This window comes from Anoplophora glabripennis, unplaced genomic scaffold (genome assembly GCF_000390285.2).
Source record: "Anoplophora glabripennis isolate ALB-LARVAE unplaced genomic scaffold, Agla_2.0 scaffold397, whole genome shotgun sequence".
Taxonomy (NCBI): Eukaryota; Metazoa; Arthropoda; class Insecta; order Coleoptera; family Cerambycidae; genus Anoplophora; species Anoplophora glabripennis.
Window position 1 is genome coordinate 171,035 of NW_019416531.1, and position 72,089 is coordinate 243,123.

A 72,089-nucleotide genomic window follows, 5' to 3' on the forward strand; every position below is an offset into this window, starting at 1 on the left:
ACAAGATCTGTATCAAGAACTTAGGATTTTGTCCAATCTTTTCCAGAACCCAATGATAAAAAATGTTTTTTTACGATGGCTTATACAAAGTAATTATTCTAGTACCGTTTTGGTGGCGCTAGCGACCAAAATCACAGTTCTTATTTTAAATGTTCCAGGCATGCAAACAAGGTTTGATAAAGTGTAAAATCTCACAGGATATAATTCAGCGTAAATTCCAGATGTTTCTAAAAAGTTACCATTTGCAAGATTATGAGACATAATGATGCAACAAGAAAAGCTCCAAAATAATGGTAGCAATATTAAGATTTTTTTTGTTCTTATTTATTTACACAAGGTGTAAATAAATGTATGGATATATCCCACTTTTTTATTTTGTGTTTCTTAGGTTAAATAACATATAATAATTATTATTAAGCGAAAAAACTATACTTTCAAGAGCTAGTTGAGCGCATCAACACATTTTTATGCAAAAATTTTACCAAGAATAATATTCATTACTTTCTAAAAATTGTCCCTAGACTAAATAATTCCCAAATTACTCCATGTCCATATCATAATCAATCTCTGTCACAATTAATTACAAACGACATTGTAGATTAAATGAACTATGGCCGTCGTAAAACCCTTGCAAAAATGAATGGAAAAATACGTTACAACACAACAGAACTGGACAATCTATTTTTAAAAAATCAATACCATACTGTTGATATTCCATTCGCCATTCACGCACGTTGAGAAAATTCGCAATTTATCTTTTTTAAATCCCCAATATTCTCATGGGTGTGTGGACGACAGCAATCTGTTCCTCTTATCTACAACGTAGGAACAGATAGTCCTAAAAGTAATTTGGGAACCTTTTCTGCTGTCAGTTGTCAACTCACGCAATAAAATGGTTTCTCAAATGAAAATTACACTGTTTAATTGAGGACATTCTTCGTCAAAAAATCCATTGCAGAAATTTAAAGAATAAAAATTCAAACAAGTATAACTGTCAAAATTTTGTGAATGATTCGATATAAACAATTTTGGTAAAACTTGTTCTCATGGTTTACTCATAAAAGAATGTTTTATTAGGTAGTAATCTGAAAAATATTTCGTCTTTATCCAAAGTATATAGGTCCTTTGCTGGGTTTCTGAACTTGTCATCATTAGGTAGTATTTAAAGTTTTATTTGTTTTAAAAAAAATAATTTAAGAGAAATTATACTTATATTTTATGAAGTGTTTGGTAACAATGGTAACGTTAATGACCTTTTTTCTTGGAAACATCACAAAAAGATACAATCTAATTTTCAAAATATACAGTGGCGTCAAATTTCTGAAGTTTTCAGTAGGAGACACTCTCGGTATCTCCGCCACTGGTACCAGTATGTATCACCGAATTCAGTGACATTTTATCTTTAATTAGATAAATAATTGCCTAAAATTGCAGGTCGCTCTCTAGTGTAATCATATTGAAGGTCTAGGTATTGAGTAACAATGACCATTCATAGATGTAATGCTTCTGTCTCACATATATTAAATCCTTGTCTGCAATTAAGACATCAAAAATAGCTTAATTATTCATAGGTTGTCGCGCTTGTAGTATACTGATGAGGACTGGTACGTCCGAAACCAGTATATGTATGGTGCGTTCGACTGAAGAATTATACTAGTTCTTAGTACTCTTAGTATTAGTTGAAAATTGGGTAGTTGGCGAGCGAGATTGTGCTTTCTAGTGTACCATCAAATATTTTACTATCAAAAATCACTCCAAGGTCCCTAATTTCATTTTTATGATTTAAAATTAAGTCATTAATACTTTATTGGTATAGGAAAGGATGTTTATTTCGAGTAAAAGTGATTATATGGCATTTGTCGATATTAATAAACAAATTATTGTTTCTACAAAAAATTACAAAAGCGTCAAGATCGTTCTGAAATTTTAGACAGTCAGTAACATAACGAATAGATAAATAATAACTTAAAGTCTTTTGTTAGCATATCCTAACAAAATACAATAATTAAGGCATTCTTTTATTTTATTAATATAAATTATGAACATTAAAGATCCCAAGTGCGATCCCTGAGGTACTCCTGAGGGTATCATAATGAAATTTGATGTGAATCCGTTGAGTTCAACACACTCTGATCTGTTGGTCAAATAAAACTCCATCTAATTCAGCAAGGTGCCACCCACACCGACCTCAACAAGCCTATTCAACAAGATTCCATGATCAATTTTGTCGAAAGCCTTACCAAAGTCGATGTAGACCGCATCAACCTGAACCTGATTGTCCAAATGGTCCAGTATACATTCAGAAAATACCGTGAGGTTAGTTTCAACAGATCTATTTTTAAATAGTACATGTTGCTCAGCCATAGTGTTTTATCCAGTGAATAAACGAGATTATAGATAAAAGTTTCGAAAAATTTCGCAAAACAGAAAGTTTGCTTGTAGGTCTATAATTATTTATAAAACTACGCCGATCATTTTTAGAGATAGATATAATACAGGCCCTTTTCCATTTAACACGAAAACATCCTGTAGAAAGTGATTGATTATAAAGTAATGTTAAAGGGGATGTCAAGTTCAACCAACATTTATAAAGTAAGTCATAGAAATCCGTGCGGTAGAGAAGGATGGCTATAACGAAGGTGTCTCATAGTCACCGCCTGTTTCGCCCTTCCACAAATAAGATCCACTTCCACTTGTAATTCAGCGACCGGTGGTCATCTTTTCTTTAATAGATATCACTACTTATACAATTCCGACTCCGGTATTCCGATACGTTACTACAATCCATTAACAGAGGGCATTTATTTAATAATAATTGAATTGAAAAACCGTTGCCAACTCAATTGTCAGAATGCTTCCTCAAAGACTTTGAATTACTAATTTTTAATTATAATTAACACAAATAATAACACTTAAAATAATACAAATTGTTATTAACACAAAATTAAAGCATATCAAAGATATGAGTTTTTTCGGTTTTATGATTTTTCACATTTTCAAATTTCAAACAGTTTTATCTCCAGCTCTTGATGGACGAAAATATATTTTAACGGATCAAAATAAAGGCCTTACTACCAGCTTTATTATAAGTTATTAAGAATTATCGTAAACCCAATACAAAGCTTTCTCTTTTTCATGTAATTTTTTTATTTTAAATTTTTTATTCCTTTTTATGGTTAGAAATATTCATTTTTTATATAGGTATCTTCTCCAACACCTGCATTATTTATGATACATTTTTAAAATTAATTTAAGTATATCGAAAATTGCGCAGGCGAAGAAATAACCGCAATTTGTAGTTTTTGACTCTTGAAAGCGGCTTTTAATAATATTTTCTACTCGTGTACGAAACGGCATAAACGAGAAAATTGTGGCAATTTTCTATTATTTTTCTACTTTGACGACCTGACTCGTATTAAAATTCAAATTAATTTACAACATGAAAATCTAATGTGGACTTATGCCTACATTTATATGACTTTATAATGTAGTTTCCTACGTGCATGCAAAATAGCATAAGCGAGAAAGACGTAAAAATTTTCATGAATTTTCCTACAACTTTGGGACTTATGCCTTCATACTGGACCCATAGAGGAGTTATGCCTACTTGGCACAGTACATTATTTATAGTAAGTATCATAAATTTTCAACGGCATAAATGAGAAAGTTAAAGAATGAAAATAAAAATTTTCCGCAGCTTTTCCACAGCTCTATTTTCTTTAGTCCTTTGTAGGACTAATGCCAATGTTTTTTATGAGCTTTTTGAATATAATAATGTCTAATTGGTATTAATGAGAAATTGGTAGACAAATAAAGATGTTTTTCACATGTTCTTACAAAGTTTTCCATTTTTAGGGCCCTTGCGACACCTATGCCAAAAAATTTTTGTGATAAAATCGATACTTCTCTTCAACTTATGATTATGGCATAAGTGAGAAATACGTCGCTGTACACATTATTTTTTTGAAAAGGAAAATTGAATTTTCACAAAGGTATCCCGCAGCCCATCTTTTAAATTTAGTTTATTGTACTTGTCTCTCGGTTACCTTTCAGTACTCTCAGAGGCATAAACGAGAAAGACGTCCTCGAACTTCAGTCTAATATCTCCCGGTCTATTACGATAGTCAGTCTTTATTAAAATTTTAGATCGTTTACGAAGCAAATTAAATGTTTGATAGTCGGATAGTTACCATATGTTTTTTATTTTTTATGGCATTTAATTTTTTTTTTAATTTAAAGGTAGGTACTTTAAAAATGGCGATTTGTTTTTTTAATTTCAGCTCCCTATGTTTCGCAAACTATTGATTGGTAGACTAATGTTTTGGATTAAAATCACCCTCTTAAAGTTTGTCTACCTCACTTTATAACTTCTAATTATCTGAATATCTAATTTGGCAGTAGCGTTTTAATACTTCGTATTTCCTTAAAGCCGCCGTAAAATTAACGAACAGTATTTGTTACGCTTCCAGAACAGGAAATATATCATTAAAAAGTGGATATTGCTTGGTATTCAGCTCGTCGTCTACTCACCGTCAGAAGATCCCCGCCTCGCCATCTGCCGCTGGGCTTTGCTGTGCCTGCGGGGAGGTTTCTCCGGAGGCGACAAGTCTTTTCTTTCTCCGTACCCGTTGATGGCGCTCTCTCCGTTGGGACACTTGATCATTGTCGTTACGCATCGATCCGTCACTGGCTCGTACATTATCGACTTTGTTGCCTGAAAATTCACGAAAATATGCAGCCTGTGAAAAGTTTTACTACTGCTAGAGTAAATTGGAGTGTGTACGTCATATCTGGTACAGGGTAGTACCGGGAATACGCCTATTAGCATTAGCATAAACACAGACATAACTTAATTTTAATCACAAATCGCGCCGCTACAAAAGTAAGGAGGCGCAATATAATGATAAAAAGGAATTTTATGGATCAGTTTTAAACAGGGTGTTTCAGAAAGATCTCCCGTAAATTCAGGGGGCTGATAGTATGACAAAAAATAAGAATTTTTTGTCTTATGAACTATATGTCTATCTCCTCGTTTTCGAGGTAGCGAGGTAGCGACAAAATAAAAATTTTTTAAATAGAATATTTACGAAAATTTCCAAACGATGCGAAATATTTTTATGAGATTAGGTATTCCGGGTTTTTTAAGGATGTCAATTACGCTGGTCTAATTATTTTTTGTATATTTTATAGAGGGCGCTAGTTATGCTACATTCGTATTACATTTTAAGTTCTAATTTTTTTGAGGTTAGGTTTTTCGGGCTCCAATTTCTAATGTACAATTTTATTTTCTAAAAATAATGTACTCTTGTTACAACTTCCTAATGTGGACGGTTTTCGAGAAAAAAAGGCTTTTCTCAAAGTAGGCTTATGTCAAAACTTACTGATGGATGTCTCATAAACAACGCATACATTCTCAGTATTATTTTAAACTCTAATTAACTTTATATTTAAATTTTTAGTGACTGTAATTAGTCATTACTAACTACAGTCACTAACAATTCTGATATAAAGTTAAATAGAGTTTAAAATATTACTGAGAATTGTTTATGAGACATCCATCAATAAGTTTTGACATAAGCCTACTTTGAAAAAAGTCGGTTATTTTCTTCACCGTAATATTATAAGAGTTCAATTGAAAGCCTTTTTTCTCAAAAACGATCCACATTAGGAAGTTCTAACAAGAGTACATTATTTTTAGAAAATAAAATTATACATTAGAAATTGAAGCCCGAATGGTAAAAAACCTAACTTTAAAAAAATTAGAACCTAAAATGTAATAAGAATATAGTGTAACTAGCGCCCTCTATGGAATATCCAAAAAATAATTAGACCTGCTTATTTGGCGTTCTTAAAAACCCCGGAATATTAAATTTCATAAAAATATTTCTCACCGTTTGGAAATTTTCGTAAAAATTCTATTTAAAAAATTTTATTTTGTCGCTCTGTATCTCGAAAACAAGAGGAGATAGACATATAGTTCATAAGAAAAAAAATCTTATTTTTTGTCGTACACCTTGAATTTACGGGAGGTCTTTCTGAAACACCCTGTACGTCTGGTGAACAATTTCAATTATTTAGAACTGCTGTTTTTGTTTTCGAGACGTACCAAGACCATCTGTACAAGGTCGGTCAAATTATTTTTCTGATTGTAATGTTGTGTCATGTGTTGTGATTTACTTTTTTTGTTATTTTCTACTAATAGTCCAGTCAATGACCATTTTGCGGTATAATTTTGCCAAACGGCACCGATTTTCATAAAAATTTGGATTTAGGTTCTACTTACCTTCTACTTCAAAGTTGACCTTGTATCGGGGGCTGCTTTTACCCTGGGGGTGGATGCCACCCCTTCTTGGGGGTCAAAAATGTTTCATTGAAAATAACACCGAGAATGGATATATTGACTAATTCTAAGCAACTTTTGTTCTATATAGTTTTTTCTGAAAGTCAATACTTTTCGACTTATTCGCGAGTGAAAGTGTATATAAATTTTTTAACCAACAAAAATACCTTTTCAAAGGGTTTCTCCTGAATAACTCAAAAAGTAAGTATTTTATCAAAAAAATCATTTTTTTTTTAAAAACAACAAGAATGGTGTGTTTATGCTGTAGACCCAATACAAGCGGAGTAATAGCTTGTTGAAGGTTGGTTTTTATTCGTCAAACTCCAAAATTGAAAGTTTGAACGTGAAATAACCAAAAACCAATGCATTTTTCAGGGAATACCCATAGAACCTTTTTTAAAGTGCTTGAAAAAACCTTTATTTTTATTCTTTATAAAAGTCCCTAGTATCAAACCTAAGCGAGTTATGACGAAAATAAAATTGGTCCGTATTTTCTTCGGCGACAAAAAATGTGAAAATCACCCCCTAATTACCACCCCAATTGAAAATAATCGTTACCACTTTACAGTTTACTTTATTTATGTACTTGTAATATGCTCTAGAAGTTTGATCGGTTTAAAGTGCTTATTTTGAAAAAAGTTGAGCTTAAAGTGAAAAGAGAATTTTTGTATTCTTGGAAAAAAATGTCTTTTCTTCAAACTAATTCAAAAACTATTAATGATACGCAAAATTTTGTAGAGTACAAAATTGTAGGTTTTGCTTTATTGAAAATTTAGTTTTTTTTTCTGTAGGATAAAAATTAAGTAAGATATGGTTTAAAGTTTGCATATATTCGTAAATAGCAACTTGTTCAAACCCTTTCAGCTTAAACCTTTACAAAAATAAGGGCTGAAAGAAAATTTAACTTATTTATCTTATAGCCCTTGAAGAAATCTACAAAATGGTTTTTTGAAGGGCTTGATGGCATAAAAACTAAACGAGGTAAAAAACCAGTCACATATTTTTGCAGATGTTAGAACACGTATATTGAAGCATTGATGAATACACATTACAGCAATATTTTAGCAATAGATATCGGAATTTTAGGAATAGAATAGAAAAGGAAGACGAGAGTGGAGAGGATTTTTGATTATTTATATGTTAATTGCAATACAAAAAATTTTGTTATAAAAATAAAAAAATTAAAATCCATATAAAAATAAAATTCTTATTTTCCCCGTTTTTGATGCAAATTTTAATCAGTAGGTTTTTTAAGGTTTGATAAAATAAATACATTACATTTTAAATAATAAAAATATTGTATTATATTTTGAACTAGAAAACTATTTTTTAACTATAAATGTTCGATTTTTTTTACAAGGGGTGGTTTATATAAGGGTTAAAACTTATAAATAAATAATAAAAAATTAAAACAGTAAAGAAATCTTAATTTAATATCACTATATGAATAAATTATTCCAAGTTGCGGAATAATTTTTTTTCAACATTATTTTTTAATGATAGGGAGTGGTTTTTAGGAATTGACAATTTTCAATTCATCATAATTACTTATTTAAAGATGATATTACACGCTTGAATCTATAATTCTACAATCGAATAGGGGTAGTTGTCACCCCTAAAAAATAAAAAGCAACCCCTGGCACAGGGTCAATTTTGAAGTAGAGGGTAAGTAGAACCTAAATCCAAATGTTGGTGCAAATCGATGCTGTTTGGGAAAATTATATAGTAACGCCGTATTTTACCTTCAATGACTGGAGTATAAGAATGCTTTGTAATTAAAATTTTTAAAAACTACTTCAAACTAAATTTTGACAGTACAATCATGTTTCTGTGTTACTTGAACATGTGTGGTAAATACCGTTACTTTATCACTTGGCTAAAGAAAAAATAAACCAAGGAGTTCATAAAACCCCAAACCCACAAAAGGGTTGAATATGGTTGCTCTATAGAAGTGTCATCAGGAATAGTATGATAAATAGACACGTACTACCTACAATCAGTAGAGCTTGGGACTTGGTCGGATGATCATAGCCGTCGCGTCGGCCTTTCACTAGAGCGCACCGTATAAAACCGGTAATAACGGCAGTTATTGGCTTCGCGTTTGCTTCATGTATATGTGTTTTAATATTCTAATAACGCTGAACATGCCAAGGGGTAAAAAACGACTTTTCGCTGATAAAGTACGCAAATTTATTTATTTTTATTTATATCTACCTGTTTATTTATTTGTTTACTACTAACACGCCTATGACTAGCCGACGAACATCCCGAGCTTTAATAATCGGTATGTTTATGTTCTTATCCGATTTAAAAGCTTGTCGCGTAATTTCCTTAATTTACCCCTTAAAATAAATCCTCGCTACAAGCTTTTAAATCGCATAAGAACATGAAACATACTGATTATAAATAGTAGGTATGTGTCTATTTACCATACTTTGTTGATAACATTTCTATAGAGTATATTCAACCCTTTTTTGGGTTTGGGGTTTACACAACATTATGGGTTTTATGAACTTGGTTTATTTTTTCTTTTAATGCATTTTAATCAAAGCTTGTTTTTAAAACATCTTTTTTACTTTGAATTTATTTTTCAAATAAAGATGATTTATATTTTCTAGAGTCCTATTTCACTATTTGGGATAGCAGATGTTAAGTAGTTTTGTTGTGTATTTTCGTACCTACCTGTTAATATTTCAAAAAGCCGCGATTAAGCGACTTTAAATAATTGTAAAGTCATTCTATTTTTATGTCCAAACGTATCACTTACTGCCTCGGCATTGCCTTTCATACTAAGAAATGTTTTAAATTAAATTGAAATCGCCGCTATAAATGTTTATAGGTATGCAGAAAAATTTCTGTGAAACACTGAAAACTTGAAAGTTGTACACGTAGATATCTTAACTCTGTTCTGTAAAACTTCACTAGACACGCAATTGCGGTCTACAGCACTTACTTTAGGATAGTAAATCAGAGAAGGCGCATGTAAGCGATTCCCTTTTATAAAAAAAGTCTGACGATCAGGGTACTTCTGTTCTTTTCATGTTGTTTGTTTGATCAAGATTCAACAAATTCGAAAATTTCACGTCTGTAGAAAAAACAGCTGTAAAGGAATAAATAAATGTGTCTTTAGTACGTAAAAAAATATTCAGTCTGTACAGGAATTGAAAAACTTACTAATTTTGGAAGCATTTATCAAATGAAATAAAAAACCCCGCTTAAAGATATTATTTGAAATTAGGGATACTATTTGAAATCTCCGGACCTCTACAATTTTGGAGGTCCCATTGTTATACCATTGATCTATACATCTACATCTTTAAAAATATTTCATCCCAAATCAAGATATTCAAAATAATATAATAGGCGCCTTTCAAACCAAGTGTTGAAATAGTAATAAGCACATAAATTACATGAGAAATATAATTTTTAGATAATAATAATGAAATTATTTTTCACATTAGTATTCACTGAAGAAAATTGAACAAAGAATTCTTAATAATAAAATGTAAGACCGAATATACATTTTCTTCTTTTGAATTTATTAGAACTTACTGATAAAGTTAATTGTACTAATCTTTCATAGCTGTACCTACTCGTACATATTCATCAAATAATATTTATGACGCAAGGTAAGTGTACATGTTTATCCACTTTTTATCCATTTTTTCTTTTTTTTTTCTTTTAACAATGGAAAATTCAAAAGTAGCTCTAAATTATCATCCTTAAACCAGTCTCAGTATTAACATTACTGATAAGATGATGATGTTCAAAGATGATAACTTAGAGCTCTAGAATTTCAGTTGATTAGTCCACTAATCCTTTAAATATCTTTTAATTTGTTATAATACCCCTTATTTCAGGGTTCTTTATTGATATCCATAGATAAAAATTTAGGATTTGGGCAATTTGGACAAATGTAATAATACCATATGGGTACAAGTACGTTCATTTTAACCTTAAAGCATAGATGATAAAACAGCCATGGCATAAATTTTTAGAGATAAATTTGCAAATTAATTCTCACATTATAGAAAAAATGAAAGAAAAAATTATGAAAAAATCTATTGGAAGTGACATACTAAACTAACTACCTAAAAACTTGTAATTCTTTGTTTATGGCTCATTAACCTCATTATATAGATCTCATAGTTTACTGAACCGCATATTTTCACTATATTTCAAACTTCCGGAGTGAACAAATTTAATAAAATAATTGTGCTATTCTGTATCTGACCATAAGTCAGGTACTGATGTAGCCAATATTTGAACAAATTTGATATTTATTTTATAAGTTTTAAAAGTTATTTTTAAATGTTCGATAGTCTCATTTGTTTTGCTACCGAAAAACGGAACTTCTATATGTTTTGTGATGAAAAATGGTGTTTGTACATGAACTTCAAATAGTGAAAAGATTGGTTAAGTCCCAAAAAAACAAGAAACTCCAAAGAACAAGACCATTTTTTTACAGCAAAATGCATTATTATGATCCAGTATAAAATCTTTCCCCACTCTAATTTTTTAAGGTCAGTAATGTTTTAGCTGCTACGTACTATATCTTGGTACAAAGCATCTACCGATACTTTTTATATGAATTACTTTCATTAATTTTCATTGTAAAAAGTAGTTAGCTTACACCCTGTATAGAACTTCCCCTTTTATCCACGTTTTAAGTAAACTTACCTACTCTCTTACTTATTTCTTCCATATTTGTTTCTTGTTAACATCAATTTCAGAAGGCAATTCAGGCAATTTGTATTATTTTGTTAATTTTTCACATCTATATCAAGGATCATACTTAATTGATTTAGAATAGAACAGAAAGTTAAGAAATTTATCGAATTTTGTGTTTAACCGATAAGCAATATAAAATAATGGAAATTGAAATTAAAATAATTATACTTTTTTCAAAGTTAATCTATATTCTTCAAATTATAACTCTGTAGGTCATAATGCAATTTAAATTTAGCTTGAATTATGTTGTAACGCTAATCGTTTCAAATAAACTGATTATAAACGATTTACGAAGGTTTATAGTTGACATGTTGGTTAGTAAGTCATTAACATTGTAGCTTAGTATCGATGACAGTGACTAGGTTAAATAATTTAATCTTAGACGGTAATTATACAATTCATTATTATCAAAAATTAATTTAGGTAAAGAAAGAGCTTCTTAGTTCCTACTACCTCGATAATTATATTAATTTGGTTTAATTTATTGTTGAAGAAAAATGAGCTCTTTACCGTTACTCTAAATTGGCGAAAACGGAAGTAAGTCGACCTCCCATGCAATTGTGTAAAGCCAAGGCCGATGCTAATTGTTAAAATAATGCTGTTGAAATTAATTAGTTGTAGGTTTTCCTGCAGTTACTGCAATTTTTAATAATTATTTATATTTCTTCTAGTTAAAACTTGCGAAGGTTGAAGACAATATATATGAAATAACTAATTATAAGGTGCAAAAGAATCCAGACCTATATAATAGTTTTTTATGTCGATCTTTAATAATGCTAGTGAAAATAGAGATAATTCTTAAAATCCTCAAACCTCGGTCATGCTCTAAATATACAGCGTGGTAAAAAAGTTCTGCATAAAATTCATATTTTCGTTAAACAATTTTTTTTTTCGAAAAACGGCGAGACCCGTCGATTTTTAATTGATCCAGGGCACCTTGTTATGTGGAAAAATTTTTTTTCGATAATTTACTTACGGCAGCGATGACATAATTTTTTTTTTAATGACAACGCATATTTTTTTCGTTCGAAATTGATGACAGTGATAATAATCTAAACAACGGTGTGAAAATTTCGATGTCTTACATAACAATTTTTTTTAGAAAAAATGCACCTTAAGTTCTTATAAGTGATAATTGTCTACTTACACTATTAATGGCACCGAAAAGGACAAAGTTGACAAAATTACATTTCAAACGAGTAAAATTACACTAATGTTTGTGTAAGTCTAGTGAAATTGTTTGAATTGCCCACCCTGCACCATTTGGCATTGTCCTAAGGGTGTGTAAACGCCGTCTACACTTCGTTCAAACATTCCCGGGTCGATTTGATTTACGTCTACTGGCCGGTGGATCGGGCGACGCGGAACAATCGAGTGGCCTCCGCGTTCGCCTGATTTAACATCTCTAGACTTTTTTTTGTGGGGCTATTTGAAATCGCGTGTGTACACAAACAGATCAGGTGATTTGGAAGAACTTAAAAACCGTATTCGTTTTGAAATAAATCAGGTCGTTTTTTCAATGAAATGGATACTTCAAGCTATAGGAATATAAAAAACAAAATATTTTTGAAAAAAAAAGCTACATTTTTGTTGTCTATCATTTTTTACGTCTTTCATAGTTTCAGAGTTATTATATAAATAAGGCAATTTTTTTTTGAATAATGGAAAATACGTTTTCATCTTTTACCGTACATTATTAAAAAAATACGCATTCTAAACCGGTCTAACTTCAGGATCGTATGAAAAACAGTAAAACAAAACTAATTGTAAAGGGTCTACGATTAATTTTAATTCTGATGGAAATGGTACAGTGTTTACTGCTCATTTTTCCTTAAAAAATATGAGCAACCCATCTGTTTTTTGACGATAACTCCTTCAATTTTACTCCAATTAACTTTTATTAGCGCTCATTTTGAAGGTCTTTTTGAGTACTACAAATAACTTCAGGAGCGTTATACACGTAAAATTAATCCTTTTTTCGTTATTTGACATTGAATACATCGATTCGAGTATTCCCCCAAAACAAGTCCCCTTCCACTAACCATATTTTGCTCTGTATACGACGTACAACACTTTTTTCTTTGTTTATTTATAAGCTACATTTATGTTCATTATACTTTTTTAAATAAAATGCGTAATTTTTGAGTTATTCGCGAAAAATACTTTGAAAAAGTGTTTTTTTTTCACTCAAAATTCCAAGTTTTCAATCAAAATTTGATTCTCTATCGTTTTCCAGCGTTATTTTTTTTAATTTCCACCCCCGAGAAGGGGTGTCAACCCCCAACAGAGTGGAAGCGTATGTCACTAATATTCATTCTTTAACTATCTGCCAAATTTCAAGTCGATCGGTTCAGTTTCAAAGGAGGTGAAAAGCTTCAATGACTGTACTACTAGCATTTAACACTTACATAACGGGATATTCTGCTACTAGAAAAGTTTTCACAATGCCCATTGTTGTCCCGTCATAATGATGGTACAGATCTTGTTCTAACCAAACGTAAATGTTCACATGTTCAACATGGATGTGAACTTACACAGAAAAAAGAACAATGATTAATAACCGATGTACGTAGTTTTGGTTGAGGCACCGACATTACTAATTAGAAGTAGCTGTAGAGGACTTTTAACTAAAGATGTTCTTCTCTTTAGAGGCATTCATTCACTCACAGTGCTGCTCTAATTAGACAATAAAATTTTTGTACGTGCCTTGCAATAGCCCTAACCTGTATTCTTCTGACCTCTGCCTTTGGACCTTCAAGAACGCTCTGCGAACACAAAGACTTTGGAAAGACGATGAAGTTAAAAATTTGGTGCATCCTGGTTAAAGGCTTTCTGACATAGTAAATTAGTAGAAAGGTGTTGGCAAAGTTTGTTATTCCATCTTCAACTGAATTATTCGTATCAAAATGCTATCACTCCTTAAAGTGCCCTCGTATCATGATCACCTCTCAACTGTCAATTTCCTGTGATTATTTTTTAATGATGAGAACGTTCCGCAAAACAGGCAACACAGAATAGGCTGTCGAGCACTTACGGTAAATTACCGTTCAAAGTTGGTTACTTAATCTCAATAATTAATCGTTTTTGGGAGAACCCCGTACCTCAATTATTAAAACATATTTCAAAGTGTATCACTAATGGCTTCGGCGAAGAAAGAGACACGGTGTAAAAGACCGAGTCGTAATCGATAAATATACATTCATTTTTATATTTCTGACTTACAATGAGAAGTTTTGTTCGTTTGGCCAAGGTGTTTGCCGAAGAAAAATGTCTACTGTTTTTCTATTGAATTATAATATGAAAATTAATACGAACAGTATAAGCAATTTAATAACTTCTTCTATATAGGGCGTCCTAGAAAAGAAGGCTAATCCGGTAACCACAGGCTCCTAGGATCTAAAGATGATTTAGATAAACCTACAAAAAACTTGCTTTTAAAGGTACAGGGTGTTAAAATGAAATTTAAAAATCATTTTTGGTTTATAACTTCGTTGATTTTCGAGATACTAGTGTACAGGTAAGTATCGCTATATCATTTTATTTTGATCTCAATAGTCTGTAGTTTATTTTAAAGTTGAATCAAAAATGTTTAAAAATATAAACAATTGTATTAAATATTTTATGTATTATCTTAAATAGACGTAAATTAAATTAACAGGTATTATTTTAAACGTTTAGCTATGCAACACATTATACAAAATTAAATTACCAAATGAGTGGTGTATTCATTTGTTTCGTTGTCTAAGCATTACAACTTTTAAAGGAAGCAAAGTTGTACTAAGCTAACCTGATTACCTAAATTAGCTTATTCATCATAGAAAGCTTATGAAAGTTAAACATTTTATTATGCAAATAATTACTTATACAGAGTGTAATATAACGATGTAGAGTTCGTGTTATTGGTCTTTTAGCAAAATATATTATACTTGATACAAAAAAGTAATTAATTGCAATTAAAAATTAAAAACAAAGAATGGTGGATGCGCCTTTCGATGTGCACTGTGATTATAAAATCACAAATATTTCCTAAACTGTTAATTATACCGAGTTGAACCAAGAGAGTATTATCGTTCGCAAATTATTCGGGGAATTTATTTTTGATACAGACAAATTGCGATCGTCATCTATGCAAAAATTCTGGGTTGTTAACCATTTGGCATAGTCCGTCCCTGGCGTTCTGGGCATAATGAAGTTTCACTTACAACATCAAAGACAAGCTGTACGCATGTGTTATCGATCACCAAATTTGCATCATGCTGAAGTTAATAGTTTAGAGACTGTAAATAAGAATAACTTTTTTATTTTCACTTTTGAGGGCCCGTAACTTGTTAACAAAGCGCGTATGAAAAAAATGTATATGAAGAATTGATATTATTTTGACCTCATCTATCTGTATTCGACTTTTTTGTATCAAGTACCGGGACACCCTGTATACCTAGTTATGGCAGCAGTACCTAGTTATGTAGTATGGGATAATGAGTGCATCTTATGGATCAATATCTATTTTGCAGCAGACAGAAAAATGTATTGCACAAGAGGTTTCAATAGTTTTTTCAGCAACTCAAACTTATTAAATATTCGTTGCTAGTGCAATTGTCGAGTTTTGAAAAATAATTTAACGCCGATATTTTCAGTTTTCTTTATTTATCAATAAAGCTTTCTAATTGACTTTATTTTTAATTGATAGGAACATGTCAATCTATCAATTGTTAACTTGTTTTCCCGACCTTTGGCCTTAATTGAAGATAGCGTTACAAACAAAACTCCCTTAATTAATTCCTTTATTGAATAGGGTCAAATCCGGCACCACGTCCTTAAGTTTTGCGTGTAAGCTCATCAGTGCTGGTGTGGCTCTAATCGACTGCTGACTCGATGGAAAATACTCGTTTGCCCTTATTCTAAAAACACCATGAATACATCACAGTACTAATAATTTATTCACGTTTTTATGATCCTGTTAGGTATTACGGGCGTTATTCATGAAACATACATTTTCTAAATGGATTTTGGCCATTAACAGGGACCGGTGTTTCCATTAGAATTGGAAAAAAAAAGATTCAAAAGCAACATAATCAATATAAGTCGTAGAATAATACGGTGTCTCATTTAATTTACCTTATAAACAGTTTCTGTAGTAATTGAGCAAACAAGTAAATCAATTTATTCATTTTAACTTTATTGCAATCGTTAGGATTGCAATAAAGCGTAACTTACACGGGAAAACGGTAAGTTAATCTCAGTGACATAACTTTTAAACCAATGCTACATTACATTTAAAATTCCTCCTCCTTCTTGTAAATACAGATTTAAAAAACATTGATGAAACTGCTGCAATTGATTTTATTTTTTTTTTGAGGGTAGGCTTCCGGGTATATTTGCAGCCTAGTAGATGATTCTACAACCCTCTTATGCACACAGAAAGACATCCACAGTACAGACTAGCGGAATTTGAACCAACATACTACTACCGCAACTCGAATCGATATCTACATAATCGTTTCAATGTTGTTGACTTAAAATTGTATTAATATATGTAGATTTCCTCTGGACTTAGAATTGAATAGAATTTTAAACAAGAAATCAAGCTACATTATTCTGAAAGTTTGAGGAGCTCAATCCGAATCTGACTTCAGAATTGCTGGATCACATCACCTTTTCAAGATATCCTAACCTAAAGTACGAAAAACTTGGTTTTTCGATATATTTGAGGTTATATCACGAGGTATTTTCCCCACAAAACTCGTTATGACATTTGAAAGTGCTGTTTTTCGTTTGTTTCGTAATTTAGAATTTGACGAATACTACACAAAATCTTTATAAGGAAATAGGGACGTAAATTGTATCATTTAATGAACGTTTCTAGTAGAACGTAACTCAAAAGAACAATAGTTACAAAACATATAAGCTTCAATTCTCAAAGAAATTTTAAAAATTTGCAGGATCTCATCCTTTGGAAAAATAATCCAATTAAGAAAATAAACCGAATTTTTCCACCTTCAAAAATAACTATATTTAAAGTTAATTTCTCTATATAATGACATAAATTTTTAATACTGTGAAAACTAAAAATAAACGAGTTATTATCTCGAAAGGAATTTCGAAAATATACAAAATATTCACCGAGAAAAATTAAATAAAAGGCTAATTAGGATGCCTACCGTTGGAGTAAAGCTTGTTTATTTCCTAACATCCTATATATCGAGAGAAAGAAGGCGCAAATATTTAAACAGTTTTAAATGGTTGGAATTGTAAGAAAATATAATATCGCTACAAAATAATAAAGTAACTGTCAGTAATTTTCCGAAAAAAATTAGTAAATCTTCCAAGAAATTAAGTCATATCCTCTTTCAAAAGCTACAAAATAAATAGTTACTTTATTTTATACATTGTTATTGAGAAATAAGAGTAATTTATCAACTATATATATTTACTTACTAGCTTTTAAAATTTGTTTTGATTTTAGTATCAGGGTCAAAGATATGTTCAAATTAATTATAATCTACATGTATATGGTACTGGAGATTGTTTATAAGAATGACAGGGCATGACAATATAAACATGATATTATTAGAAACTGATCATTTAAAAATATTTTTAAAAGGTTTAAAAATCAAATTCCATTGATTTTATATATAATTCTTCATTTATAATTTTATATTCATTACAGTTTTATTATTTCTATTACTAATATATCTTCTACACAAGTATACAATAAGTCAATAGAATGGTGCTTGCTTGTCAATATTTAATCATTATATTATAACGATCAAGTTATGAAATTTGCAATTACAGAATAATCTGAAATTTGCTTTAAATATTAATTAAAATCATATAAGCCTCCTTTTTATATCTTTCAAATCTTTACAGCAATTTGATCATTTATGTTCAAAAAATTACTAAATTTTTAGGAAACAAAATTGAAAAGTTCCTGTTGTATTTTACAATTCAATTTAGATTATGCCACGCATATAATTAAGGTAGAAGTTGAAAACATGTCTATGAGGAGTCTCTAAAATTCAATCTCTATCCAGAATAATACTCATTTCATAATTAGAATTCTATGTCTCCTGCCGTTCTAACTCCTTGCCAGAAGGCCTTAAGGGAATTGTTAAATTTTCGCAAACGAAATCATAAAGTACCGAAAACCCCTCATTAGAATACAGCTGCTTGAGTTGATGCTTTTTGAAACATAAATTTAAAGGTATATTGTTGGTGACGAACTCCTGTGTCACGGAATAACTCATGCTGTTTTTTCCCAGATATCGTTCAAAGATTGCTAAATTCAATACTTCACGATTTCAATTAATAAAAAATTTTTCATTTGTCCATTTCGAGGCAACAATGTGAAAAAACTTTAGCTAAGAAATACTCAAAAATCATAAATTAAAATTAAAAAAAACAGTCACATCCTCCATTTGCTAACAGCCAATTTTGAATATACACATTTAGAAATAAGCAGCAAAATCAGTGGGAACAATGTTAAAAAACAGTTAAGTATATAACTGCCTTTCAAACCCTGCAATATATCTTGATTATCAGGATCAAAGATATGAGTGCATTTTATGAAATTAAATTGTGTTTGTTTCCCGTCAAAGTTTGTTGACGGAAATTAGCTAAGCGATATTAAGAGCAATTGATATAATGGTGTTGATGTTCCGCGTTAAAGTTTTAAATATATATAATTTTAAATCAATTATCTTGAAAAAGGAGGACAATATTGGGGATACTCAGATGCCAAAAGCCAAAAAAATAATATAAAAAAAGGAAAAGAAGTTGATATAAATAATAGAAGGATACTCTAACAATTATGGTGGTTCGAACTTAAATCCAAATCTCATATTGGTGAAATAATGTAGTCATGAAAAATAAGATTTTAAATAACATATTTTCTCAATGAAATAAATGCTTAAAAGGAATATTTTGTGTATTTGTTCTTACATCAATCTTTGGAAAAAAGGCAATTTAGGGAGTTTATATTTCTTTGAAATAATTCCGTAGATTTTTTAGTCAGAAATAATTTCTTTTTATTTCAAAGTCTATAGTGTTTTATTAATTACAAAATAATAATATTAACCTAACCTCTAAGTTGTTTAGACCTATTACGAATTGTCAACTTTTTTCGTATAAAATGTTACATACAGCACTTAAAAAAATAAAAGTAAAATTTAAATGAAATATTGGAGATTTTTTCAGACAAAAGAATAAAATAAAAGCGTTTCCATGGCAACTTGAGATTTTTTAATTCTATAGTATTAATTTCATTGTTAGATCAATAATTCAGGAAAGTGTGACAAAAAATGCATGGTTCTTGTCACTGCTCTAGCACTCTTAAGAGATATACAATTTCCTGACCATATAATTAACTCATGAAAATTATTTATTTCCTGGAATACTGGTAAAAAACACTTACTTTATAAAACTATTTTTCATTAAAAAATTATTTACTAGGATCGCTTCGGGTTTTACCTATCTTCAGATAACAGCTTAAACCCGCGAATTATTATTATTAGAAGAAATTTTATATTAAATCACGTTTTGATGCTGTTATCTGAAGATGGGGTAAAACCCGAAATGATCGTAATAAACAATTTTTGAGTGGAAAATAGTTTTATGAACTAAGTGTTTTTTACCATTATCCCAGGAAATAAATAATTTTCGAGAACTATATAAAATAGTGGTAAAAATGTTGAGGGTAGGGCCTTTTGATTAACTTTAAAGAAGCAATTTATAAAATATCCCCCTAGAATTTTCAAATGCTGACTTCTATTTTCCTTCAATCGCATATGGTGTAGGTATATTAAAAGTAAACTAATTCTCGTAAAAGACCCAAAGATTATAAAGTTATAAGTAAGAATAAGTTTTATATATAGAGTGGCCAAATGTAAACGAAACATAGCCATTGTCAGAAACTGCGTCAAGATTGTAGAAAAACGCTCAGACCTGTCGATTTTAGATTAAAGGGGGACATTATTTGCTGGTATTTTTGACTCCGCCACTTTCACCCCCAAGCAAGGGAAAGCATCACCCCAAAATATTTAAATGGCATTGGGGGTTAAGTAATATTTCTTTTGAAAACTCCTACAATTCTCTTTACAAAGACTTTAAATGCTATAATTCCATCCAATACTTTGAAAAAAAATTACATTTTACAATTTAAATTATGTTTAGTTGCTTATTTACTAATCAGTTGATTAAATGTTCAAACTGATGACGGCCCGCTTCCATAGAAGAATACAAATTTTGTTCGAAACGTTCGCGCATATTCCGAAGCATTTCCGGAGTGTTTCGACGGCATTTGTCGACGATTCTTTGACGCAAATCTTCCAGCGACGCTGGCTGTGTTTTATAGATTTTACTTTTTAGGTATCCTCATAAAAAGAAATCAAGGGGCGATAAATCCGGTGATTGTGGAAGCCACTCAATGCTGCCTCTTCTCCCAATCCAATTCCGTAGAAAACGTTGGTCCAAATACTGACGGACGATTAACGCATAATGCGGAGGAGCACCGTTCTGTTGAAAAATCAAATGATCATCATACTCTGGAACATTTTCAATAATATCAGTCAAGTCAGGGTCAATATTGTCTTCCAGTAATTGCAAATACATTTGGCCAGTCAAATTACCAGGTAGAAAAAAAGGACCCACCAGCCGGTCACCGAAAATTCCAGCCCATACATTTAATTTTTCCGGTTGCTCTGTATGCACCTCTTGGGTTTGAATCAGATCAATAGCGGTAATTGTGACGATTTACCGTCCCGTTCAAGAAAAAACTGCATTCATCAGAAAAACAGATGTCAAAAAGGAACTGTGAATCGTTCCCTGATCGCTCACTCATTATTTCGCAAAATTGCAAACGGCGGTCATAATCATCCTCATGAAGTTCCTGGACTGAACGTATTTGTATGGATGGAATTTATTCTTCTTCAAAATAGTTTGTATGCTAGTTCGATTAATCCTAGACACATATGCCAGCTGCCTCGTACTTAATGTAGGATCAAGATCAATTTGTCCTAAAACTGCAACTTCATTTTAACTATAGGTTTTTCAATTTCTCGTTTTTTATTGGCTGCGTTTCCTGTCAAAATTTGTTTACTAACTCTAGAACATACTTCCTCCTGACATGTCGATCTTGATGTTGTTCATTAAATAGCAGAGCTGTTCTATTCGCACATTTGTTGTTCATAAAGTAAAGCGAAATGATATCTACCCTTTCCGCAGTGGAATAAACCATAGTGTTTAATTTTCAAAAACACAATTAAATAAACTACCAACCAACACTCCCAAATAATACTAGAAAATAATTTGGAATCCACTAATTTTACGTTCATTGTGTATGTATAGCATTCATTTCTGTTTTTTACAATTGTGTTTTCTTTTTACGAAAGTGATAACAAATCGCCAAAAACTAATGTATCGCAAGAAATACTAAATTTATACCATTGTCGTACTTAACTCGAATGACTGACATTTTTACCGTTACTAATTGTTTGTACATAAGTTTCAAGTTTAAAACAAAATTCTTAATAAGTATTGGGCGGAATTATAAAATTTAAAGTCTGTTGTAAAGAGAATTGTAAGAGCTTTCAAAAGAAATATTACTCAACCCCCAATGCCATTTAAATATTTTGGGGTGCTTACCCTTGCTTGGGGGTGAAAGTGGCGGACTCAAAAATACCAGCAAAGAATGTCCCCCTCTAATCCAAAATCGACGGGTCTGAGCGTTTTTCTACAATCTTGACGCAGTTCCTGGAAATGGCTCTGTTTCGTTTTCATTTGGCCACCCTGTATACTGTATATCCACAAATTTCACCTAAATTTTATTAAGTGGTTATTTCGAACTCTAAGCTGCCCTTCTCTACCATTGCTGTATGTACTGTTCGTATAGAAACGACCTGTATAGAATTTTTCCATCTAAGAACATTAAGTTAGTGCCAAAATTATGCCTACTTGAATTTATTATTATCAAATCATGACCTTAGAAATTTGGAATTATACGAAGTTTGTAATACCTACCCAAATAAAAAAAAATGTGTGTGCTATTACATTATGTCTAACAAAGGTTTGCCGAGTATTTTGTAAGAGCCAGAATAAAAATAGAGATTATAAATTAAGGTAGTAAATTAACTTGTGTCTAGAAATTTCTACCTCTATACATTTTCTCCTCCTGAAATATTAAAGTTAGGTTAAATCGGTGTATGACTCATAATGTAATTTAGTGACATTTTCATCAGGTAGCTATGTACAAACAAAATAATGTGAACACTGAAAATGAGGAGTGGCATCAGAATTAAAAGGAAACTTAAGCATTTTTAATAAAATAACTGCAGCATGTTTAATGTTAAAAAATAATTTGTTCGGATACGTACTTTCCTTTCAAATGCATAAGGAAGGTATTCTAAATTTGCAATTAATAACTCCCAAATTATTGTTTGAATAATAATGGGTAATTTCTTTCAAACTCTTTGTTCAATTTTCTTTTCCCATTTTTTTTTTGTATGGGTAGAATACTTGAATGTATGGATAAAATATATTATTTCCTTATAATTCTTGACAGATTAAATACATATGTCCTCAGAACAATAAGTTTGTTGTTCATTGCACATTAAAAATAGTATTTCCAGAACAAAAATATTAGGAAACATAACCAAATTCGTGGCCATGCCGGATATCGTATAACAGCAAAAGCTAAGAGTAAAGAATCAAACATTACCCTGGTGTTGGATCTTAACGTAAAGTTTTCGTCCTCCTGGTGTCTAAAATCCGCACTCTGCAATGCCAGCGCACCATCGCGTGGGCCTAGACGTTAATGTAGACGCCGCGACGCCGCTGTTACGACTGGCACTTTCTCAACTGGAACATAGGAGTGGCGGCGCGCCTTCTCTGGCGTGCATGATTCTTCAGGAAACTACCCTCATTCTTCATTCAGAACAAATGATGAACTGAGAAAATGTAGGTACTCGAAAAACGTATCTAAATGCTGATAGTTGCTTATGTTAATTTTTACTAATATTCTACCTTATGAGATAACGCCCAAATATTTCCTTATCTGTATATTCTTTGTCATTCATTTCGGTCACATCCTGATGCGGTTAAGAAAATTTTATGGATTTAATTCAATGTAATTTAATCTTGACAACAGCAGTTAAAACACAGGCCATTTCCATAAGATTACTGTGACGTCACACCGTGCGTTTTAAATTGTATCGAAAACTAAGTATGTCTTGTCTCTTGATTTTCAGTTTAGTAAAGATAAAATGGGCGGATCCATTTTATGCTGCTGTTCAATTTGTAGCAGTATTTATTTTGTATTTCCAACATGCAAATTTTCCAATTTATGAGAATAAAAACGGTCTTTTTGCAAAAATACAATTCCATAAAAAATATTTATTGGATTTCTCGAAAAACGCAAAGTTTGTAGTTGTCAAACAATTTCAAATGCTGTATAATTTATTTTCGTTATAATAAAAGACGAAATTCCATTGTGCTTGACTACGAAATGGGTGGAAATGTATTAAACAGGATTTATAGTACCTATATGCAAACAGTAAGATCTTAACTTAAATTTGCTTGAATTATTTGGCAAATACAGCTTCAAATTTACTTATGCTCAGTTAATTAATACAAAATGTATTCTATTCTATTTTAGACATTACATATTCTCAGAAACTATTTCACAATTCAGCAGCTAATCAATTCCCAGATTTTTCTAATTAAATAATCTTGGTTATACTGTATATCTTTATATGTTTATACAATTTATGTCTATGTTGTACTGCTAGCTAAGCCTAAATCTGTTTATCGTGTGTAAAATTGTATTCCAGGAAATTAGGCTACTACAGTCCATTTGGATGTTCAATAAATGAATAAATGGTACTTCCATGCTTCTGTTTGGAAGATATTTAAATTTCGTGACTTTTACCAAAGAAATTAGCAGGCTGCAAACAAATAAGTAAACAAATATATTTAAATCTAAGAAGTCTAAAATAAACGAAGCTCCGAAATAGATAATATAACAAATAAAGCGTGTTGGTCTTAGGATTTAAGTTTATTTCTGTAAATAATTAGCTTACATTAAGTTATACGTGATAACAATTATGTCAACTATTCATTAGTAGATACATGAGAGATAAAGAGACATTATTTTGCTTGTCTCTAAAATCACAAAGAATTCAATGTACATCATTTAAAGTGAACAGTTAGTGGAGTTTTGTGCTGTTGAAAACCATTGAAATGGAGGTTGGATAATTTATATTTTTCTTTACCATTAGATAATTTATGTACGTATCAGCATAGTAATAAGCTCATATAATATATTTCATTTATAATCTAAGAAAAATGAAAGTAAACAGGTAGAAAATGCTAGATAATTTTATGTTATTTCATACATTTCAATAAAATTTTCTTTGTACTTAAATTTTGGTATTTTAATTTTTCAAAATAATGCCTTAACTTCGATAAAAATTAAATCAAGATGTAAACGGGCACATCAGAAAATCTGTCTACATCAGAAAATATTACTTATTCGGATTCAGATTTCAAATATATTTGAAAGTGAAGCAGCTCTAGGAATTTTTACAAGCTATTTATGAGAACGACAATTTTTACGATGTTGACAACATCCTAAGAATCTTTCAAGATAATTGAAAATAAATGATGCTGGAGTCCGAGATTTTTTGAGAATAATGCTCACATTTTTCAGTGTGTGATAAATTAACAATTTTTATAAAACAAGTCAACTAAAAATGGATCTAAGTATGTCATAATATAATATAAAGCATATAATTCCTACTGTTCAGTCCTAGTCAGCAATAGTTTTGTCCTTTCTACAAAGACCAAAGTCCTTGCCGACACTTCTCTCAGCTCCTTGGGTTCCAAATGGGGTCTCCCCAGGATGTTTCATCTGCCGAGTTACATCCGTGACAGCCTTGACTGTCTACAAGTTTTAACTTGTGTGAATGATTCTTAAAGTGACAGTGTCCCGTTATAAGTCCTGTCACTTTCCTGAGCCGAATTTTACTCAAGGTCAGCAACACATTCGTTCTTTTCTTCAAAGATACTCCATAAGTTTTTTCGCATGGCTTTGCCCTTGTCTTGAAAGCCAATATTTCCTATGTTCTGACACTGTCTTCTGCCCAGAGCCCCTCCCTGAAGGAAGATGTACCTTACAGGGACTCCGGAACAATGAACTCTGTTTTGGATCCCTTTCTAACAAGTTCATCCGCTTTCTCGTAAATAGTTAAATACCTTAGATGGAAAACAAAGAAAACAGAAGCATTTGTATAAATGTTCTTATACATATAAAAGCTCACAAACAGTTTTGTACAATTTTTATACACATTCTTGTAAGAAAAGGACTAGGCTTTAGTTTAACCCAAAAACATATACACTTTACTATAAAACGATACAATTAAAAGTGTAGATATTATTAAATACCTATAAGTAATTTTAAAACATCATTATTAATCTATCTAATACTAATGTAAGACTGTATTAGATTCCTAAAGAGATTAGGCATTTCGTCACCACTTACGTTTAGTTGATGTCAGTGTAAAATCATTTAAGACGTCAAGTAAGATCATTTAAGAGTATATTGACGAGCGTACATCACAGGATTAAATCTGTCCACAAACGGAATTAAAATATTAGTTTATCAGAGACGCTGGTTAAAGATCTAATTGTTTGCAAACTATGGTTTTCTTTCTAATTACTGTCAAGTTGCACATCAACAATTAATTGTTAATCATATTAATACGCTTTTTAAACATCTGACTTTATACTTTCAAAGAAATGTGGTCATGAATTTATTTGAAAGAGAGATAAAACGTTCAAGTGAAAAATTGTCTGTAAATCCGCAAAAGTACGTAAGATTTGGGTAATGTTATGAGTAATAAATATTTTTGAGAGTGCTGAAAATGCTACTTTTCCGCACACATTTTAGTTTAGGTGTATTTTTTTGCACTAGTTCGGAAAAGTAGTTTCCTTTTCGTTTGCTTATTTTGATCAATGGACAGTCAGTTTTTCCTTTACATTATTGTGTTTTACTCAAATTTAGTGGAATTAACGCAACCCTTTTGAATTAGCCTCTATGATTTTAAAAATTAAACAATCATGTAGTCACAACTGTCAGATTTTGGCATTACTGATTTTAACAAACCTCAAGTCAAACAGTTAAAAGTAACGCTGAATTGTTTTATTAAAAAAAACTGTTTTATAATGAATGTTTACGACGGAGACCTACTAAAATCTTCTTAGGAAGGAGCAAAGGTCACAAGTCTGGGTCTGGCTGCCAAATATAGAAACAGATATAAGGATTCTGACTGTTTACAAAAACAGAGAAACACCGTCAATATATGGACAGTTTTCTTGCCAACTCGATTAAATGCTAGGAAATATATTGTATTGTTATTTTTTATTAGTCGTGTTATTTAATTTGTTTATATAATTTATGTTTATGTATCTTTGGATATCTCAACTTGTCAAATGGGAATATCTGCTTACCTTCAATTGCTTTAGAAAGTAGACACTAGTCTCAGTGAAATTTATATTTCTCTTTATCACAATTATTCTTGAATATAATTTTGGTTAATATGAATATCTAGTTATTTTTGAAATTCAAATTCTTCAAAACAAAATAATTTTTAAAGTAATATTTTTGTATAGAATGTAAACAAAAATTATTCTATTATCTCTAGGGGTGGTTCTTTAGAAGAAACTATCACTGAATGAAATCCTGCTTTTCAAAAATTTTATATTAATTTTAAACTGATTTTTTTTTATTTGGCACAATTTAAATAAAATTATAATTTTCCTACGCCAATACTATTTACTAATTACCATATTTCTAATTATAATTATCGATCAAATGTCTTACAATAATTTTCCAATTTTGGACAGTTTCTATCCCTCCGTTCACTTTTTGTGCTCCTGTTTCGATTTTTCTATACCTATTTCTACTTCAATCCTCGTACTGACTGCTATGCTCCACACTTGCTACCATCTATCGGCTCCTCTATATTACATCTGGTACTCGGTTTGATCTTGGGTATCTGGTCTTCCACAGAAGACTATCCTCTGGGAAATATTGAAATATTAATGTTTTTTTCAACTCCTGTTAATGTATCAATTTCTGTTTTCTTTATTTATTTCGGAATCTTTTTATTATTTAAATTCTCCTTTCTTAGTATTCTCTCAACTTTATGATTCTAATTCTCCTTCCTTCAAATTTTCGAAAGTCAACTAACTCCCTTTTTTTTTCTTTTTTTGTCTCCTAGTAACCGCACTTCTGTTTTTACATTTTAATTTTTCATTGCTCACTATTTTCTTTACTTAATACTATTTTACAATACTTTCACATTAAAAAAATCAATTCAATTTTATCATTACATTTTAATTTTATGACAACAAACAAATAATAAGACAAAAAGTTACGTAGGAAATAAATTTTAGGGGTTGCGTTTTCCACCCCTTGGGGGTGGGGTAAACCAAATAAAAGCGACTTCTGTCAGATATTTCCTTCTTTCAATTATACCCCTTTCTCATATGCAATTTTTAATACATTAATATTCTGTTTTAAAAAAAAATTCACATCACATTTCCATACATCTCAATATATTTTTTATACTAAATGTTCTTGATGGTTTCAACTATCAAAAAGTAGGAAATCATCTAAACGAAATATTTTGTAATCGCCGGATTGACAGAATGGGCCTATTCGTTATCCCGACCTCAACCCGGTGGACTTTTACTTCTGGAAGTATATGAAAAAATTTTCTTCCAAGTTCCAATGCCAAATGAATAACATTTACAAGAAAAAATTGTCGAAGGCACAGAACACTTCGGACTTAGACCACAGATTATTCAGCACACTCGGTTGTCTCTCATTCAAAAAGAGCAATTTGTAAAGATGGTCGATTACTTTCAATATTTTCAGACTTCAATTATGCGTTTAGTTATATCATCATTAGTTAAATATGTTTTATTATTCGTTCTTGCACTCATAGTCATTATTTATTATTTTTGTTATTCCTTTCAAATTTTCCCAATGTTTTCAGTACGTTTACATGTATAATTCCTAAAAATTGTTAAGTAATATAAGATAATATTACACACATCCTTTGTTAATACTTGTATTTTAAAACATACTGTTCCTTAAGAATTCCTAATTCTAGACCTAGTCTGACTGAAATTTTGGCATGTTTTTAAAAAGATATTGTACCAAAGTTTGTACACTTGTAGCAAGACTTTTGCGCAATGACAATATTTTCTTGCAGGTAATGGAGGATTCTACTTCACAAGTACACTAATAAAATGTCACAAACATGTGTCATGATATGCTTTATTTTTGTGATAAAAGGTATTCAAAGTGTGGTTTATTTCATGTTAAAGTTTTCAGTTCAGAGAAATTGTGCAAATAATAGATATTTAATTCCACGACAACATGATGATGTTCTGATTCTTCTAGGAGCGATCTAACATTTCGCTTATCTCTAAAATGTTACTTTAAAAAATGTGGGAGCAAAAATTATTATCTCTAATGACACATGGAATGACACATAAACGCTTGTGTGCATCTCAAAATTGAAGCTGCAGTCCTAATTTGGATGAAATAGCTTTAGTCATTATTGGCAATTTAACAAGAAAATCAAAATAAGTTCAATCTTAACAAACTATTTTTTCTATTGATTTGTCAAATAGAATTGGGTATTACAGTTTGGGCAAACATTTGAATTACACCTTGTATATTTTTATCTATACACATAAATGTTCGATCTTGTTACTTTATTGAAACCATACGTAGAAATGGTTTCATATTAATAAATACAGGCTGTACGCATCTGTTATTGATCACCAAATTTGCATCATGCTGAAGCTAATGGTTTAACTAATAACTTTTTAATTTTCACCTTTAAGGGCCCGTAACTTGTTAACGAAGGCCCCTATTAAGAACTGATATTATTTTGACCTCGTCTATTTGTACTTAACTTTTTTGTATCAAGTACCGGGACACCCTGTATTTATTAATATGATGGTTTCAATAAAGTAACAAGGTCGAACATTTATGTGTATTGATAAAAATATACAATATGTAATTCATATGTTTGCCCAAACTGTAATACCGGATTCAATTTACAATTCAATAGAAAAAAAGTTTTTTAATACTGAACTTATTTTCATTTTCTTGTTAAATTACCAATAATGACTAAAGCTATTTCATTCAAATTAGGTATGCAGCTAGAGGCTGCATATAAAAATAACTTTTTAATTTTCACCTTTGAGGGCCCGTAACTTGTTAACGAAAGCCCGTATAAAAAAAATGTATATGAAGAACTGATATTATTTTGACCTCCTCTATTTGTACTTTTATCATGTACCGGGATACCCTGTGTATGAGTTACAAGTTTTGCTAGAAATGGGATAATTATTTGTTTATCAAATCAAATCAAATTTGCCTACCGAAAATAGAGCTTTTATTCGCAAGACAAAATAGGAATAAAAGAATGCTATAAAAAACGAAAAAATTAGTAATATATAACATAAAAACATCTAGGTAATGGCTTTTTTATTTTTGAAGTAAAATAACTACAACCATCAATCAAAATCTGGTATGCCATAGAGCAGATTTACATGGAACATCATGAAAATGATGTATACATCAAACTTTATTATATGAATCCTACATCTACGTCCCAATAAATTTAAGGTAACATTAAATAATTGTAGATGACATGAAACTATTTTTTAGTAAACACGTCTCATCCTCTAGAATTTTTATTCCTTTGAAGTTTGGAGTTATTTATGATTTGTGTACTGTTTGGTGGTTAGGTTAATATATTAATCATATTAATAGCTATTTAAATTGTTATGATTTATGTGTGAATTATTGTTTATGTAGGAGGGTATATACAGGGTGTTAAAAACTTGACTGCCTTAATTTTTACAGACGATATTAAAATAAATAAAAAAACTGTATATGACACGGGTCCTAAACTCAACCATTTCCGAGAAAAAAATTATCAAAATCTCCAACTTGATGTACAAATGGTTGATTAATTAAGCAATATTGACATAACTGTGTACATAAAATACTATAAAAGACAATGTTTAGCACTTTTATTAACTTCTCCATGCTTAATTCTAAAAAATTAGCGTTATAGTAAATTTAAAATTCGATAAAATTCATATCGAGCAATGTGACAACGACGCGCAACTGTCCAGCAATACGCAATTCAGTTGGTATCTGGAATTGAACCGTGTCTGAGTGTTTTTTGCGTACCACTATTTCCTTTTCTTGAGGTGTTTTCCAGCGAATGCGCGAAAATTGGATTTGAAGGTGTGCATCGAAATTGTGGTCGACATTTTGAGCATAGGTTGTAGTTTGTTTTCTACTTGTGCGTTTGAAAATTACTGAATTTTGCTTTTTAGTAAGTACCTAAACTATTTTTAATAATTATGATTATTTGGATGACTTGTTTCTTTGGGTACTTTAATTACATATTTTTCAAATTTATAATTTGATTAAAAGTTAAGTTCCTGTTTTAAGATATTCATAATTACTATAATTCGAGCTAAAATTTAAGCACAACACTATCTTCATACTACAAAATCGATACATTTAATTTTATTTATTTAAAAACTGGAAAACAATTGTCTTAAAATTTACTAAATGTTTCACAATAATAGTTGTTTACATTTTTTCCGTAGGACAAGTCTGTGGCGTTCACACGTGGTATCCATCAGCTGTGTAGCGTTAGGTTAAGAGCTGTTGTCACGTTGTGATGAAACACCCCAATATTGTATTTTGAAAACTGTTAATCTTACGCCCCTGTAATATACAACTTTTTTGTTCATTTATGATTAATCTTACACCCCGTATAGGTACTTTTAGACATGTTTCTATAAAACACACTGCTTATAACATGAAATTGATAAGTGTTCCAATAAGTAAAACAGGAAAAAACCGAAAGTTTACTTACAAACAACTTCGAAAGTTGTATACAGCTGTGGACACAAAAAAGTTTTCGACCTAAACTAGTTATGGTATAAACCCGGTTTTTAGGTCGGAAACTTTTTTCCACAGCTGTATAAATATTCTTAGATTTTCTGGTTTCAAAAGACAGTATTTTTTTTTGTAAATTTTTAGTTTCTCTCTGATATACTATGAAATGTGTTTATTTTCATTTCTAAATTAGCTACAGTATTTATTATATTCAGTGATAAAATGTGTAACAGCATAACTTTTACAATTCAATAAAACAACTGGTTATCCTTGAAAGATGTCAAAAGTGTTTTTGTTTCTAAATCACTTCGATTTGTAACGAAAAATGTATACCCATTTTCCTTTTCAAATATTTTTTCTTTTATAAACTTTGACCCAAAACGAACAGAGAGCATTTGCTCCACTTTCCATGCATTATAATCCATGAATTGAATTCCTCGCATCGAAAAAAAATACGTTTTCGTTACACCCATCGTACACTGCGGTGTATCGATTGCTTGATACGCCATTTTCCGCATACCGCCGATGTTTTCGCCCCCACTCCCCGAATGGCAGCGCCACAGCGTGGCGGACCTGCAGCGAACCATGTGCTCCATTTTATAAACAAATAGCGAGTGGCATTTCTTGTTAAATCTGCCTCTATTTACTTAAACAAATTAGTGTGACACTATGTCTTTACATGATGCGGTTTTATCGCACGATAAATGTATGATAACCGCTGCGGTTAAATGTGTTTCACTCTTCTAAATGGAAAAAACATATCTTTGTTGCGGTTCCTTAGAAATGTAAGTGTGTGCAAACTTTAATTTGCATGTGTGTTTGTTCATGTGTGTGAAGTAACGTTGTAATTACAAAAAAAAGCTAGATAAGTAAATAAATAGCATATTATCTGGTAGTTCTCGTATGTTCTACTGATCTAAACAATAGGAAATGTAAGAATGTGAAAAAAGAGTTTACTGTTGTCATAAAATGTATTCGTTTTGCTTAGTGGGTTTCAATAAAACATAACATTCTGTTTAAGTTTAGACACATTGTAATCTTTTGCATCATTTCTACGTGTACCTACCTACTTGCATGAGTAAATATGTTTCGTCAAAAAATTTTCATTTATTTCTGTTGTTATTTTATTTTGTTCATGTTTTATTATAGTCTTATTCGTTAAATATTTTGTATTAATTTTCTCCGATTATTTCGCCATATACGAAAAAAAATAAAAACTAATAAAATAAACCGAAATAAACCGTCAAAAGAATGAGTTAAGGATTATTTTTTAGAAACTAGTAGAATCTAACAGAACGCAAACAAAAAATAAAAGTCACCATATTAAGCATTTCAAAAATTTGTTAACGTTTCGAAAATCATTATTTTCATTTTCAGATATGAATGAGGTTTAGTTTTTAATTAGTTGTGGTAGTTTAAATTTATTTGTATACAGGGTGTCTCAGTTTTAATCTATGAGACTTCGAGAGCAGAGAGTACAACGAAAAATAATGGTACGTTGTCATATAAACTTATTTCGAAATATCGACCGTTTTCGAGATACAGGGTGTAAATGTAAAACAAAATTATTTAGTGTCAATATTTTCTGAAATAATAGAGGCATTTGAACTATAATATTCGGTGTATGTTATACAGGGTGTTCTCAAAGTTGAGTCACTTATTTTAACAGCTGATAGAACTCGTAAAAAAGTCGATTTAACAAAAATCGTTTATTAAAAGGTGCAGAAGAGAGTTATAAAAATCCTGTCCTACAACAATTGTTCAAAATTATTCTTCAAAAATTGTTCAAAATTGTTGCCATTTGTTTACCATTTATGTTTTTACAATGCAGTGGTCGAAAATACTAAATAGATCAGGTTTATGTTATAAAGTTTTTAAATTTCAATTTTTTTAAATAATTGTTAATAATTGCTTTACTTGGCAACTTTTATATAAACGACTTTTGGCAGTCTTTTTACCGGCTTTTAAAATAAATGACTCAACTTTGAGAACACCCTATATATGGGGCCAAGTTTCTATAAAATACTTCAATGTCGAGACTGTTGCGCAACTAGTGGTGGAGAGATGGGAAATTCATTCGACTATTTTATAAAAAGAAGTAGTACGCTCCTGTGCAAAATAATAATTGATTGTATTTTTTGAGAAGCTTGCCAATGGGAATAAAAACACCTCTTACATTTTATCGATATCTGTCTCTGTTTTACGGCAAATTGGATTTTTCTTTTTTCTTTCAAATTAGCCAGATAATGTGTCTATCGATTTTTTAAATTGTTAAATGTTAGAAATATTTCGGCTAGTTTCAATTAATTTAAATAAAAAATGAAGTAACATCCTCATTATTATTATTGATTATTACAAGAACTTCAAGAGAATAATTAATTTCCAAGTAAAAGTCAACTTATTTAGCTTTCTTATATTGTACAATATTATAAAAGCCAACAATCGCAACATTGTGAAATTATACAGGGTGTCTCTGAAAGACCTCCCGTAAATACACGTGGTTATAGTACGACAAAATATAAGATTTTTTTGTCTTATGAAGTATATGTCTATATCCTCTTGTTTTCGAGATACAGAGCGACAAAATCAAAGTCACTTCTGATTCCGTAGTTAAAAATAAAAAATTACAGTAAAAATCAACATTTGACCTTGAACTGACATTGATCATTGACCTTGAGGTCACGGTCAATGTCATATTGGGATACTGAATTTTCTTCTCTTTCCATTACCGAAGTCGAAAATGAGGGTCGCCATTAAAAAAACAACTTGATCTTGATATGATCTTAATCCTTGACCTCAAGGTCAAGGTTACCATCGGATGCGCCGTGAAAAATGTTGAGACTTTTGTTCTCGCCATTTATCCCAAAAATGCTTTCCCGCTAAGATTTTTGAGAGTTTCCATACTTTTGACTAACCCCGTATAATACAAGACATTTTATATAGGTATAGTACTTAGTAAATATGAGATAATGGGGTCATAATGCATTTTGTAAATAAAACGTCCTTAATTACAGCAGATTACATAAAAATATTTGACCTTACTTGATTATGGATAGAATCAGAAATTATTCAAACAAAAGTATTTAAAATTAAAGAGTTGTCTTTAAAAAATATTGTTGTGTCGACGTAGATGAGGTTCGCAAATTAAAACTAATAAATCAGTTTTTACGCAATAGTTGTTTCAGAATTTATTTAACTAATATGTAGATGAATAGCTATGTCAAGTCTTCAAATTTTTTGTTTATTTGCATAGTATCAGTAGAATCTGTCGTTTTTACGAAAACGGCATATCGACTTTAATGTTGCAAAGTAATAATTAAATGTTAGAAAAGGTGTGTGGTTATAAAGGCTGTACGGAACTGCAAAAATTGTAGGGGTTGTGGAACATACACAAATAAGACCATTTTTTCGTAAGGACCATGGGCCCATAGCTTTTTGTTTTCGAAATATAGGAAATATAGAAATATAGGATATATAGGACATAACTATGCCATGTTAATAGTTATCTAATTGACTGATTTTACATTTATCTAAATAATTTTGAGACTAAACTTACAAATAACCCTAGCCTTCCTCTAGTGACTCCGTGTAGCGATACGGGACGGATTAGTCGATCTCATTTAATATATCTTTATAGCTTGGAAAATCCGCCAAAGAAACCAGCTATTTCATCTATTATTTTCTTTTCTAATTACTATCAATTTAACAATTTGATTTAATTCTACTTTGGAACCTCTACGCTCTTCTCGTGGTTTCGCACGTTATTAAAAATATCGATTTTTCTCTATACCTGCTCAACACATGGCCCCGACTCTAAGTGAACTTGTTCAAAAAATATTGCTAAATTTCTCCGAAGGACGACTCTAAACGTACTTGAGAGCCCTTAACTTTCGATAATTTGTGTTGACTGAAATATTTTACTTTTTGGCCCATCCGTTCCGAGAACTAATAAATAAATTACCACGCGTCCCGGCTTTTGTTACAGTTGATTTAAATTAGTTTATTTCATTTCGTCCAATAAGCTACCCTTGAAATATCACCAATTCGTTTTCAGACACTTTGTATGTTAAGGGCAGAAGCTGGTTGACTTTGATACAGTCAAAATATATTTATTTAAGAAATACCTGCATTCTTAGTGACTTTAAGTACATTTTTTTTGTTTAAAAATTAAATTATTCATTTTAAGACATATACTATAAAAAATGTAACTTAAAAAAGTTTGTCCTTGAACGGATGATCAGAAACCAACAAGGTAGATGTATTAAGTATACACAAAAACTAACCTTTATCATACATTGTTTTTTGGAAAAAATACTGCTAAAACTTGATTTAAAAAAATAAGTTTTGACGCCATGAATATTAAGAACAGGACAATGATTGAAATGAAAAAATCAACTCATATTTTTTAAGTTCTGAGGATAAAGTCAATTATTATATGTATTTCCATTTTCCACTAGCCAACGCACTGTATAGGATTGGTCCACCTGAAACTACTTTTTATGTCTGAGCAAAGAATAAAGTTTAAAACAGTAACTTTTTTTATAGAATGAAAAATAATAGTTTTCCCTTTTAGTCCCCTCAACCTGTGGACACTTTTTAATATTAGTTTATCCTTTCTTTTAGGTGACGTAACCAATACACTACTTCTCAAAAATCTCTAAGATAATGCAATGACACATTTCAAAACCTACCGAATCCTTCTCTTAACATTAGTCTTCACTTGTCTCATCCTGTCCTTAGTTTTCCTGAGCTCCTCATCCAACGCCAAGTTTCCAGAACTCTCTACGGAAGGTATCAATGTGACTGAAAAATATCCAGGGGCGTTCATTCATCAGATGCATCCGAAAGCTTCAAACACAACTTACTGCAAGTTCAACTATAAGCTGCCTTTCGATTTAAACTTGAACCCGAATAAGGTTGGTTTTGGACCTGAGGAGGGAACTAACAGTTCTTATAGAGTGCTATACAATGTGATTGAAGCTAGATTAGGAGCAGGTGTGCCTGGTATCACTTATGCCACTCACGTGACTGCGGACTTTGTAAATTATATTCCAGAATTAGTAAGGTTAGTACTTCTGTATGGTTATTTTTAATATAGTCGATTTTAAAAAAACTAAAGCCTCAGGTTTCGTGGATTAATATTAATGAAGGTACGTAGAAACGTAAGAAATAGTTGGCGAATTTCATTAACAGAACAGCCGATACTTTTGACAGTAATAGGGAAGGAAAGTGCTCTATAACTCAAAGAGTAAAAGTGAAAGGCAGTTTCTGATCTCAGAATCATTCACGACATAGGATCTAAAGTAAAAAATTCATGAGAAAAAGAATTAATTGAGGTTTGATTGGTATCAACTGTTTTAAAAAAAGTAATTTGGCGTTAAAGATAATCTATTACAAATTTGGATTAGACCGGTTCCAATTAAATGTTTCTTGTGGTTCACGAGTAAAAGTCCAAAAATCATGGTTACGTGCTGATGTATGATTTTATGAACACTTTACTATTTAATGGATAATCCTTCTTACGTATACGTGCAATTATTTATACACAAGGTAAAGTAAATTTTTTTTTTCTAGTGCAAATAAAACAATAAAAAACAGTCATAAAAATAAACCCCAAGAGTTCCATACCCCACAATATTATAAAAACAAACATCGCTACAAATACGGAAATTCTAAACATTAACTTTGCATAACTTTTTTTTAGTTTTTTTAGTTTACTTTTACCTATTAGTAAAAAAATGTTGCGAAGGATAAAGTCATGTTAACTTTGTTTTTTAATTGTGCTTCGATGTGCGCAAATATGCTTAAACTTATAACAATTGCAACAGAGTATATAACATCCGTGTCAAATTTGCTTTGTATCTCGAAAATTTCCAGAATATTAACAAAACGCGAAATACAAAATTCTGTTTTAACTCCCTACATCTTCTATAGAAATCATTTTTATATCCAGGTTGTAAGAAATACCCTACACAGAGAAGATGGCGATGCTACGTTCGTTTGACAGTTTTTGACATAAAATAAATACTTTGTCTTGTTATTACTTACTATTACCATTAAAGTTGTGTGAAGATAAAAAACTAGTATAAGTTACTGACAAACCATTGATGGTTAGGATATTTGAACCCCTACCTCACAATTGTGGCGCCCAACGTGCGGCCTGGACTTATTGCTGGAACATTTATCTGAAGCAACTTGTGTGATAAAACTCAAAGTGTGTTTTGTGTGTGTCTTCTTGTGAATTCTGGAACTAATTCACCATACACACACCCCACACCCGGCTTTTTGTAAGTGAATGGACAAATTATCGGTTTCTACAGCATAAGGTTAACTTAAAACAAGTGTGTTTAACTGTAGTGCTTACTACGAGTCTATGAACTTACGTTCTGGAAGTGTCCTACCTGACTCCAAAGTTAATTCGAAAGTAAACAAGATGGCTAACGAAATTCGACAAGTAGTTATGACGCCGGAAATGTTGCAGAATCTTATCGCTTCGTTTAACCAAAATACTAACATTGCCACGCCAACAATAAATTATGGAAATTTTTCGAAATGCACAAATCGTTTCGACGGAATGTGTAAAGAAGATGTTCATGCATTTATAGATTCCATTACGGTGTAATGGAATTACTGTCTGCAAATTAGTGATGAAAATGCTTTGAAAGATTTTCCGATGCTTTTAGAAGGCAAAGCTGCCATTTGATGGCAAGGAGTTAAAAAGACAACAGCTACTTTCGATGATGCAATCAAAGCGCTAAGACATGCATTTGGGTATTCAAAACCTGCTCATCAAGTCTATCGTGAGTTATTCTCTAGAGAAAGAGAGGACGAGAAAACTGATCTTTTTGTGAGCCCATGCAGAGCCTTATTGTCTCATCTCCCCAGTAGTCCTATTCTCCCCGAATCAATCCAGATGGATATGGTATATGGATTACTTCATCTAAAAATTCGTGAAAGAATCTCACGCGATGATATACCAAACTTTGAAGCAATAATCAAGAAAGCACGTAAAGTAGAAATTACGTTGCAAGAAATTAAAACGACCACAGTTTTTACTCAAGTTAAACCTACAGGAAAAGGTTTTACAGATCAACAAAAACTAAAACAAAGGAAACAGTGTGCTTATTGTAAGGCTTATGGTCATATCAAAGAAGAGTGTCGCAAATTGAGTCAAATAAAGACAGAAACACCTTTATTTGCTCCGTCCACAAGTAGTACTGTAGATAACACTTCAAGTAATACTACCAGGCCTCAAGTAACATGTTTCTCTTGTGGAGCAGTCGGTTACGTACGAAGTAACTGTCCAATTTGCAAAAGTACGAAAAGTGAAACACCAGAATCGTCTGACTTTCGATACTATGGCATTTCAGATAAAGAAATAGGCCCACCTTTGGTTCCTATAGAAATTAACGGTTTACATGGTTCTGCAATTCTGGACATAGGAGCTAGAGCAAGCATCGCTAGTACACAACTTGCACTATTACTATTACATAAGAATATACCTTATGAGACCAAGTCTCTTCGGATAACTTTGGCAGATGGCATTGAAAGGATCGTAATGGCACAGGTCTTCAATTTAATAATAACCATCAAACATAAGTCTATTCCAACGCAACTTATTGCGGTTCCTGATCATCAGCAAACTTCACAAAGTGATAGCCGAACGTTGCTAGGAGTTGACTTCTTACAACAAGCGAATATTGTTGTAGATATGCCCAAATAATTGCTGCCATTTTGGTGATTATCTTACTGTCTCTTATCCTTTCCTGAAAGAAATCCGTCCCTATCAATCTGATAATATAATCAATATGGTTTCCTTAAGAGAAAACGAAGGTTCCTCTCTGACAAATTCAGTAATACTTGAAATGAATACATTTTTACAGAAATATGAGGATGTATTCCAATCAGGCTCCGAAGCTACTCCGTTTGCGGAACATTGCATTGTCCTCACAGATGACGTACCAATATCTATGCCACCCTATTGACTCTCCGAACCAAAAAAGGAAATATTACGCAAGAAGCTTGACAAATTATTAAATGATGGCACTATAAAAGAATGTGATTCTCCGGATGCTGCTCCAGTCGTCGTTGTACCTAAGAAAGATGGAAGTACCCGCCTCTGTGTCAACTATCGTCGATTAAATGCAGTAACTAGAGATCAGAATTACCAGATTGGCCTTCTTTTCTGGGACACCTTGTATATATTGTAAAAATAAACTTTTGAAAATTTCGACTTGTGTGTGTTTTTCAGCTAAATCTAACAACTGGATGTCAATGTTTATTTAAAAATGTGTGTAATGTTGGGACACATGTTAGTTTTTATTTTTTGACTATATAAATTTGCGTGAGCTTATTATATTTTCGTAAAAAGGTTTATTATCTTCAGGGATCTATTAAAATAGGGGATATATCTCAATAGCTAAAATCGGCAAATTTCTTGCATGGAAATGTATTCTGTTACTGATATTATTTTAAATTAAAGAATTTAAAAAAATTCTCATCCAGTTTTGAAGGGAAAATATTTATTTTAATTTATGTCAGTAACTTAAAGTGTTTTAGAAGAAGACAATGAATGATAAATATCTCAAATTAACAAATTTTTATATTAAGTTCAATTTGGCCAATAAGTGACTCAAGGTATTTAAATAACTATTGAATTGGATGGACAGTGCCGATAACTGCAATTTTAAAAACTACTGAAACAGTATATAGAACTATTATAAAAAAATTTCATCTAAACGCTTTGTTTCCTTTGATGTTATAAACACTTTTATTTATAATCTATTCGGAGACTAAATATTTGGATTTTCCAGTATCCTTCTACTTTTGCTCCTGATTCTAATATTTCCTACATTGCGTAACATGTTTGATAAGAAACTCATCGTATTGGCTATATTAGATTTATCGATAAACAACTCTCGCTTAACTCGTATGTAATGGTGGATTAATTAAAATGTTCTATGATTTTTTTCTTATTACCGTAACATAAGACAACAGCTTCTCTTCGCTCCAAAAAATAAAATACTCTTGTCGGCAAGAATACCCTTTCTATGATTCCTAATAAGATTGCACAGTTTTTGAAACAAGAACATCCTGTCCTATATTTTTGCCCCACGGAGAGGTATATAAACGCCACAGATTTTATCTTATCAAATAAGCCACTGTAACATTTATACTTACCCATCTTAAGCGCTTCTTTGAATATGCTCGTTTAAGATTAAAAAGGAAATAAATAAACAGAAACAGGGATCAAAGTAGGATTATTCAATGTTTCAACTTAAAAATACAGCCTGTGATTTTATATACTTTTTATAAATATGTTATATGTATATACAGGGTGGCCAAATGAAAACGAAACAAAGCTATTTTCAGGAACTGCGTCAATATTGTAGAAAAACGCTCAGACCCGTCGATTTTAGATTAAAGGGGGACATTCTTTACTGGTATTTTAGACTCCGCCAATTTTTGACTCCGTCAATTTCACCCCCAAGCAAGGGTAAGCATCGCTGCAAAATATTTAAATGGCACTGGGGGTTAAGTAATATTTCTTTTGAAAACTCTTACAATACTCTTTACAACATACTTTAAATTTTATAATTTTATGGATATAGAGCAGAACTTGGATTTAAACAGGAAAATTTATCAAGGGAGAGGTAGATATGAAAAGAATTGCACAATCCCCTAGTAAAAAATGAAATTCCGTCACCTCCTATTGTACTTCTATTAAATTATATAAAAACATAATATTATTTTAAGAATAAAAATTTAATAATCACCGTTCAGTAACACAGACATTACAACAATCTAACAGACATAAGATTTCTTTAAAGAATATAGAAAAAGCAAGGATACCTCTTCGTTCTGATAGACTTATCATGCTCTATGATCAATAACAGTCTTTGGACAATTGAAACATTGAATAATTTCATCTCCCTCACAGTAGCTGCCTTACGAAAGATTGGAGCAAAGGATTAACAGTGGTGTCATAATTAGGAGTAGATCTTAACACTTTAAATAAAATATTTAACTTTAAAAGTGTTCCAATTTAGATTTGAATGTATCATTTCCAATCAAAACTTTAGAGCATCTCGAGTTTTTTTCATGGAAGAAGATTCATGACAAATATTACTAACAAAACTATACTAGCAGACATTTTATTCTATGGAAATATTCAATAAGCCATCAATACCTAAGACTGTATTGTTTACATCCAATAATGTAGAAATAAAATTGCCTCTTAAGGAAGCACTTTTAATCGGTCTACAACACCTCAAGGAAAATGGGGTAGTCCTAAACGTTATTGGACATTTACTCGTGAACTATATGTTCCACACAAAACGTTTAAAGTGTAAAAGGTCTGACTAGAAATATCCTATCTAAATCTGTAGCTAATATGGTAGCTAATATCCTGTAACTGGTACTGTATTGGATTTGAAGTCTATATTATGGTCCTTTAGCAATTGATAGGAAGCTCCTTCATTGCCAATCTTTGAAAGACAAAGGGATAAAAGATAAGAGATAAAGGCTAAGGATTCGTGTTAAATAAAATGTTATACTTACTTTTTTTGTTTCTTTTGATAATAGAAACCAGCTTGATTAGAACATCACGACACTTTTAAACTGTATGTATGGGGTGTTTCTCAAATGCGTGTAGCAAAATCTAGGGAAGTATTCTATGGCTAAATTTAAGGTAATTTGGTTAAATAAATGTATTAGCTTCTAACGCCGCAATTTTCGAGGGTTTCCAAAATTAAGAATTACAAGTTTTAGTTTCTACACAACTTGATATATCTTCAACAAATTGGTACCTATATATTTTGGTATATTAGTATCATGTTTTTCTCACAAATAAATTTATACCACCCCGTATAATGCTACCAAAAAAAATCAGTTATGCTTTCATAGCAGCTACATCAGATTTGTAAGTCACTCTTTGCCAGTGTTTATGCTTTGGGCCATTTGGCATTTAAGATATGACATTTTTTTCGGGTAGTATTATGGTGTATTAAAAAAATATACTAGTTAAGAAAATCAGTTTTGCTTGGAGAATTCAATAAAGTATATGACAATTATTTGTAATATTGTAATATAGTAGTGGTTTAATATCTTTTTTGCTAAAAGACGTAAGTATCTTCACCACAATCATACCAAAAGTAGTACCAAATTTTATAAAAAAATTAAAATAAATTAAATTGTCTTTTTTTATTTCGATTCCTGGATTTTTCTGCGCATACTTAGAAAATACCATGTACGTAAAATGAGAAGCTGTAAAGTTTTGAATAAATGTAATGTTCCAAGGAAATGTGAATATAATGTTATTTATCAAATCCTATCACTTGATCATATCACTTGTAGGTATTGGGATGGCCTTATAAGCGTAGCAGCGTTCGTTCCAGACACAGACGTAGCCTTAGTCTTGGAACAAATCAACCAGTACTGTTATTGTCTTCCAGGAATGTCGCGTGTCTCTCTGCACCTGGTTTATCACAAAAAGGTGCCACCGTCTCGAAGGGACGTTTACTTCGCCAGGCCTGAGAGCTGTTTCACAGAGGACTCTTCGAAATTCCAGACGCATAGGTAACTATAGTTAGTCAATGGGGTTAATTTATAGAAATTGGGGAATTTTCCACAGATATTTTGTTACATATGCCAATATAATTCGTCAATTTCTTCAACAATTAATGTAACTCTGAGCAACTTTTAACTTTTCACTCAATGTGAAAAGTTTCAAAGCCTAAAACTGATTTTATTAGAATATTTGGGCAATATAGCATTCGTCAACTGATATATACACTCCATATAATATTTTCTCTTTATTTTCTGTTAAAAATTTCCTTTAGAAAGATAATATCTTAAGCATTAGTTTTAAGTATTTAATTCACATGAATGTAAGATTATACTCACCTATTCTACATCACAGTTTTTTTATATATACAATAAAATCTCACTTAAATAGAGTAGGTACTTTTAAATATACATTTTAGGAACACGGACGAAAAAGTAGTCTACCCGATAAACGTATGTAGAAATGCAGCCAGAGCTGCATCGTTAACTGACAACGTGTTAGTGTCCGACATCCAGCTCATGCCTAGCGAGAACCTAGCGCAAAAGTTTTGGGATATGATGAACGCCTTTAAATACGCCGACTGTCCAAATAAGGTCTTCGTCATTCCAATATTTGAAGTTGAGTCAACGGTGGATATTCCCAGAACGAAAAAGGAGTTGGTGCAATTGATAAAGGAGAAAAAGGCTGTATATTTTCATAAGATGATCTGCACACATTGTCAAAGGTTTCCAGGTATTGAAGGATGGATGGAAACAGATCCTGGAGACAGCATTAAGGTAAGAAGAAAGTTGAAATCTAGAAAGGTACCGTTCAAAATTTTCCTATTCTTTTTGGGGGTGGTATTTTGAGTACCTTGGTTAACTAACCAGATGGTTATACTGTGAGTAATTTCACGTTTAATACTCATCAAGTTTATCATCCGTTAACCGACACTCAAAATAATAGTCTTTAATGAAGTAAATATCAAACACTGCATTAAACATATAAGAATATCATGTATACTATGTTTTTGTTAAATGAGAGAAAGTTTCAAAAGTACTTATAAAAGTTCAGTGTTTTAGTCTATCTCTTTCAAAACACACTTGGTCTACTTGGTAGGTACTTTTATAAACGCATTTTGTTTTGGTAATTAAATATATTTTTGTTAGCGTCGTGTTCCTCGATTCCACACTAATTTGCGAATAACTTGATAACAAAAAAATATATCGAACCCTTTTTTGCGTTGAAATGTAGCTATTTTCATGCTCTTCAAACTAACCTATAAAAAGTTTTATCCTTCTATTTCATTATTTTAAGAAAACATGAAATAACCTAAACTTGGATAAATAACGCCAATAAATAAACAACACTTTCGTTAGAAATTTCAAACTTATATTATATTCATCAATTTTTTGCGCTGAATCCATTCGAGTAAAGAAAACTATAGCAGTGCATTTAAAATTTATGAGAAAAATCCATAAAACGGTATTCTTTTAAAGTAACGCCATCTATAGGTTTCTATGTTTAGGTAAATGACATTACGCATTCACCACAAGATAAATCATGAAAAGACCTTGCCAACGAGGTATAACACTATGGGCTTTTGATGAGCCAGTCCTTAAAAAATACATTTTTCTGATCAGACATTAGATTCTCCCACCCTTTCTGTGGAGAAATAGAACAAAATGCCAATAACAAAGGTTATGCGCAAAGAATCATTCTATCCATATTTGTATTATTTAATATAGGTACCTGAATAGAAAACATTTTTGAGAAAAATTCAACTCTATGTATTGACATGTAGATTGCGCTCCCTAGTGGCCGAGCTATGAACTTGAAAACTATTTCCAGCGATTTCTCTTGGTCGATTTATTAATAAATTTTTTTTCCCGAAACTCTAGGGCCTATGCCTATACATTCTCTAATATCGTACCTCGCCGACCTTAGTGGGTCACCCTGTATAGACAACATGTAGTACATACATCTAATTTATCTGCAGCAGTTTGAGAACATGAATTATTTTCAAGAAATAGTACTTCTTTAGGGTAAATTCCTAGAGGCATTTCAATTGTCTCGCAAGCTTCAAATTGTTAATTAGCACAACACTCTGTATTTAGTATTACCTACAAATTTACTTTTTTCCCGAAAATATAAAAATGTAGGGTCACTGTTAAACAATTTTTTTTATAGCAACGCATCATACTTATTTAAAGGATCATGTAAAACTTTTACATGATCCTTTAAATTAGTCCTTTTACAGTAAAAGAGTATGGTGAAACTCTCATGGTGTTTTTGTTAACTCGTCTTGTTAAAAACATTTCCATTATATCATATTTTCTGTTCTCAGAAAAGATAACTAAGATTTGAGATACCTACGTGTACAATATTATTCACACGAGTAATTGTTTTAAGATTAGAGTAGATCTTAAAGACCTATTTATTCAGTTCATGTTCTAACTGAGAATTATAATCTGCTTTACTACAGAGTGGGCTCTCGTTGATCACATGAACTTAAAAAATCATTTTCAGCCTCTGTTGACTGCCAGAAGGGAAGTACCTTTCCATAGATGGGAACCCATTTATATCGGCACAAAAAGTGAACCGTTTTATAACGAAAAATTATCATGGGAAGGATTGCAGGATAAAATGTTACAGGTAAATGTATCTCAATTTTACGTTGAAGTTGATTTAAATTAATACAAAGATAAATCTTTTTAAAAAATCTAAGTTTGATCCTTTGGCACTAAATACCGAGCCTAGCTAAATAAGCAGCGCTCTGTACAAAATAGTAAGCAATTATCTAATAATAAAAAATATAAATACTCTGTCTTTCTCAAAAAATCTAAATTGTGAGCAATTTGGAATTTAGTTTTATTTAATTGCAAGTTCTACATTAAAACTAATTTCCACGAATATAAATTGTCTTTAGCGGAATATACAACTATCAGTTGATATGAGCTGAGAATTTATATTATATTTCTGTTGCAGATGCTCGAAATGTGCCTTATAGGATATAAATTTGTTATTTTGGATGGACCTTTCTTGGTACACTGGCCCGGCATTAAAAAAACGAAAACCAAGGATGGGGAGGCTTGGAGAGACGAATTCGTAAAGAAGAACTCTGTCGAATATCAGAAAATTCTTCAAGTTTTGTCAAAAAAATATAAACCTAACCCTCAATGCAAAGTGCAGTAGTGGGCTTATAAAAATTTAGATTCTATATTATTTATTCTACATTATTTATTATTTTATAATTAGGTGATATATAACAAGCAATTTCAGTAAGACTCTTACAAATTTTACCAGGATATGAATTAACTGTTTTGCAATAATCGAGACAGTATTATTTTACCGTCCTTATTCACGCTCATTTTTTATGAAGATATTAGTGATATCATTTGCAAGTTGTTAAACTTTATTACATATCTTACGGATATTTGTGAATGGTTAAAATCTTATCTTGTTGAAATTTGAAATTTTGAATAGAATAGCAAAATAATGAAAATATTAAAAGAAACCATGTCAAAACTTAAAACTATTGTGTATGTAAAAATAAATGCAAGACAAATAACAATGAATATTTATTTAATGGCTATAAGATGCTATCAGAGTATATAGCAATTTCTTATCCCAAAATTCCTCTTTTGCTGTAGAGAGTGAATTCAATAAGACCATTTGATGGCCAATTTTGAGAACAATTATTTCCTGGCTCTATTTAAGCAATTTAAGAAATCTAATAGAAACACTAAAATCTTAGTTGGAATGACATATCTTCTAGTAAAATAGAGAATATTTTGTAGAAATTCCATATAATTTTCTTCGTTTAGTATAACTGTTAAAATAACTAGTCCATTCAAATAATTTCCATTAATACCAGCGCATGTTGAAAATATTTTTATGAACATTAGTATCCTGAGGAAGGATAAGCTGGCAGTAGATCTATCGTTGGATTAAATTTTCAAGCAACAGCTATTGAACATTTTGTGTGTGTAAATTATACCTATACATCATATAATGGGTTCGTTCAATAGGTACCAAATATTTAATTTATAACTTGATTTTACATTTTCCGTAATCTCAAAACTAGAGGGTGTCACAAAAAGTAACGCAGGATATGAATTGAATATCATTCTGAAGAGTTGACAGCAATCTACCCTCTATTTTTTTCGCTGACTACGCGGCACAAAGGTATATGGGAGCAAAAATGTTTAAAAAATTTGTTGACCCTTTATTTCGTATCCAGTCGCGTGGGTACTTACGTACGCCAATAGATTTTTATCTATTAGTATCACGTGACTGTCCATGTTGACTGTACAGTCTTAGATACCAGTCGTGACATTATTTTGTCCAGTGCGAGGCTACTTTATTTGCACAACGGAAGAAGATAAGACAGAAATCTTTATAGACACTGTCAAAATATTTTCATGCACCCAGTATCTTTTATTTTTACGTTTTCTTTCCGTTTTTAAAATAACGTAAGCAGTAAGCGCTTCGTCGTCACTTGTATATTGAACTTGTATAGTGAACATATTCAGAAGAAAAATTGTTTTAATGAGTGTAGGTACCTACAATCGTGCTTGAAAAGAACAGCCCGATAGCAATAGATGCACTTGTTCCAGCCACCAGCCTGCACCGGACTAGCCTGGCTGCACCTGCCTCGATGAAACGCTGCCTTTACTCACGGTAGAAATATTTTCGGCTGAACGGCCAGTACCAGGCCGCCCGGCCAGCCTGTTTTTTATTGTCAGAAAGTTTAGGGGTTGGTTGCTGAGGTTAGTTATATCAGTTTTTGTTTACGTTCTATAGATTTGCCACAAATCACAAAATGACTTTAGAACCACTATAAAAACGTTGTGCATCGATACATTTTGGATACGCTAAATTCAATAAACCTTCCAAGGAATTCGAATTTGACCACCGATTATCCGTAGAAGGATCGATTTCCTCGCCTAGAAAATAAATAAATAAATAAATAAATAAATATTATTCTTTTGTTCTTAATAAGTATATTTTAAATAGGATTTAGAAGGATCTAGGATAATTTTCGAAGACTCTTGTCTAGACGTTTTTATTTTATTTAAAAATATAATAAGAGCCTAGAAAATCTTACTGCCTGCTAATGTAATTTTCACTTACAAAATTTGACAAACACATTTTACACATAACACAAAATAGAAAAACAAAACAAGAATAAGTAAGTTAAAAAAAATAATTTAAAACAAAGACTGACCTGTACGCCTTGCTAAGTATTTCTACTGAGCATAATCTTGTAATTAATCCGAATAAATCATCTGTTATGTTGTTTGGTTCAACATTGTTGTATAGTACTCCGATAAAAATTATTATAATTATCTCTACAACCGATACAAAAGGCAAAAAACCTGGGTGTTATATTCGACAATAAGTTAAAGTTCACCGATCATGTTTCTTTCATTCTGCAAAAGTCTTATCTAAAATTAAAAACGTTATACCAATGCAGACATTTATTTGATATAAAATTAAAAAAAATTACTCTGTGACTCTCTTGTTTTAAGTCATGCAAATTACTTTGACTTCGTTTATGGACCCTGCCTCTCTGTTTATGATTCTAATCGCCTGCAAAAGTTACAAAATTCGTGCTTACGCCTTATATGTGGAATAAGAAAGTTTGATAGAATTTCACATACATTAGAAAATGCCGAATGATTAAATATGTCAAATCGTAGAAAATTACATGCATTAACATTATTTCATAAAATTATAATAAAAAGAAGCCCCCTTTATCTTTGGAAGAAAATTACATATCGTACAAATATTCACAGTACAAATACCCGTCAAAAAATTGCTATAGATATTCCTAAACATAAAACTCAACTATTTAAAAACTCCTATTCATATCAGATATCAAAAGAATATATACATTCCTGTCTCCCTAAAAGACATTTCTTTAGCCTTATTTAAGAAAAATTTTTTTAAAATTATATTCAATGACCAGTGTTCAAAGTTAAGTGCATAATATTAAGTTTATATATCTAAATTTAAGTTAAGATTGTTTGTACAGGTTTGGTTGTTGTTTTTCTTAGATATTATACATAAAGGCATTGTATATTTTTTAAATGCTTCATATATACTATTTCTATTTTGGGTATCGATTGGGAAAAATTTAAAAAAAATACAAATTATTTTTCTAGGTCTTTGAGGAANCGGTGGTAGATTTAGCATGACTTCTAGTGCAGCTGTCGGGGTCGATGCCATCGCCCCCGTTATACCTAAACAGGCCAATCTCTGAATTCTATTCAGTTTTTCCCTCGCTGTGGTCTGTTGTGTTTTTGTAAGAATAAGTAAGTTAAAAAAATAATTTAAAAGAAAGAAATCTATCAAAATACATTTTCAATATGGGCACCTGCCACCTCCACACACTTCTTAAGTCTACGAATGTTATTTGTTTATACACGAAAAAGCATTTCTAGGGTAACAATTTAGGTCCATATGTTTTTGAGAAACGTTTGGTTCATGCATAATGGACTCCTCCTCATTTCAATATTGATGTACGAAATTATTTACCCATTGTGTTTAATAATAAATGCATTGGGAGATAAGGCCAACTTCATGGCCACCACGTTCTCCAGACTTTAACCCGATGGAATTCTTCCGTCGGGATACCTGAAAAGTTTAGTGTACGCAACCTCAGTACAGACAAGGGAGAAATGCTTTTTCGTGTACAAACAAATAATATTCGCAGACTTAGGAAGTGTGTGAAGGTGGAAAGTGCCCATATTGAAAATGAATTTTGATAGTTTTCTTTCTTTTAAATTATTTTTTTATCTTACTATAACTTACTCTTGCCTTGTTTTTCTACGTATTTTGTGTTATATGTAAAGTATTTTTCAAATTTTGTTAGTGAAAATTATATAAGCAGATAGCAAAATTTTCTAGGTTCTTATTTTATAAATATGTACGGTTCTAACATAGTAGTTATGTCCAATTAAATCAATCAATTGTATCAAGTACCGGGACAGACTGTATATATGTTGCCCCTAGGACCTTATTAAAATTCTATGAAATAAATTTAATCCATAAATCTGACTAGTTTCCAATTATGTGTCGTTAAGTTATAAAGTTACTCCAGAGTTATTTAAAGGGGCTTCAAAACAAACCGAAAAAAAATGTGATACAGTGCAAAATGGCTTATCAGTGCCCGTAATATTATCTGTATGACAGTTGGTGAATGTTCTAAGAAATATTTTGTAAAATTATTTATATTCTGGAAGACATTTTCCAAATAACAATTGTGGCATCAATTAACTGATACTTAAAATATTCCCAATAAGGCAGTTTTTAATTCCAAATTTAATTTCACATCACCTGAGCAGTACAGTATCTGTAAAATTTAATAGCAAAAAGCTTAAATATGTATCTTAACTTTATCCGTTGTGGAGAGTCAGTAAATAAACTTAAATATTATGCCAGCTGTAAAATTTTATAGCAATCAATTGTTTTTTTATATATTTGAAATATCGGGAACTAGAACTTTGTCTTTACCCTTATTTCCTGGGTAGAAAAGTAAAAAATAGAAAAAAGTAGATAATTTTGAAACCTGTCACGCTTTCATTTTATTTATTTATAAATCTAATTAGAATGTAGGACAAACAAAAATTAAATATTTAACTTTTGACAAATGTACAGGGTCATTCACAAAACATTTTATTTTAGTGCCCTTTTTTACCACCCTATTTAGAGAAAAAAAGTAGTAGAGATCAGTCTTATTAAAGTTGTTTATGATATCAAAGAAGTGCATAAAATCAATCGAATGTTTGGTTTCTGAGATATAAACCAAACATATATTTTTTTGTAATTTGTTGTTCCTTGAAATCCCTTGATTTTTTGATTCCAGCTATATATTATACATATCCATATCACATATTTGCCTCGACAGTTTGCACAATATTTTGATTTAATTACTGACCTCCATAATAAATATAGTCAAGATTGCTATGGAACGAGTGCGATGCATACGCTCTTCCGCTTTTGTATTTACTAAACTAACTTTAAATCTTCAGAAAAATGTCTTATTACAAAAGATGTTCGATCATTCTATGGTACACATAAGACATATTGCTCTCATTGATATTATGAACTAAATATTTTCTTCCTTAAGTCATAGAAGATTTTAGGTTGTTTACTTTATCTCAAGTAGTACCATAAAATTGCAACATTAAAAATACGTTGCTTAGAAATACATGTTATATGTTTGCTTTAATAGTTTGCATAATATTTTGATCCGGAAAGGTCATGTCAAAAACGAAAACATTAAAGTTCAAGGTGCACATATTGAACATCTTACTTTCAGTTCTCTTTTTTCTTTTAAATCTATAGAACCCAAGATTTTTACAAAAATGTTAGTATCACATTTTTGATACAATAAATGTACGTTGTTAATAAAATTCGATTTTCTCAAAAACGGTACAAGATATCGACTGATGAACGGTGTACCTTTTTTTTAATAAAGTGAGAGAGGAATCGAACCCTGAAAAATGTCAAATTTGGCAACACTGTCAAAATGTATAAATTTAAATGGATCATTTTTCCTGCTCCTGTATAATTCAGGCTTATTGAATATCAGTTTAAACTTGGAAATGAACATTACCATGAGTTACTTTATTTGCACAAATTTCATTGTTGTCATGGTACCTAACGATTTAGAAATTATAATTGAATTTGTTTTCAAACTTCTTTCTTTGAAGTCGAATAACTCCACAACGAAGCCCGATAGGAAAAATGAAGTACTTCAATTATTTTGAGCTCCCCTGTATACCCCTTCATTTTGGCCATGACATGACCTTTCCGGACACCTTGTATATCCTGACAATGCAGTCATCTAAAATTCAAAACAATGGTAATACGGTGTGGCAGTTCTAATAAGGCAATAATAGTTACTCCTACGCAATTATTTTTATAGTATTAATGTAAAAACGGTATTCTCGACTGTTTATGTTTTTATGTTTCCGGTAAAAAATAAATGCTTTATAGTAAAACTAAAAAATATGTTAAGAGTTTAGTATCTGCTGCCTTTTTCTAAATACAAAAGGAAAAAAGAAAAGAAGGGATAGAATGTTATACGAATGACCCTTGAACGCTGTAAAAATAAAAAGTTGAAGCAGCATAAAAGTCCCTACTGATTATTCTTAAAATTGTCCTCAGACTTTTGGATAACAATAACCATTATGTTACTCACTTAGTTAATGTATCGTATATTAATTTATATTCCTACTCTAATGCAGCAAAAGAACCAAACAAAAATGACCCTAATGTTGAGTTGAAAAACATTTCATTACTAAATGCATTTCATTTGTATAACTGAAGTGCATGTGATCACTAGAAGCTTAGAAACATGAACATAAAACAAGACCGCAGGAATATCGTTTTCTTGGAATTTATAGCCAGGTGGGCATCGGTTTTTGGCATCACGCCATGGTATAATTTTCACAAGCACCAACTCATGGGCAAAAATATTTTCAAAGTATATTGTGCTCTTTTAGCTCTCTTTGAGTTGCTAATACTTATAACCTTGTGGTGCGCTGAATGGGAAACTTTCAACAACATACCTTATAATTTAAGGACTATGATTTATATAATGCAAATAAATGGATTTTTTTTCTGTATATCTACTGGTTTAGGAACGGCGTTCTGGAATATGTCTACTTGGCACAGATTATTCAAGAATTCTCATAATTTAGAAATCAATAACTGCATACGAGGCAGAGAAATAGACAAAAGTCGTCCTATCAGTAATGCTAATTTGATTTTCATTTTAGGAAATGTATATTTTTTCTTCATGTCCATTATCCATTCCATGGTACTTTTTCAAAGATATGATTTCTTGCAAATAATGATTCGTATACAGGACATAACTTACTTTTATTTGGAATTTCTCTATTCAAATGTGGTTTTCAACATAGCCCTTTCTATTAAATATAAATATGGAGTTATGAACAGAACCATTATTAGTATCGGCAATGGAATAGGAAATCCATTATCAACTATTAAGAAAACAAAACTGTTTTTCCTAGCAACTGGTGAAATCATAGACGATTTCAATAAATTGTTTGGATGGTCCCAATTATTCCTCACGGTACAATTCATTTTGAACATTTTATGCGGTGTAAATATTATATTATTTTTCGTCGCTGGTTCTACAGGAGCATCCATGATTTTCATCTTTTATGCAGCCTTGTTAAAGGTAAGGACTTATTTCCAAATAAAAGTAGAACTTTAAATATTTATGATTTATATTAAAACATTGATTTAAGATACGGAAAAATGTATAGGAATTGTCTTGACAGTAGATATTTGAAGAGCATCATTTTAATTTATTGTTTTAGGTATGGCCTGTAGCAGTTATGTTTTGCTGCGACATGGCTACTCAAGAAGCTAAAAAACTGTTTAAAAACTGTTACCAAGTCGAAGTACAAGCACCACTTCTTGAGAGAGAAAAGGAAGAGCTGCAGATATTGAGAGATATAATTAAAACAAAAAGTCCCAAATTTACTGCAGCTGGATTTTTTGAAATAAAGAAGTCGACACTGCTTTCCATACTAAGTACTATCACTGCATATTTAATTGTTATTATCCAATTCAATAATATATAAAAACATATGTATCGAATACTTAAACGTTTTTAGACATTAGGCTTTGCAGGCTCAAAAATAATTTTTCTAAGAAATTTGGCTTACATGAGAAACACTTTTGCACAAAGATATTTTACAATTTGACCATTATTTGAGCAACACCGATAAAATAGAGTCGTATTGAACTGTCCAATGAGATAATTTACTTACCAAAATAATTTAATTCGCTCTACTCCATTGTTGGCCACTGATAGATTGATATATTCCTCACATATTTAAATTTTAAAAGCTATATAGATGTGAATTATGATGTTTAATAACTGTGAACAGTTAATAAAGTATTGTGTATAATGTTTGGCTTTTTATTCCATCTTCCATATTTTATTGGTGTAAAAAAATCGAATCTTTGAAATAAATAAATAAAATAGCTAAATAAATAAATAAATAAATGCCTGAATAACACAGAAAAAATATAGAACTTAAGACACAAAATTAGCGACTGCTATTTGGTACTATTTAGTACTACTACTATTACTACTAAGTACTACTAAGTACTATTTAGTACTAATCTAGTATAATGCAATTGAAAAAACGTGACAACAGGAAAACCAAAAGAATTAATAACAATAGGTCAAAAGACCTAGTTAATTTCTGTTCTATTTATTTATTGATGTATTATAATTAATTAAGATAGAGCTGTATAAAAACAAAACACATAATGTATCCTTTCTATAAAACTAATAGTTTAAATGTTTCCGTATAATACGTTACAGTTTATAGTTTAAATATGCAGGGTGTGCACATATTTTCAATAAGGGCATCTTCCACCTCCACACACTTCCTAAGTTTACGAATGTTATTTGTTTATACACGAAAAGGTATTTCTGGGATAATAATTTAATAGGTCCATACGTTTTCGAGGAACGTCTGAATGGACATCGATATTTGGAGTATTGGAAAATAATTTTCAGCCACTATGTTTCATTAGACACTCGAGAAGAAACGTTTGGGTCATGTACGATGGGGCTCCTCCCCATTTCAATATTGATGTACGAAAATATTTATCCAATGGGTTTAATAATAAATGAATTGGGAGAAGAGGCCATCACGTTCTCCAGTCTTTAACCCGATGTATTTCTTCCTGTGTGGATACCTGAAAAATTTAGTGAACGCAACCCCGGTACTTTTAGACAAGGGATGAATTGCTATAAAGAATTAATTTCCATTGTGATACATATCCCAGAAATGCTTTTTTGTGTACAAACAAATAAAATTCGTAGACTTAGGAAGTGTGTGAAGGTGATAGTGAAATGAAAATGTATTTTGATAGTTTCTTTCTTTTAAATTATTTTTTTAACTTACTTTAACTTATTCTTGTTTTGTTTTTTCATTTTGTGTTATGTGTAAAGTGCGTTTGTCAAATTTTGTTAGCGAAAATTGCATTAGCAGACAATTAGATTTTCTAGGCTTTTATTTTAAAGATATGTACGGTTCTAACATAATAATTATTATGTCCAATTAAAAATTAAAAACAAAAAATGGTGGAGGCGCCGCTCGATATACACTGACATAAAATCACAAATATTTTCTAAACAGTTAATTTTACCGAGTTGAAACCAAGAGGGTTTTATCATAGGCATATTCTTCAGGGAACTTATTTTTGATACAGGCAGATTGCGATCTCTGCAAAAATTCAGGGTTTTTAACCATTGGTCATAGCCGTCCGTGGCGTTCTGGGCATAATGAAGTTTTACTTAGGACATCGAAAACAAGTTGTACGCATGTGTTATCGATCACCAAATTTACATCATGTTGAAGTTAGTAATTTAGAGACTGCAAATAAGAATAACTTTTTAATTTTCACATTTGAGGGCCCGTAACTTATTAATGAAGACCCGTATGAAAAAAATTTATATGAAGAACTGATATTATTTTGACCTCATCTATTTGTACTTGACTTTTTTGTATACGTAACTGGAAGGCATTTTTACAACAGTTGCACTGTTTTAATTAGTTTCAATAACATCTAACTTTACTTTGTACCATAAAATGAAAAATAGTTATTTGTGAAAGCTGTCATAAATTGTTGACATTTGAATTCCGTTTCCTAAGTATAAAATGGATACTAGATACTCATTTAACTGGAAAAAACTTTCTTGTTAAAACAAAATTCTTTTTCATATTAACTTAATTGGATAAATTGTTTCAATAATACTATTTCCTTTTAAGAATATACTTACTTCAATCGAACAAATTTTGCAATTGAATCTAATTAACTACCACTATTTTTTTGTAAGAAAATTGCAAATTGGGATTCACAATATTACAGTGGATCAAGGGCAAGAATTATTGTTCAATAAATTGTCAGGTATCGATGCTGACGGAGTAACTTATTAGAAACTTTAAGCACTGTCGAAAATATTCTATTTGAAACTTGAATTGTTCTCAATAGCCTTTAATGTACATTTCCATCAGTGAAGTAGACTTCCAACTCCTATGTCTTTTGATGGAAGTAATATATTTTCCGAAATCAACTAAAATATTCGCAGGAGTCACAGTCTTTAGTCTGTCAAATGTGCAACAATTCCTCTTGGAGTGCTTCTTATTTTCTATACGTTCCAACCACTTGATTGGCACATTTCCATCTGCATATTTAATGAACTTGAATCTTAAATAAATCTTAAAAAAAAATCTGAATAAAATAACAAATATATGTAGTTTGCTATAAGAAATTTCTAATAACCACATAATCACTAAATAAATAAGCCCTATGAATATCCATTAATAAAATCACCCGAAAATACTTCATAATTAGAAAAACTAGTACATTCTCATAAATAGAGTAGGTAAGGTAAATTACCTTCACTAATAAAAATTATTCATCAGAGCACCAGTTTTGATAATTTTTTTATATTAATATTTTGTTTAGCATTCGGTGTACTTTTTAACATAGAGTAAATTGATAATAATGTTGGAAGTTTCACTTCCACGACCTTGTATAGAAAATATGTCAGCTTTTTTCAGATGTTTTCTTAATGTCCTCTATAGTATACCACCTTTGGAAGTCATTATAAGCTCTTTCATTTTTAGCTTATGATATTATAGTGACAACTACTTTGCAAGCTACATACCTCACCCAGTGACATTTAAAATATGGCATGTAGGTTAATTCACATCGACTTGATGATTTTTCAGGTAAGTTCAAAAGCCCACTTCACATTACATTTCGTTCATTCTTAACACATGGATTGTAATATTTTAACCCTAGTTTCTTAATATTTATAGAATATCTTAACAATGAAAGGATGCGAATGATTTATCGATATTTTGTTTGCTTGGTCTGTAACCGTTATTTCATTTGTATTTGTTCAAAATGTCTGTTCTTGGGAATATTTTAAGAGCTAAAATTTTTAGTTTTTTTAATGAAACTTTAAGGATTTGCATTTGAAACTTGAAAAAAAGTCGTGGCGTATTATATTTTTCAGTCAATAAATATACTATTACATACACTTATCTATGTCTATTATATTATAAAAACTACTATGGTATACCAAATTTCAATAAATTCTCTTCCGGTTCCTGTCACATAAGCAAGCATTTTTTTCCGAAGTTTAATATCCTGTAACATAGAAACTTAGGCACATGTTCATATCTATTCTAATGTAATGTAAGGAGAAAACTCATATCCTAATGGTCGTTTGAAAAACTTTTCATTACTAAATTGATATCGTTTGAACAACAGAAGTGAATTCAGTCACTTATAGCTCAGAAACATGAAAGTAACAAAAGACCGTAAAAGCATCATTTTCTTGGAATTTGTAGCCAGGTGGTCATCAATTTTTAGTATCACACCATGGTATAACTTTCGTAACCACCAATTGATTGGCAAGAATGTTTTCAAAATATATTCTGCTTTTTTAACTGTCATTGTATTATTGGTAATAACAGTTCTGTGGTATGCTGAATGGAAATCATCATTTGGAAATATGCCCTATTATTTGAGGGTTATGTGTCTTATAGAACAGTTAGATGTATTTCTTTTTTGGATATCTGTTGGTTTAGGATCAGCCTTTTGGAATATGTGTACTTGGCAACGATTATACAAGCATTCCCATAACTTAGAAACCAATAACTGTTTGCAGGGCAGAGCAATGGAGGAAAGTTCTATATCGAATGCTACCTTAATCTTCATTTTAGGAAATATATATTTTTGGTTTACAACAACTTCCTATATTATGATAAATTTTACCAAATTTGATATCTTGTATGTAACGGTTTATATTTATGAAGTAACCTACTTTTATTTGGAATTTCTTTTCTCAAATATGGTTTTCAATGTGGCTCTTTCTATTAAATATAAATATGAAATTATGAACGAAACCATTGCTAATATCAAGAGTGATAATGGAAATGGAAATCTTCTTTCTACTCTTAAGAAAACAAAACTTGTTTTCCTTGCTACTGGCCAGATCGTAGATGATTTTAATAAGTTATTTGGTTGGCCTCAATTATTCGCAATATTACATTTTATAATCAACATTTTAAACAATATAGATTTTATAATGATTTTCTACACTGATAGCACATCGTTATTGATTTTTATCTTATATGAAGTCATATCTAAGGTAAGAATTTATTTATTTATAAAATAATGATAAATAAATCCATCTAGTTTCACCTGTTAGTTACATTGTTGTTTAGTTCTATGGCTATTGATATAGTTATACAGGATTGTCAACATTCCAAATATAAGAAACTTTGAATTTCTTAAATATGCCATTAACAAATGTACGAACACAAATAAATTCTTATTAGTCAATGAAATTTTGTAGAGCAATTTAATACAGGGATGGCCAAAAGTACGGAATAAAATTCATATCTTTTGAATGAGTTAATTTTTTTAAAAAAACGCCGAAACACGTTAACTGATTTTAATTTTTTCCCATCTTTCTGTTACATAATAATTAATTTTTCTTCAATCCCCTAACCCCCAGCTACCCCTACTTTTTTTTCAAATGGAAACATAAGGCATGAGGGGGCTCGTTGAAAAGCTTATAGAAAACCGAATCCAGCCATACCAAATAAACAAGATTTATTTTTTTCATAACAAGTTTTTTTTCATTTAGAAACTGAAACAACTAGATAATTTACAAAAATAAACTCAATGTCGCAAAAGCTGAAAATGTCCTCCATTCACTATTTGGCATTCTCCAAGACGATAGTAAAAGCTGTCCACAGCATTCTGAATGACTTCAGCTGGTAAATTATGCATCTCCGCCCTAATCTTGTTCTTTAAATTCTCAATATTATCCGGTCTGTCCTGGTAGACTCTTTCTTTCAAATATCCCCAAAGAAAATAATCCAGGGGTGTTAAGTCGGGGGATCTTGGCGGCCATTCAACTGTACCCCGTCTACCAATCCAGCGATTTGGAAACATTTCATCTAAGTATCTTCGAACATCAATACCAAAATGTGGGGGAGCGCCATCTTGTTGGAACCAAATTCTTTCATTCGGTATATCTGGATCAATTTCATGAGGGAAAATCACAGCTAGAGCAGGTATCAGGTCAAATGTTAGGAAATCCAGGTAGCGTGCGGCAGTAAGATTTTCTTCAAAAAAGAATGGGCCCAAGATTCTGTTGTTGATGATACCTGCCCATACATTAACTTTTTGTGGATGCTGCGTATGCGATTCGCATGTCCAGTGTGGATTTTCCTGGGACCAAAAGCGATAGTTGTGCCTGTTAACCACTCCATTTAAATAAAACGTAGCTTCATCCGAAAAAAGTACGTCTCGTTGAAAACCATTATTGTCGTCACACCGTCTCATCATTTCCTCACAAAATTGTAATCGCCTATCATAATCGTCTTCCAAAAGCTCTTGGACAAGACATACCTTATAGGGGTGGTATTTCTCTTGTTTCAGAAACATTCGAATTGCAGTTCGAGAAGCATCGTGATTGCGGGCCAATGAAACAGTTGAAGTATGAGGATTTTCAACAAGTTCTAATGCAATGTCTAATTTCTTTTCTTCATTCAAAGCACGTGCCCGTCCAGTTTTGGGCAAAGTCTGTACTGTACCGTGTTCCTCAAATTTGTGAAATATTTTACTAACTGTCCCTTGCGAGATTTGGTTTTCGGGATATTTCGCATTAAATAAATCGCGCACTTCAGCCTGACTTCTTATTTTGTCTCCACATCCAAGCAATATCATGATTTCGATGCGTTGCCTTTCCGACAATACCATTGCAATTCAGTAAATAAATTGATTTTGACACAATAGTAACGTTTCGAACTCCAATTTACAACTAAAGCGAAAAATTAACCAGAAAGCCTGGCAAGTAAGTGCTGCCAAAAAACGCAACATAAGAAATATATCTTTTTTGCGTTAGCAGCGATAGGTACAGTTTCAATTCTTTATTTTATTCTGTGCAAATTCATGGAGGATAATACTGAAGATAATTAAATTTTATTTCACTTGTTAAGTAGGTGTTTATACAACCCTAAAAACCTTGCTATTGAAAAAATTAAATTTATTTATTTGGTATGGCTGGATTCGGTTTTCTATAAGCTTTTCAACGAGCCCCCTCATGCCTTATGTTTCCATTTGAAAAAAAAGTTGGGGTAGCTGGGGGTTAGGGGTTGAAGAAAGATTAATTATTATATAACCGAAAGATGGGAAAAAATCAAAATAGTTAACGTGTTTCGGCGTTTTTAAAAAAATTTACTCATTCAAAAGATATGAATATTATTCCGTATTTCTGGCCATCCCTGTATATCTACATGGAAGTAGATTAAATTATAACTAATTCTGTGTAACATAATCTAATAGAAATTTGAACTAAAAAGCCTACTTAACTAATCAATAACACAGCCACACAAAAAAAAATTCTATACTTTTCATGCGACATATGTTATCCGGAGTATTTTTGCCTCCTGATCACTAATCCATTGTCAGAATTGAGCGATAACAGGAATTTCCTAACCTCAAAATACAAGTTAAAAGTAGCAAAAATTCACGAAAAAGTGCTAGGAAAAATACAAAAATTGTTTTTTTCATTCCGTGGTCAGAATTTATGGTTATTTTTCTAATCTAAAAGAATTGATCAATTAAGGTCAGACATCATGAATTTTCAAAAAATGACAGATTCTTGCCAAATGTGGTATACGGGGGTTTTCGGGGTCACTGTCACGAATCCGAGATCAGATTTACAAAATTTGTTTTTAAAAATTTAATCAAATACCTATGTACTTTAAGAAGGTTAAAATATGATTGGGTACTGAGGTTATAAAGTAAACAAAAATATTACAAAATGAATTTCGCAATTCTGACCTCGAATTCGTAATCACCGACCCCGAAAACCTTCGTATACCAAATTTAACACGAATGGGTTATTTTTTGAAAATTTGGTCAGCCATCTTGGATCCGCCATCTTGAATTTTGCAAAATTGACCTGGGATCCGTGATCAGCGACCCCGAAAACCCCCAGTATACCAAATTTGGCGCTAATCTTATTTTTTGAAAATTCGTGATATCTGACCTTAATTGACCTGTTTTTTGAGGTTAGAAAAAGGGCCATCAATTTTGACCATGGATTCACGTTTGGAGGGTTCTTAACCATATAAGTGATCATTTGAATGACAACGGATTCATTATCCGGAGGCAAAAATACATATGTTGCATGAAAAGTACAAACAATTTTTTTTATGTGGCTGTGCAATTATTTGCGTAATAAAACAGCAATGGAAAGTTTTAGTCTCTAGTGTTAATTTTCCGTTTGTTTTGGAAAATCTATATTTCTCCTCTACGTTCCTTTGTCACTATATTGGATTATTGGAATATTAGATTTCAAGATAATGTACATACTTATAGTTATTTCCGTTCAGGAAATATGATATAATAGCTTAATTATATGCTGAATTTCTATTTTAAATTACAAAATTACAAAAATAAAGCTGTTCCTTTTCTTGTGAAATATTTGAGTACCCAATAAATTTTTGGGTTGGTCGCTGTTGTTATTGTCAGTTTTCTATTTGATATTGGATATACTTTTACGTTTACGTTTACATTTGGTAGGTGTACTACCACAAGGTTATTGATATACAGGGTGGCTGCCGAGGTATCCGAGATACTTGATATATGAATTATATGACTAATTTTAAGTAATTTTAAGTAAAGATTCTATTCTAAGAGTAAATTAAATTGTTGCAAGTAGAGGGCTTAGAAATAAATGTGGTTTATTTAAATAACAGCGTAATGACAGTGTAATTATTGTTAAAGCTGCTCAATCTGATCACCACCTTGTGCAATGCATGACTCAGTCCTCTGTTGAAGTTCTCGTTCCCAGTTATAGTTCTGCATATTGTTTTTCTTCACATGTCCGCACATGAAAGAGTCCAAGAGATCCAAGTGGCCAAACAATGGGACCTATCCACCGATTTGGATACTTTTCATTGAGGAAATTAGTGACACCTCTTCCATAATTGAACGGAACACCATCCTGTAAAAAGAACATCGTTCTTCTGATTTAAAGAGGATTGTCCTGAAGTAGTAGAGGTAGACAGTTCTCCAAAAAAGCCCGGTACATCTGGAAGATCAATTTTCCGTTTTCCAAATGTGGTTTGATAACTTTATTAATTATTTCAGACCAAACGTTTACGGAGAATCTTATCTGAAAATGAGTTTCTCGAATTAACATGAGGGTTTTCGATTGCTCACATATGATCGTTGTCGAAATTATTGATTCCATCTCTTGTAAATGCAGCTTCGTTACAGAAAAGGGTTCTAGAAAAAGTATCCAGATGATCGCTCCACCATTCATAAAAGCGAACTCTTTGGGGGAAATCTCTGTAGAGAAGTTCTTGTACCGGTTTAAAAAGGAATGTTCTGAAGTAGTAGAGGTAGACCGTTCTTCAAAAAAGCCCGGTACATCTCAATGTTCAAATTTCCGTCGAAGAAATGTGGTCTGATAACTTCATTATCAATTATTTCAGACATATGATCGTTGTGGATGTTATTGATTCCATCTTTTGTAAATGCAGCTTCGTTACAGAAAAGGGTTCTAGAAAGAGTATCCAGATGATTGCTCCACCGTTCACAACGACAAACTCTTTAGGAGAAATCCGTGTAGAGAAGTTCTTGTACTGGTTGGTAATGATAGCGATTTAGTCTGTTTTCTCGCAAAATGTCTTGTACAGCCATCCTACTTTGTCCAGTAAGTACAGAAATTCTTCTCGTAGTAGTACCATAATCATTTTAAACATGCTCAAGCACTTCTGCAACATTGTTTCTTCGCATAACTTCTCTTTCACAAGTCGGTTTAGGAAACGCACCTGTTAATCGAAGAGTTGTGAAGGTTCTATTGAACGTTTGCATATCGTCGTTAATATTTCCTGAGGCAGTGGTACTTCCGTTGCAATATCCATGCACAAAAATCGAACTGACAATCAACAATTTTTTATAATTTTCTAATATATTTTACTAATTTTATAATTTTTTCTATTTTTTACTATGGATATAGTTATATCCATACGATTTGGCAAGTTCAAACCCCGATATTTCAAGAACCGTTTTGAATTCGGGAAAAGTGTATAGAATAATTTTTGCTTAAAATTAATTACAGAAGTCCTATACGAATTCTTATACTTCGGCGGCCACCCTGTATTTCATATTATATGGCTTCGTGTTGATGGTATCAGCAATAAGTGACCAAATTTTAAACATCAATTTAACATCCTGCACCTAAAAATTTTGTATTTAGCTATTTATATTTTATTTTTGCTACGCTGAAAATAAGAAACTTCAAATAACCACCCCTTGCTCAAAAGTATGAGTCATTATAATGTTTATTCTGTTAATACTCGTTGATTTGGAAGATGACTTTCGACTCTGAGTTTTGTTCTTACAGAATTACTTTTTATCTTGACCGATTAAATAACGTACTGATTGTGCCACGCATGTTTGCAACTTTCGTTCTTCTAAATACTCCTTTTTAATTTTTCGTATAAGCCTTTATGTGTCGAATTGTTATTTTTTTATTTGCATTTTCAATATTTTTAGAAGTTACGCGAATTATTTTAATAATATATAAAAAAAAAATTCACTACATTTTCAAGACTTGATCTTACGAAAACAAACACCAAAAGTTTTGGAAAGATAAAATTACCACGTTGTGTTAGAGTTTATAGTGAAAATCATGAAACATTAGGTATCTGCTTTTGTTAACCGTGAGATATTTTTGGTTAGACAAAATTAAGTTTATAAAATCAATCCTTTGGCTGCTTGGCTATTTAAAATTACTCTTTGAATTTTAGAGGAGTAGGTAATTAATTAAAAAATAATTATGAAAAGTACCAATATATACAGGGTGAGCCAGAAATGACTAAGGTAGTGATACTAGTCGTTTATCCTATTTATTTTAATTATATGTTGTTTATGTATATTTGTATAACAGTTAGTTGATTGCTATCATTATGTGTTTTGTTATTTACCACTTTCTTTTTTCTTTGGACGCGTATAAACACTTTTATGTGTATGTAACACTAGCCTTTATAAATAAATAAAATAAATAGACATCAAAATATTATGTTTGAGCTGATCAAGCCTTATACGAATGTATAAGAAATAAGTTCTGGTTTAAGAAATATAGGGTGTTCAAGGTTTAAATTTTATTCTGAATAATTCTCAATAATTGAGAAAAATTTTTGATAGCATGACTGAAAATTGGTAGTATTGGGTTTTTTGTGTGAGAATTACGAATTTGAAGCTTATTTTGACGTTGCTCCTAGAGGGCGCTAATTTCAACGTATTATTTAGGTAAATCAAAACATATTTTTTAACTGTTGAACTATGCTCAAAAAAGTTAAAAATCTAAAATACCGTTCAATTCTACATAAAAAATGTACCCCTGTTTAGGTCGCCTAACTTTATCAGTTTTAAAATTTAAACCTTGAACACCCTGTATTTCTTAAACCAGCGACATTCGTATGGGGCTTAATGAGCTCAAACATAATATTTTGTTGTCTAGTATCTCCAGCTTAGTGTTGGCCCATTCTTTCTGACTCACCCTGTATATTTGATAAGTAGTTACTATAGAATATTAGGAAAAGTAATATTAATTTTGGTAATAGTAATATAATGTTACTTCAACGAGCTATTCTATATCATTTTATATTTCTATTGAACCGTAATGTTCTAAAAAAATCCATTAATAAATCGCCGCTGTTTCCATTTGTAAAATTGCATTATTTGGGTCTAAAAACTAATTTTTATTAAGATTTGTATGCAGCGTTTTCCTGAATGACAACAATAAAAATACACAATTTATCTACTGAAAATTTAGTTGATAGTTTCCATGCACGGAAGTAAATCGTTTAAATCAAGTTACAGTATTAGTACAATTTTCATTTCTTAAAAAGTTGCCAGCATTTTGAGAGAAAGGAAATGTATTATGAAATCTTATTTTATTTACTCCTAAGAAAATGGATTTCAATTTTCTAGTGCTGCCTACGGACAGTTTAATTTTTGGTACATTCCAGTCTCAAACTTATGTTTAAATTTGTTCATCTGATTAAAAAGTCCACTAAATTACACTTTGAGTGAGCCCAATACAAAATTGCTCAATTCAAATCAATGCCCTTTTTCAGCAAAGCAAACGGCTGGAAGGAATTTTGTGAAAGCATTGTCATTGTCATTGTCATTGTCGTTAACTTACTGAAAAAAAATACTTTCTTTCAATAATTTATCTGTGTGTGCTCATCACTTTCAAATATATATTATCTAGGTATTTAGGATTAAATGTTCATTTGATTTCAATGCAAAAAATATTTTTTTAAACATATTTTATTGTTCTAGGTATGGCTAGTAGCAATCATACTTTGCTGTGATAAAGCTACTCGAGAAGCTAAAAAATTGTTAATAACCTGTTACCAAATGGAAGTACAAGTACCACTACTTATGAAAGAGAAGGAAGAATTGCAAACGTTAAAAGATATAATTAAAACAAAAGGCCCTAAATTTACTGCAGCTGGATTCTTCGAAATAAAAAAGTCGACACTGCTTTCAATATTAAGCACTATCACGGCATATTTAATTGTTATTATACAACTCAATATTCTATAAATACANATAATAAATTCTTATTAGTTAATGAAATTTTGTAAAGCAATTTAATATATCTACATGGAAGTAGATTAAATTATAACTAATTCTAAGTAACATAATCCCATAGAAATTTAAACTAAAAAGCCTACTTATCAATCAATAACACAGCCACACAATAAAATTGTCTACTTTTCATGCGACATATGTTATTCGTAGTATTTTTGCTCCCTGATCACGAATCCGGTGTCAGAATTGAGATATACATCACAGGAATTTCCTATCCTCAAAGAAACAGGTCAGAAATAGCAAAAATTCACCAAAAAGTGCTAGGAAAAGTACAAATTTTTTTTTTCTATTCAAATATTCATTTATATGTTTAAGACCCCACTGAACGTGAATCCGTGGTCAGAATTGATGGTTCTTTCTCTAACCTAAAAAAACGGGTCGGATATCATGAATTTTCAAAAAGTAACAGATTGGCGCCAAATTTGCTATTCGGGGGTTTTCGGGGTCCCTGATCACGGATCCGAGGTCAATTTTGCAAAATTCAAGATGGCGGATCCAAGATGGCCAACCAATGTTCAAAAAATCGATCAGGAGGCAAAAATACATGTTGCATGAAAAGTACAAACAACTTTTTTTTGTGTGGTTGTGCAATTATTTGCATAATAAAGCAGTAATGAGAAGTTTTATAGTCTCTCTCTCTCTCTAGTGTTAATTTTCCGTTTATTTTGAAAAATCTATATTTCTTCTCTACGTTCCTTTGTCACTATATTGGATTATTGGAATATTAGATTTCAAGATAAGATAATGTACCTGTAGTTATTTCCGTTCAGGAAATATAATAGCTTAATTATAGCTTAATATTAAATATAAGCTGTTCCTTTTCTGGTTAATATTTTGATGACCCAATAAATTTTTGGGTTGGTCGCTGTTGTTATTGTCAGTTATCTATTTGATATTGGATATGCTTTTACGTTTACGTTTACATTTGGTAGGTGTACTACCACAAGGTTATTGATACACAGCGTTTCTGCCGAGGTATTCTAGGTAGATACTTTGTTTATGAATTCTATGACTAATTTTAAGTAAAAATGATTCTATTCACTTTTCCCGAATTTCCAATTCTTAGGTTTTTGAAATATCGGGGTTTAAAATTCCCAGATCATATGGGTAGTTGCTAAAGAGTAAATTACATTGTTGCAAGTAGAGGGCTTAGAAAAAAATGTGGTTTATTTTAATAATAGCGTAATGACAGTGTAATTATTATTAAAACTGCTCAATGTGATCACCACCTTGTGCAATGCATGACTCAGTCCTCTGTCGAAGCTCTCGTTCCCAGTTATAGTTCTGCATATTGTTTTTCTTCACATGTCCGCACATGAAAGAGTCCAAGAGATCTAAGTGACCAAACAATGGGACCACCACGACCTATCCATCGATTTGGATACTTTTCATTGAGGAAATTAGTGACACCTCTTCCATAATTAAACGGAACACCATCCTGTAAAAAGAACATCGTCCTTCTGATTTAAAGAGGAATGTCCTGAAATAGTAGAGGTAGACAGTTCTCCAAAAAAGCCCGGTACATCTGGAAGATCAAATTTCCGTCGAAGAAATGTGGTCTGATAACTTCATTATTAATTATTTCAGACCAAACGTTTTCGATTGCCCACATATGATCGTTGTGGAAATTATTGATTTCATCCTTTGTAAAGGTCTCTTCGTACAGAAAAGGGTTCTAGAAAGAGTATTCAGATGATTGCTCCACCATTCACAAAGACGAACTCTTTAGGGGAAATCCGTGTAGAGAAGTTCTTGTACTGGTTGGTAATGATAGCGATAGCGATGCAGTCCGTTTTCTCGCAAAGTGTCTTGCACAGCCATCCTACTTTGTCCAGTAAGTACAGAAATTCTTCACGTACTAGTACCTTAATCATTTTCAACATGCTCAAGCACTTCTACAACATTGTTTCTTCGCATAACATTTCTTTCACAAGTCGGTTTAGGGAACACAGCTATTAATCGAAATCGAAAGTTGTGATGGTTCTATTGAACGGTTGCTTGTCTGGAAGACGGCGGTTTGAATATCATCGTTCATATTCCCTGAGACAGTGGTACTTCTGTTGCAATATCCAAACACAAAAATCAAACTGACAATCAACAATTTTTTTCTAATTTTCTAATATATTTTACTAATTTTATTTTTCTATCTTTTTACTCTTTAGAAACTATATCCATACGATTTGCCAAGTTCAAACCCCGATATTTCAAGAACATTTTAAATTCGGGAAAAGTGAATATAATAATTTTTGCTTAAAATTTATTCAGAATTCTTATACAAAGTATCGGACACTTCGGCGGCCAAATAATCACCCCTTACGCAAGAGTATGAATCATATAATGTTTATTCTGTTAATACTTACTTTGTCGTTGATTTGGAAGATGACTTTCGACTCTGAATTTTTGTTCTTACAGAATTACTTTTTATCTTGAACGATCTTTATTTTTTTTATTTGTATTTTTAACATTTTTTAGAAGTTACGCTAATAAATCTTTCGGTATATTATTTTAAAAATATATTTTTAAAAAATTTCACTAAATTTAAAAACTTACGAAAACAAACACCAAAAGTTTTGGAAAGGCAAAATTACTATGTTGTGTATAGTGAAAATCATGAAACGTTATCTACTTTTATTAACCGTAAGATATTTTTGGTTAGACAAAATTAAGTTTATAAAATCAACCTGCTTGGCTATTTAAAATGTTTGCGCTGATCATACCTTATACCAATGTTACTGGTTTAAGAAATACAGGGTGTTCAAGGTTTAAATTTTATTCTGAAATTTCTCAATAACTGAGAAAGTTTTGATAGCCTGACTTTGAAAATTGGTAGTGTTGGGTTTTTTGGTGTGAGAATTACGAATTTGAAGCTTATTTTGACGTTGCTCCTAGAGAGTGCTAGTTTTATCGTATTATTTAGGTAAATCAAAACATATTTTTTTATTTGTTAAGTTATGCTTAAAAAATGTTAAGAACGGTCAGTTCTAAATAAAAAGTGTACTCTTGTTTAGGTCGCCTAACTTTATCGGTTTGTGAGTTATTTGCATTTAAAATTTTCAATGTATTTTGTGGTGATTTTTCATTCTCAAGAGATGAAATAACAATAATTGATAATAGTAATAATAACAAACCTTAAATCAATAGCTGGAACAGTTCATCACTTACCTCAATACATTTTACTATAGGCTTTCTTAAATGCCTCTAAATGTTACACAAAATGCCCCTATTATTTTCAAATGCATTCGCGGCTACTTGTGTTTTCTGCGGCAACTCCTCAACAGAATTAATTTCTTCAATATACACCACATCTTTCAAGTTTGACCATACTGAGAAGTCCAGCGGGTTTAAGTCCGGACTTCTCGACCAATTAAATTCACTCCCACGACCAATCCACCGATGAAGAAAATGTTCATTTAAATACTGGCCTACTGGCGAGACAAAATGTCGTGGAGCACCATCGTGCATGAACACATACTCTCTTTTAAAGCAAGCGGTACATCATCTAAAATCTCGTTTAAATTATCTAGAAGAAAGTTTAAATAGTGAGGTCCAGTTAGATTGGATGGTAATTCAAAAGGTCCTATGAAAAAAACAGAAATTAAAACACACCAAATATTTACCTTAAACTCATGCTGAAAATGTATTTGCTTTACAGCATGCAGATTTTCGGAATTCCACAAATGGTTGTTTTTCCAATTGAAAACTCTCCGTCTAGAAAATGTCGCCTCATCGGTAAATAGAATCTTATTGAGGAAATCTGAGTTTTCCGTTTGCATATTTTGTACAAACTGAGCAAATTGTGGGTGAGCTGGTAAATCTTGAGGCAATAACTGCTGAACCGGAGTATAATGATATAGGTGGAGCATTTTTTTTTCAATTTTCTACAAACGGACGATTGGCTTACCCCCGTTGCCGCACTTAACCGACGAGTATTCATATCATAATTTTCCGAAACACGAATTAAAATTCCTTTTCTTCATCGACTGTGATAGATTTTGGAATACCATGGTTACTTTTTGGTTGAACTTCTGAATAGTTTATAATTAGGTTGCAATCTATGCAAATCATATCACACATCTCACTGTTGGAAAAATTACTATGTCGTGGCATTTTCACTAGCTAATAATTTTGCACGAATAATAAATCACACGCAAGCAAAATTCACTAATATTTATTGACATGAAAAGTCCACACAAGCCTACTTAGACAAGAAATAGTAATATCAGCGCCTGAAAGAAAATCACCACAAAATACATTGAAACTTTTAAATGCAAATAACTCAGAAACCAATAAAGTTAGGCGACCTAAACAGGAGTATATTTTTTTATGTAGAATTGAACGTTCTTTTAGATGTTTAATTTTTTTAGCATAGTTCAACTTTCTCAATTATTGAGAAATTTCAGAATAAAATTTAAACCCTGTATTTCTTAAACCAGTAATATTTGTATATGGCAGGATCAGTTCAAACATAATATGTATTTTGGTGTCTAGTATCTCCAGCTTAGTGTTGACCCATTATTTCTGACTCACTCTGGATATTTGATGAGAAGTTACTTTAGAAAATTAGTAAAAGTAATATTCATTTTGGTAATAGTAATATAATGTTACTTCAACGAGCTATTAAGTATTATTTTATATTTCTATTGCACCGTAATGTTCTAAAAAAATCCATTAATAAATCGCCGCTGTTTCCATTTGTAAAATTGCATTATATGAATCTAAAAACTAATATTTTTTAAAACATATTTTATTGTTCCAGGTATGGCTAGTAGTAATCATATTTTGCTGTGATATGACAACTCGAAAAGCTAAAAAATTGTTAAAAACCTGCTACCAAATGGAAGTGCAAGTACCTCTGTTTAGGAAAGAGAAGGAAGAATTGCAAACGTTAAAAGATATAATTAAAACAAAAGGCCCTAAATTTACTGCAGCTGGATTCTTCGAAATAAAAAAGTCGACACTGCTTTCAATATTAAGCACTATCACGGCATATTTAATTGTTATTATACAATTCAATAATCTATAAATACATTAGTGTCATCATACGACTTAAACGCTATCAAATGACGAAATTGCAATGTGAAAGTTATTTCTCTCAAAAGTTTGTCTTTTACACGATTCAAAAGTATTTTAGTATTTACGTGACTACTATTTCAGCATCACCGTTTGAAAACACTAAGTTCGCATGGAATTGTCCAATGAGATAATTTACTTGACGAAATAACTGAGTGCGCACTATCTTGTTATTGATCAATAATATAATATATTTCTTATAGACTAAGAACCGGATAGGACAATTTTCCTAATCATTTTAGGCACCGAATAGTCTATGACTTAAATACTACAACCTAAAAGAAAACATTTGAGTACCATGCCGTTAGTTCTCCGTGGCACATGGGTTGTCAGCGGAAAATCAAACTTTCTAATTTTGGTCCGGGTAAATTAATTAAATAGAAATTGACGGCATTTTGACCCAAGACAGATATTAGAAAAATTAGACATAAAAACCTTATGCCGTACAAAAATAACGGTTCAGGAAAGAAAAATTTTCATTTTACAAATATTTTCACTACTTAATGTAAAAATTATAGAAAACTGTATGGCGTGTCTGATTTTAAATAAAGATATTTATTTGAAAGTTATATTTTACTATGCCGTACGAATGCACTGGCTCTAAGGGCTTTTAACCCATGCTCTACCTGCTACCTTTTACGTAGAATAAGGAAAATTATTATTAGAGGCACCCTAGAATTAAAAAATTTAGAAAACGCTATATAAAACTATACCTCAAGTCATTATGCCGTACATTTTTTATGGCACATGAGGTCACAGTAGGGAAGTTCCTGTACGGCATTTGTGCCCTTTTCGAATTCATTAAAAATTAACTATTAAAAAAAATATTACCGTATATTGTGGCACTAATGGAAAAAAGGCCTTAAAGTTCCAAAAAAACGTTTGCATATAACTGCATTTTTTTCCATGCAAAAGTTTTTAATATGTGTACGCATATTTAGATACAATTCAATTTGTTTGTTGTGTCAAAATTTATTTATTATTTTTCAATTATGCCGTATATATTTTGAATTCAATACAACAAATAACATAAAATTGTTTGATGTAAAATAACATAAAATTGTAAAATTAATAATAATTTTTATCATAATTATCTTTGAAAAATGATTCATTTAAAACACATAATTAATCAAACATGAAAATGGTGTATTCTGTAAAGGTTGCTGATGATGGTGATCACCTTAAAGATTTCGAAAGTGAACTTGAAAGCTGAGGGAGATGAGGAAGATTAAGTTTTCATATTTATTAAGATCAACAAAAACAAAATTTTAATTAACTTTTCATTTCATTATTTTAGTAGTCTATTTTATAAAATAATTTTTTTTAAATATTTTTTTTTGTAAAAAAAGTAAAATATAAACGTTATTAATACTTCTCTCAAATATCAATTTAATTTTTTGGTAATTATTATAAATTTTTTGCATTAGAAAAGATAAATTCTAAAACATATATTGATTAACAAAATGCAGTTTCACATTTTTATTGCTCTACGTACTTGGAATTTACGAAACACTATCTCTTTTCATTTTATTGTTTATACAATTTATGCATATATTATTTGTATATTCCATGCAAATGGAACGGCAATATAATATTTCATAATTACTTAACTCCCTTCATAATTTGCAATG

General features: G+C 31.1%; 1 protein-coding gene across 4 annotated transcripts; it reads left to right on the top strand.

Annotated features, from left to right (window-relative positions):
- The first annotated feature begins 24,222 nt into the window (after positions 1-24,222).
- Positions 24,223-46,151, top strand: LOC108910370 (beta-1,4-glucuronyltransferase 1). Of its 4 annotated transcripts, none has more exons than XM_018714955.1 (6): positions 24,223-24,348; positions 35,691-36,132; positions 42,423-42,644; positions 43,052-43,409; positions 45,142-45,267; positions 45,601-46,151. In XM_018714955.1, exons 2-6 carry the CDS (start codon positions 35,738-35,740, stop codon positions 45,805-45,807), a joined length of 1,308 nt encoding a protein of 435 aa, XP_018570471.1. In that variant the 5' UTR covers positions 24,223-24,348; positions 35,691-35,737; the 3' UTR covers positions 45,808-46,151. The 4 variants fall into 4 exon arrangements, with proteins under 4 accessions (XP_018570471.1, XP_018570472.1, XP_018570470.1 ...); XM_018714956.2 differs by having other exon boundaries at positions 24,227-24,307; XM_018714954.1 differs by lacking the exon at positions 24,223-24,348 and adding an exon at positions 31,715-31,852.
- Positions 46,152-72,089: the final 25,938 nt, after the last annotated feature.

Excerpts from the sequence above, each read along its gene's own strand:
- LOC108910370 (XM_018714955.1), top strand. The coding sequence starts at position 35,738 with ATGACACATTTCAAAACCTACCGAATCCTTCTCTTAACATTAGTCTTC. Across the intron at positions 36,133-42,422 it reads TATATTCCAGAATTAGTAAG|GTATTGGGATGGCCTTATAA; the intron begins GTTAGTACTTCT and ends TATCACTTGTAG. Across the intron at positions 45,268-45,600 it reads TGCAGGATAAAATGTTACAG|ATGCTCGAAATGTGCCTTAT; the intron begins GTAAATGTATCT and ends TTTCTGTTGCAG.